Here is a 72,089-nt window from a genome sequence, read left to right as displayed (position 1 = left end):
ACGGGGCACCAACATCCATCAATCAACTGCTGACAAACTGCGCCGATCGCTGTGTCCGAGGCATCGACCATGATGGAAGTCGGAGCGTCCGATCTGGGATGCGTCAGAAGTACCACGTTGGCTAACTGGTTCTTGATTCTGACGAAGGCTTCCTCGGCTGCGGGGTTCCAGGCTAGGGGTGAAGTCTTCGCCTTGACTCCCGCGAGAAAAGCATTCAGTGGGCGAAGTACAGCAGCGCATCCTGGGAGAAAGCGACGGTAGAAATTGATAAGTCCCAGGAATTCTCTGAGTTGTCGCACATTGGTTGGTCGTGGAAAATCTTGGATCGCTTGGACTTTCGACGACAGAGGTTGAATGCCGTCCTTGTCGAGATGGTGTCCGAGAAAGTCCAGTTCGGACACGCCGAATGTGCATTTTTGCACATTGATGGTGACACCGAATTCGTCTAGACGTTCGAAGATGGTTCGGAGATGACATTGGTGCTCTTCAGATGTCTTGCTAAACACCAAAATGTCATCCAAATATGCGAAACAGAATGGAAGGTTTCGCAGCACTTGGTCCATAAAACGCTGGAATGTTTGAGCACGTCGTGTTCGAAACACGAGTTTGCAAAACAAGCGCAAACTCGTGTTCGAAACACGAGTTTGCAAAACAAGCGCTCGCGATAGAAATACACGTTTCAGAGCACGTCTCAAGAGATAGCGGCTAGCTTCAGCGTAGGTCAGCCCGTTTCGCAGTCTCGCCACAGCCACCGGCAGTGCATGCTGCCTCGACAAGCACGGGAGATCGCGAAGAAACCGTAATCAACATTGCCCACCCAGGCGAGAAAATTCGGGTTCGTTAGCTGATATGGATTGTCCCCTTACAAAATCGCTCTAAAACTTGGGAGGGGGCTCTTTCTTATAAGGGGCATTCAGCGGCGAAGTTGCTGAATCATGCTATACCTCATCCGACATGGTGTCATGCTCAACATAGTACTCGGCCCTTTGCCTTTAAGCCACCGAGGCGGTTTCCGAGATGAAATGACCATGACAAGTATAGTTAGTAGATACAAATATGTGTATTTAGTAACTATGCTTACATTATTCCTTACAAGCTGCATAAAACTATCACAAAATCGACCTATACACTTGCAAACACAGTGAACTTTACAGAACGAATGTAATCATGAATACTACTGTTTACATTCAATTACTTTTCTAAGCTTATTTCTACTAAAATAATTTGTGGCGATTTTTTTTGTATGCATTATATTGTTTAGTTGATGCTACAACATCAAGCAGCCCAGGGCAGCTTTTCTTCCCAGTCCCTTCATCTGTATAGTCACCAGATAAAAAATGTAACTTTTGATTTATTTGTAGGTCGGCTGTCTCCAGCGAGGCTATAGTCCAACTCCCAAAAGGCCCATGGACGAAGCAATTGAAAAAGTTCCCTACAGATTCCTGCGAGAGGAGCATCATGGATTACGAGCAAAGAGCAGGTTCCAAAAAGCGCTGGACATCCGGCTACAGAATGTTTAAAGCCGAAAAAGTGCATGATGTCCTCCTCTTGTACGGCTCTCAAATAGTTGCCAAGGGAGATGTGCAAGGATCATTCAGTCTTCGTGTCACATACAAGGTGTACACAGACATATCGTATGTAGGTTCTATAGCGGCCGGTCGGTGCACATTCAAAGCGGGAGGCGGCGACGTTTGCAAGCACGTTGCGGCTCGACTGTGGTACTTACTCGATGTCAAACGCCTCGACGACCGATTTCTACCACCATCAGTAGCCTGCATTGAGAAGCAAAAGACATGGGGTGCTCCTAAGTGTAGAAGAAAAGAAGTGACAAAAAAGTTCTACGAACTTGATTTTGTCAGGCATCTTCCTAGAAAACAAAAAAAAAACGCAAGTCACTGGTTGATACAGGAAGAGTATTGGTCACATGCTCGGGAAAGACGAGCTGCAAGAGTTAAACGTTCTGCCTTTCCTTACTAGCACTGACGATGAGGCCAACTGTCAGCCAGTGCCGAGGCCAGATCGTGACGCTGCCGCACTCCAACAAGAATACAGGCGTATCAGTCTCCCTCTAAAGATCCTGTGGGCCACTGGTGGTCAAAACAACTATGAATGTATGCTGACGCTTGAGGAGGCTGATGAGGTGAGCGCAAGACGAGAGATCGGGCAGACGTGCCACTGTGGTATCATGAAAGGGAGAAGCGCATCACAGCGTCCCGCTTTGGTGACGTCGTAACGAGAAAAGCAACTGTGACCGCCAAGTTTGCTTCCTCAATTTTTTCATCTGGGAAGACAGCATCAACAAGGTGCATATGGCTAGGGAAAGGGAACAAGGTCTTCGCCATAGAGCGCTGCCAAGCAAAGAAGAATGTCAGTGTATGCCATGTGGGCCTCTGCATCAATTCAGTGATTCCTGTGCTAAGCGCATCTCCTGACGGCCTAATCTAGGGCCCAGAAATAGAAGAGTTTGAACTTGTGAAGGTCGAAACCCTCTCCAAAGCAATGGGAGCAGGTCTGACAGTGCAAGAAGTCATAAAGAACTCTCACCCAATCAGGCAGATTTCTGCCGAATATGTTTACTTTCAAGATGGTATTCTTCCTCAAGGAAGGAAAATTGAAAAAAAAAACAAAAAAAACACAAACATTTCGTCCAGATTCAGGGAAGTTTGGCCATAACAGGTCTACAAAAGTCAAATTTGAGGGTTTTACGTGCCAAACCTACGACGGGCATCTGGCACGCCCCAGCGGAGGACTGAGGATTAATTTGGACCACCTGGGGATCTTTTGACGTGCAACCGAAAGCTCGGTTACACGGCGCCTTCTCCGCAATAAGCCTCCGTCATATTGCGGGCACCTCGGTCGGGATTCGAACCCGCCACCTGGGGATCCGTAGGCCGGCGCTCTCGCCTCGGAGCCACCGAGGCGGCTTAACAGGTCTACAGTGGTGCGACTTTGATGTAGACAGCGGTGAGGAGGCCCCCTATGTAAAGCGAGTGCCCTTTGAAGACTTTCTGTGGCAAGAGATGCTGCAAATTTTGCTGCACTCCCACAGTACCCACCACAATAACTCCGAAATGTTCCACCTTGACATTTGCATGTCTGTGTTTTGAAAATAATGTAGATTGTTGAAAGTAGATGTATGAAAGAATAAACGAAAACAAAACGCGGCAAGACTTGTTCACATATTTCAGGTTGCGACTATTTAATCACATTCCAAGTTGTTCAGATTAAGGAAATTATGCAGGATTGGAATCGGAACAGAACAAAAAGTCTATCGTAAAAATGCCCCCCTTTGAACAAGATATTTTAGCATGTTCACTTAACCCCAAATGCGATTCTGCTCGTACAGTAGACACAGCTCTACAGTCTTTACTCGCATGTGTGTTGTAAATATGACATTATTCCCAACATTTCTTTCTGTTTACAAAATATGACAAAATTTGAGGAATTAATTATTCCTGTAATGTCCATCAATAATAAAATATTGGCACAAGTATGTGGCTTGGACATGGGTCTGCACAGACTTTTGCGTACCAGCATAAGCCACGGCCGGACTGGAAGCACGCGCTCTCTTAGAGAAAGAGAGCGCGCGCTTCCAGTCCGGCCGTGGATAAGCTTAGCTTAAATTCAATCGTAATAGGCAGGCTGCGAAGGCAAGGGGCACGAGCTCTCATCCCGAAGGCGGCGAAGGCAACCTGGGGGGCTATGTTGCACGTTTTGGACTCCCAGGAGACTAGGGAGAAGGAAGTGACGTAGGTGTGAATGAACGTATCTTAGCAGCACCACGCAACGCGTCTACAGCGACTTCACCAATCAACATCTAAAGGGCGTTGTTGAAGTCACTTCCTTCTCCCTAGTCTCCTGGGAGTCCAAAACGTGCAACATAACCCCCCAGAGCACGAGTGGAAGATTTTTTTTTTTTTTTCGTTTCGTTGTCATACTTTGTATCATCTTAACATGGGCTAAACGCAAACGCTACGAAGGCGAGCTCCTCGAGTTGGACGGCGGCTCGGCTGCATGAGCTCGCGCTTGTAACTTTCGCGCTTAGTTCATGTTAAGGTTAAGGTGAGATGAAGAATATAAGGAGTATTCACTGGCGGCCATATCCGTGTGCGCTGCTGCTGAGCGCGTGCTGACGGCGAGCTTCCGCAGTCCTTTTGGAGCGTGCATTTAACACCATCAAGGTTGCCGGTCTTAGCAGGCTATTAATGTGAGATCGTTCTGAGCATGCGCTCTAAACATCGCCCTCAAATATGGCGTCCAGTGAATACCTCCAATATGTGCAGGCTGGAGGCACACCCCGTGAATTTTACTTCAAGTTTAGAAAAAGTCTAGCACCTCACCGCATTTCAGAGTGTCGAGTACAACGTCAGTCAATCCTTCTACCAGCGCGCGTTAGCGCGAGCTCCTTGCTCAGCGACGCGCACCGGAAATGAACTCCTGCAGGCTGCGCAGCGAGACTAAATATCAAGGCCATGAGCTCTGCCTTTTAGCCTTTAATGCAGCACATCTTAGGGTGAATCAGAGTATAAATATAGTGCTAAAAGTACATTTTCGCCTTCACTGGACGAAGCTAATTATGTAGCCCGACTTGCCACGGTAAGAAGATATGTGAGAATTGTCACAAAAACACTCAATAAACGTAGACATATCGCTTGTGTCAAGTTCTACCCAAAGGAACAACGCGGAACAGCGTCGACCCGGTTAACACAGGCAGCACAGATAGTGTTACAGGGTACGCTGCCAACGGAAGGGCGACGTTCCGGCGGATGGTTTCGACAGCGGCGACGGTCGCGATGCAAAATAAGTTGGTTCTGTGACACAGCAAGACGTGAAGTTAACTTACGACGAATAACGTATTCAAATCACCTGTCGCGATGCGTTTATGCTGTTACAGATACGGTACGCCACCAACGATACGCCACCAACGATACGCCACCAACGATGCACGACGTACAGGCGGATGGCTGAGACGGGTGCTGGCGGTATAGCTGCAGCGACACGCGCGCAGTCGTGGAGGCGCAACGAGAAAGCGCGGGATCTGTACAGAGGGTTCCTAAAATTTCCTGCCGTCGTGGCTCTGTACGTTTTGCGACAGGTCAAGCGTAGCGTCGGTAAATCGCGGCCGCCAAATTCCTCGCCGACTTCTGCGCCTTGTGTCCAGGGGCCCTAATGTGGAGTTCTGAAGAAAAAGTCGGCGAGAAATTCGGCGGCTGTGATTGGCCGGCGACAGGGTCAAGTGCGGCGTCGGCCAATCACAGCCGCCGGATTTCTCGCCGACTTTTTCGCCAAGTGTCCAGATTAGGGCCCAGATTAGATCCCCAGAATAAGCATCGCACCGCGGCGTGTGTTGAAGAACCCGGGCTAGCAGCCGCGCTGCGCTGGCAAAAGTTTCTCATCTACAGAGTAAATTAGTGTCGCCATAATTCGAAGGCAGAATTAGGCCGTATAAACACTGTGGAAATCTCAAAGGGGTACGAGGCGTCCGGATAGGAGGCCGACTGCGAAACCACCACACCGCAGCGGATCAGAGTCACCGCTACCCCGGGTTCGACTGCTGGCTGCACCCGCTAGCCGGGACTCACGAAGGGAGTACACGGAGACGCAAAATAGAGGGACACCCGGGGTTTATTGGTTCCGGTTAAATACAAAGATAAAAAGACTAGTAACGGCAAGGGGGAGGTAGAGTGCCTTCAGCAAAGCGCACATGAAGGCTCCCTAGGGGGAGGGTTTCCTTACCTTGCCGCACTTTCCCGAGAGCCTGGACGGAGGTGGGGCAGCAGAGTGCGTGGCCGCACGTCCAAACAGTTTCAAGTCCCGCAGAACAGTCCCCACTCCGAGCGGCCAGAGGACACGCTCTCTCTCTCTCTCTTTCCGAGGTGGGCGAGCCTAGAGTGCCTTCATGTGCGCTTCGGCGAGCCCGCCAGAAGGAAGTTCCCTACGTCCCCCCCCCCCCCCCCCCCCCCCCCAAACGCGGGGGACGCGGTCGGAGGGGTGGTGTCCTTGCGGCACGCTCCGGTCGGAAGCCAGGTGGCTCCCGACGTCGCGCCCGCGGCCCGAAGGCCGGATCCGGGAAAGGGAGCCAGAGGCTCCCACAACACAGACTTCTAATGTAGCTTTTTTTTTTTCAATTTTTGCCGTGCGGGTTTTTTAGATACTGTAGAACACCGGGGGGCGAAACCATGTCGTACAGGACACTCTCATCTGTCTCGACAGTTAAGAATCCAATGGTCTTCAGACTTGTTAACTATTACTTCTTCAGTGCTCTCAAAATTACGTACATACGCATAACGAACAAAAAAAAAGTACAGCGTTTTAATTAAAATTAAAGAGAGGTTCTTTTTTTCCGGCGTTTTGCATGGCGAGGAATCGAAAGATCATGGAACATATCCCTCTCCAGCAGTCACATTAATCCATCGTCCGATTGTTCACCCTGTTCCTTTTTTTTAAATGGTTGTGCTGGTTTATTCTTCCTGAAAGCAGTTTATTACAAATAGGCGTCCACTTTAGTCGTACAAAATACATCCTAAGAAATGCCTGCGCATCTACTTCCCCGCTAAACACTCAAAGAACCAATCTCTGCGATCTACAAAATCAGCTCACCGAAAAATGAGGCGGCATATCTGCTTAGACCTAAAAATGAAGTCTGGGTTGTGGCATTGCGCAATGCAAAGCGTCACGCTTGCATTGCCTAATGCCAAAGAGCAGACTTAATTTTGAGGTCTAAACAGATTTTCCGCCTCATCGTTCGTTGAGCTATGGTTGAGCTGATTTAGTAGACCGCAGAGATTGACTCTTCGAGTGCTTTGCGGGTATGTAGACGCGCAGGCATTTCTTAGAGTGTAGTTTTTTCACGATAATCCATATGTGCCTAGATTACAAGTCACTGGCGCGGCTTAAGGAAACACTGCAAGGAAAAAAACGTTTTTTTAAGGACATATATGAGACTGTTTTTTTTTATTATTATTATTATTTCCACAAAAAAAAAATAGCGCAATGTTTAAGCCGCTAGACACAATTTAGGTGCAAAACGTGGGGGTCCCTGCCCGCTAAGCGTCGCCTCGTGGTTACACGTTGCTTACATCTCTCATTGACTGGAAAGATGATTGACGTGTGAAAGGTCGGTTGTAAATTTGTATCACCGTGCCATTACAGTAATTTAATAGACTATGTTTTATGTTTGAACAAAAGTAAACGAGATAGAGTCATTTATCTTTTCAAATGTATTCCGAGATTGCTTCTACCCGCTTTGGTTTGACATGTTAACAAACATGGCTGCCGGCGTCTGCGAAGTGTTCAACGAGCGAAGCTCACTGAGCTCGTCAATTTTTAGGAGTGCGAGTGGTTTTGATTTCACAGAGGTGTTTAGAGGAAGATCTCCTTAACCGACATAGTTTGTAACAAACAACTACCGCAAGTACGCGCGCTCTGACGCGCTGTGCGGATGTTTGTTCTCGTTGCGGAACGGACCTAAGCCTAGCGCCCCAGATCAACAAGGAGACGGCAGGCTCTTCAAATCGACCGGAAAATGCGGTTTCTTAACCTATCGCGCTACGACTTTGTGCAGCGCTGCCCACAGATGGTGCATTTTTTTTTTTTTTTTTTGTAAAATTTGCGAAGAGCGAACTTACCTGAGGAAAAAGTAAAGAAAGAAAAAGGCTTAGCTTCTATGGAAACCCAGCGACGCCACCGGTCTTCAAAGAACGCGGCGCCGTTTCGCACGGGAGACAAGAGATGGCGCAACAAACGCCGCCAACGTAAAGCCCCTGTATACGCCAACGAAAGAGCATACGGCGCCGAGAGCAGGCCTTTTTAGCAGACGATCGTTTCGACTCGAAAGCGGCGCGCGTTCCGCAGGCGGCGTCAGTCGCAGAAACAAAAAAGACAGGCGCGGTATCAGCAAGGAACTGCAGTTCCTTGTCTGCTAAAGGGCCGTTTCTCGGCGTCGTCTGCTCGTTCGTTGGCGGCAGTTGGCGTCGTGACCGCTTGCGCCATCTCTTGTCTCCCGTGCGAAACAGCGCGAGGGGTTTCCCCAAGAATTGAAATCAGGGGGGGTGTCTAAATTTTTTTTTGGGTTAAAGGGGGGGGGGGGGGGGCACATGACGTCATTTCCGATACCCTCCAGAGAAGAGGGGGAGAAGGAGCTCCCCTCTTATCAGGACCCTCCTTTGTGCCTTCCGGATTTGCACAGGCGTCGCCATTCTCCTCCCAGAAGATTATAGAAGATTAACCCGTCACTCAAAATTCTTACAAAAGCAGCTTCCCTCTCCTCCTTTTACTTGGTGTGCAAATGTGTGCGATGTGACGTCAATGCAAGGAGCCTATAGGAGTCGTTGTGAATTATGGGGGTGCCTTCGGAAAAACGAGGGGGGGTCCTAACCCCCCCCCCCCCCCCCTAGGGGGGTCTAGGGAAATCCCTGAATGGCGCCGTTGTTTGCAGACCGGTGGCGTCGCTGCGTTTCCATAGGAGCTAAGCCTTTTTCTTTCTTTACTTTTTCCTCAGGTAAGTTCGCTCTTTGCAAATTTTACGAAAAAAATGCAGCATCTGTGGGTAACGCTGCACAAAGTCGTAGCGCGATAGGTTAAGAAACCGAATTTTCCGGTCGATTTAAAAAGCCTGCCGTCTCCTTGTTTCACCCTGTAGAGTGTCCCAAGTCACCAGGCTCGATCTAAAATGGACCGTAAAAATCGACGCTTGCACGTAGCAATCTAAACTTTTCGTCAAACGTGTATTTCACAGGTCGTTTTTTTTTTTTTTTGTTTTTTTCTAGTAAAATTACAAAGCGACGCTTTCTTTCTATAAAATGTAGGGCCGAGAAACTCACCAGGGTCTACGGCGGGCGGCGACGCAGATGATCAAGTCCAGTAGCGTGGTGTTTTTGGCGTTCCAATTGATAGATGGCGCTACCTCCTTGTCGAGACTGCTCGCGGCCACCGTGGTTTATTAAAAATGATTTTTTTTTTTATAATGTACCTTCGATTAAAAAATAAATGCGGACGATAAAAGCAGAACTTAAAGGGGGAAAATGCGTTTGCATAACGACGGCGCTTTTGCTGGGAACTGATTTCGTCTGCGTGTCGTCTGGTTTCTTTCGCTGGTCGGCTGCAGCTTCGGACGCTGCTCCCAACGCCATTTATCAATAAGCGCGCCAATGGCCAAACGCGCCCTGCTACTCGACTTTGTCGTCTGCATCGCCACTTGCCGTTCATCCTGGCGAGTCTCTTGGCCTATTTTTTTACAGAAATGGAGCTACGCTTTGTAATTTTACAAGAGGAAACCAACCTGCGAAACACATTTTTCATAAAAAGTTTAGATTACTTCGTGCAGGCGTCGATTTTTACGGTTCATTTTAGATCGAGCCTGGTGACTTGGAACACCCTATATTTTGATTGATCTGGCTTGATTTATTTCTTTGCTTGTGTTGATGCTGAATAAAGATGTTGGTTACCGTAAAAGCAGTCCGGCGGCTCCGTGGATTCTGCAACCGTCGTGATTGAGACCATAGTTACAATACTTAAAAGATACCTACACAGGTAAGAATTTGAGAGCTGTCTGGTTGGAGGCAATCGGGCCTTCGGCTCGCATCAAGTTCGTCTAGATATGTTCTTGTCATTGCGCCTCAGAAGGCAAGTTTTCAAATTTTGCAGTTCACCTGGCCTACCAAAGGAAATATTTTTACGTCGCGTTTTGGTTGTGGGTCATGACACTCAACCATTTTTCTCGCGGATGCCATGTGAAAAAGAACAATAAAGCTAGAAAAACTGCATATTTATTTTGTTGATATTTTAGTTCTCTCAGTCGCTTATTACGCACATCGATAGACGCTGACAGAAACTTGTATTTGGCTCGTGCATGAAGGAACGCTAGAACGCCGCTTTGATGGTCTCTTCTGAGCGTTGCAGAAGTTTTTAACAGGGGATGAATAGCAGACGGACGAATGCGAAAACGGACGCCGACGTGCAGACGGCAGTGAAAGAGCAGACGAGGCCGGAGGCTGCCGCTCATTTGCTCGCACGACTAGCATCCGCTAGCTGTTTGACTTCCATACTACAGGGTGATTCAAGGAGAGGCCAGGCTCTTTAAATCGACCGGAAAATTCGGTACCTTAACCTATTGCGCTACGACTGTGTGCAGTGTTGCCCACAGATGGTGCATTTTTTTTTTTTTTTTGTAAAATTTGAAAAGCGCGAACTTACCTGAGGAAAAAGAAAAGAAAGAAAAAGGCTTAGCTCCTATGAAAACGCAGCGCCGCCACCAATCTTCAAACAACACGGCGCCGTTTCGCACGGGAGAAAAGAGATGGCGCAAGGAACGCCGCCAACGAACAAGCATTCGGCGCCGAGAGCGGCGTCTTTAGCAGACGATTCTTTGGACTCAAAAGCGGCGCGCTTTCCGCAGGCCGCGACAGTCGCAGAAACAAAAACAGGAGCGGTAACAACAAGGAACTCCAGTTCCTTGTCGGGCAGGAGATCGAACTATAGGGGGCGCTCTGACCCGTTTGTTTTCCCCACGCTCGGTGTTTACTCAACACAAGGCCTGTGCACATGCCGACAGGCCTTATGGGCATGTCCATGTCATCTTCTACAATAGAGCTTGGGGCACAGTTTAGTGTAAAAAATACTAACAATCGACGAAGCGACGTTAAGTGCCGGATCTATCCTCAGACAATGCGAGCTTGACCCACTTCGGCTTTTGTGCTGAGCCGGGACCGTGAAGGCTGCATTGTTCATGCAGCCGTAGTGCAAACAAAAGAGCCCCTCCTCCCCCTCACCGGAAAACACGAACTCCAGCCGAACGCTGACGCCGCGTTCGGTTATGTTGACCGAGCGCTGAGTCATTGTATTTGTTGTCCCCATCCGTGTAGTTGTAAAGTTAACCGCTTGGGGCGTCGCGGTCTGTCCTCCTCCCCAATAGACGTCGGCTCTCGGCGTCGTATGCTCGTTCGTTGGCGGCAGTTGGCGTCGCGACCGCTTGCGCCATCTCTTGTCTCCCGTGCGAAACGGCGCCGTGTTGTTTGAAGACCGGTGGCTTCGCTGCGTTTCCATAGGAGTTAAGCTTTTTTCTTTCTTTACTTTTTCCTCAGGTAAATTCGCTCTCTGCCAATTTTGCACAAAAAAAATGCACCATCTGTGGGCAACGCTGCACAAAGTCGTAGCGCGATAGGTTACGAAATTTTGCGGTCGATTTAAAGAGCCTGGCTTCTCCTTGAATCACCCCGTAGAAACACCGGATGACTCGAAAGGGAGACACTACGCTTGTTAGCCAGTTCGGTCGAGCAGCCAAGCCAGTCCAGTAGTAATAGGCGGGGGCACAGATCTGTGGGCAAGGCTTAGAGCGGGCTGTTACCGCCACCTAAATTGCGCTTAACGGCGTAAATATTGCGCAAAATTTGTTTTTTCTTCTTGTAAAAATTATTTTTTTAGGAAATACGTGTCCTACCTATGCCCTTTAAAAAAAACTTTTTTTCCCTTTAAGCTGTCAGGGACTACATAGTTGAATATTGAGTGACGTTTCTTTTACTGTGCGCACTGTATGTTCTATTACTTTTGCGCAGGCATCGTTGTTCGGCTACTTCAGAAGAAAATGTCCTTGGTTCGAATCATGTTAATAGGCAGCGTGCTTACCTGGGCTGGACTGATCGCATCTGCTTTCACAACGACCATCGTCGGACTGTCACTGACCTATGGCGCGACACATGGAAAGTATCTGTACCATTTAAGGCTTCAAGAAATACTTTGTTTTTAAGGCTCTATCGTTATTTGCATAGAGAAGACCGTCAGAATTGTGACGTGTTTGAGGTAAGAGCAAAGCGCCAGTGTCGTATGCTATACCACCAGAAACACCGCTCGCAGGCTACAAGTAAGATCAGAGCAATGTACAACGAAAAAATGAAAGCCGTTTACAATTCCCCGTAACGCCGGTTAGAGCGCAGCTCTTGAGGAAGATGGAAGCGTACTGAAGGATAGGTGACTCCTTGAGGTCACGTGACCTCAAAGGGGTCACGTGACCTCAGGGGGTCACGTGACCTCAGGGGGGTCACGTGACCTTAGGGGGGTCACGTGACCTCAAGGGGGTCACGTGACGTCAGGGGGTCACGCGACTTCTGGGGGTCACGTGACCTAAGGGGTCACGTGACCTGGGTGGGTCACGTGACCTCGGGGGGAGGGTCACGTGACCTCGCGGTTACGCCGACGGCGACGCCGACGCCGCTCAAGCCGGAAACGGGCCCCTAAGAGCTGCGCTCTAAAAACTGATTTAAAGGCAATTAAGGTTCTGTGCCTAATGACACAAAAACGACGAGGTCCGTACTGGTCTTATAAATAACGCGGGGTAAGGGTCAACAAACAATGTGTTAATGCGGCACACTTCGAAGTATTCAGTTAAACACAAATTCTCACGACAAAGGATACAAAAATCGAAAACAATGCGAACATAATTTCTCCACTACTTTTGCTTTCATGAGCTTTCACTATAACTCCTGGTGCAGTGGAAGGTGTTATTTTTAGACAGTAGCCTAAGCCGCAGAGGTGGGTGCTTGTTAATACCGAGAAAAATGCAAAACAACACTGATATTATCTTCTCGCTCTGTGATGCAGTATACAGCGCTGTTTTTTTTTTGTTTTTTTTTTATAAATACATAACTTTTCAAATACTTGTAAGACACAACTATACACACTATCCAAGTTAAGAGACAAATTATCCGGCTTAGTAATTTCTGTTAGAAATACGACAAACGACAAGAAAGAGACAAAGGTACATTCGCCGAAGACCTAGTTGTCATGTCAACCTTGATCACCCCCCCCCCCCCCACCCCTTTCCCCCCATAGGCATTCGATCACGTTATAAAAGCAACCCGACTGAATACTTCTAAACGTATCAGGAACAAGCATTCCTAAACTACGTTCATTTTGTTCACAATGCAGGTGCCGGAACGGGCATAATCATCGTCGCCCTGGCCACCATTGTCATGGCATACTTTGACAGGTACAGAGGAATCGCAAACGGAATTCGGAACGCCGGGGAAACCTGCAGCGGCATCGCGTTTCCATACCTACTCTTTCATCTTCAAAAAACGTACGACTTCCAAGGGATGATGTTACTTTTCGGAGCCATAACAATGCACACAACGGCTTTCACAATCGCCTTGAAGGAGCCGCACTGGGTAGCGCAGCTTCCAAATGCCAAAAGTTTAACTTCATGTAGAAATACGCCGTCCAAAGGTTCACTGTCAAGGATACCTACCAGCAAAGATTCACGTAAGATCGATTCCAATACAGCTGAAACTATAGCAGGCCCGTGTAAAACGCTGTTAAATCCGATGTTCTATGTTATTGCCATATCCAGCGCAATAATGCATTACTCCCGCAACGTGTTTACAGCAACAATCGTAGACTACGGCCAGGATAAGGGTGCTTCTTTGGCCATGGCCACTTCAATTATAGTGTATTCATCTGCTGCGGACCTTGTAGGGCATTTGGCTCTTCCTCTTTTGTCTGACAAAAAGTACCTTCGACGTAGTAGCCTCGTCATGTGGTGTCACATGCTGCTGGGACTATCCCTGGCGCTCCTTCCCCATGCGTCCTCTTTTGCGCTGCTTCTTGTAGGCTCTCTCTTTGTAACTTTGTTCACGGCTTGCGTTCTCACAATGAAGACAGTGCTGATGGCCGACTACCTAGGCCTTGAATATATTTCGGCCTGCTACGGAGCAACGGGGATTGTGACTCTGCCACTAGACCTGACCACTCCCAGAGTAGTAGGTGAGTTGCTTTGACTGTAATTCTCCATTTCAATCTCAAAACTAGTAACAACGTATAGTGGCGCCAAGCCTGTTACTAATCGCTGTGCCTACGGAACGGATACCTATGGTTTTCAAGAGCTCCACCCAAAACCCGAGTTTCCCCTTGTTGACGTTAATTATTTCGCACGCTCGATGAATTAGATGGAGCTTTCAAAACTGTGCAGACAACAGAGACAAAATTTCGCCAAGTAGAAAAAGATAGAAGAGTAAACAAGGGCGCTTTGCCGCGTAAGATTGTGACATATAAATATGGTTCGACAACAGATGAGTCATCGTTACCTTTTTTTACCTTAGAAGTGACTAATGACGCAACATTCTTCTAATCCGGGTTGTTTTTTTACGCTGTCACCGGGAGAAGATATAGTGCCCATCTTTTTTTAATGTTGCAGGCTTCTTCCGAGACTACCACGGGATGTACGACAACTTTTACAGGCTCCTCGGAGGACTTAACTTCTTCGTCGGACTGTTGTTGCTTATCGTTGTGTTTCACGAACATTGCGGAAGGTCTGCAAAATTGTGAATCAATCTATTCTCCGTTTTAAATATTCATCTCGAAGGGCTAGAGAGCACTATTTGGTGTTAGCACTGGCAGGAACCTGTTGCAAGAAACGCCATCCTTTAGTATCTCCGATATTGATCACAGTTTGTCTGGAAGATCTCAAGAAACGTTGTTCAACAATTGCCACCAAATTAAAACTTCATTCGAATCGAATGCTGCAAACCGAAGGATTGATGCAAGTTACAATACATATATTTACATGCAGTACAGTACAGTAGAGATTTTTACGTAGAGCACATACAATACAGTACATGGCAGCATTACCTGCCATATACAGTGTAGATGTATGCTCTAGCCCTCACATCCAGTTTATTCATCCACATGAACACATATTATCTTCCAACTACGCAGTAAAAACGGATATCGTATATCTAAGCAGACAGGCGTTGTTCCTAGAGAAAAATAAAAGAAATACATTTACTCGAATACAAAAAATGTTGTTACTTGTCAACCAATCTTAAACGGCGAGCCTCGTTTAACACCGCACAACGTATAGTTACGCACAACGTTATAGTTACTACAAGAACAAAAGCCGCAGCTGCAGATCTTTGATTTGTTAAGCCTTGTTTTAGGCTTAACAAATCAAAGGTCTGCAGCTGCGGATCTTCTCCTTCGTCAGCTTTCCTCCTCAAGTCAAACGCGAAATGAGAAATTATGTGGTCTTGACATAGAACTGTACCGTAACCGGAAGTTCTCCCAGCCGTCTGTGTCGGCAGGGTTAGCCATCAATGTTCCTTGCGTCTGGTGCAACAATCAATGAATGGCGAGCCACAGCGACAGCCCTCCCAGCCTTCTCGCCGACGTAGTCGGCATTCCCCAACTTGGCAATTTTAGTCTTTTTTTTTTCGTCGGTAGTGTCAGCTTGTGGACTTTCACACTGTTGGTTTCGGAATGCGATAACTCCAAGCTTCTACCGTGGTGTTTATCCCTTGCAATTGATAATAACTGCCGTCACGTCACTCATTGGTCAGGAACGCGAATCCAAATATTCGTCGACGGATCGATTGTTGACAAGCGCTTTCGCCCGAGTCACGCAGTGCCCGTGTCCAGTGCAGAGCTGAGGCCTGCTGACGTGCTTTGGATACCGCGGATGTATCATAGTGACAAGGCGGAGAGCTTTTGTAGGAAAGGAGGTACAAAATAGTCAGTTATATTTTCAAACGTTAGTACCGAAAACAGGCTTTTGACTTTGTACCCTCTTTCTTTTGACCCACTAAAGGATATGCGATTAGTAAACTCCCAATCGAAAATCATTTATCCCAGCCCAAAATTCATTTCCTGGCCACTTAAGCCGAGACTATAATTCGAAGCTGTGATCCCACTGCCCCGCGCTTCTAGAAACACGTCTCTCCTATGTCGCTGAATAGGCATCGCATTGACGCTCTGTCAAACATTTGTGGCTACTTTAGGAAGTACTCGTCCATTGTGAGGAAGTCGTACTTAAAAATGTGGCAAAGGGAATTTATTCGGAACAACGAAGTATCAGGTAAGTAGATTTTTTTTTCTGAAGTATAGACGAATCCTCCGGTAGCAAAAAGCTCACGGGATTTCGTTGGCAGGTCCAGCAGTTTGAAGCTAAAGCAGAAGCGCTGACAGGATCATTTTATAGGTAAAAAAGAATTGAATATATTATCAGCAACAACTAAATAAACTAATAAATAGGTTGAGCACGATCGGAACTGAGTAATACTAGCAGTGCACAGATTCAAAAGTTTTATCTTATTGTTTAAATATGTCCACAATCTAACCCGCGACTATGGTGCCAGGTAGTGTCATTCTATTACTGTCAGAACAGTAGCCAAACCGCGGCTCGCTATCTCATGCAGCTCTTCGGAAGCCGAAGCGCGGCTGAAAGCTCCCTGGTAAACCTACTTCCCGCCATCCCACCCCCCCCCCCCCCCCCGCCCCCACTCCCCCACTTTATCAGAAAAAAAGACAAATAGAAAAAAGCAGCTTCCGTTCTTCAGCTTTGCGCCATCCTATGCACCTTTGGCAAGGGCCTTGTTTTAAGAATGGGTATTCACAATAAAAAAAAAAAAAAATCTGAGCAATCGCTTCATCAAGGGAAATCGCCATGCCCAAAAACTGTGGAGAAATTTAAGAAAAGTGCTCGCCCGCTTTTTACTCGGATTCTTTATTTAAAAGGGTTTATTTTATGGCTGTTTAGTATATACGTCCGTCTGGTCACCCCTGTTCTACAGCATCCCATGCGAGTGTCACGTTTCCTCAAACATACGCTCCGAAAAACGTAATTATTTCTTCAAAACAAAAAAAAAAACAAAAAAACACCCAATATGGGTAAAAAAGACGGTTCCTGAATTAAAAAAAAAAATATATATCCAAAACGATGAAATCTTATTAGCCAGGGGTGGCAAGCTATATTGTGCCACGCCTTTTTTTTTTTTTTTTTTTTTTTTTTTTTGAAGTTACTTTTTTTAAGTTACACCCGCCACGCTTGGACACGCGAAATCCGCCCCACTGCGGCTTTCGCGGTTCCAAGCGTAGCTTGCGGATTCCAGGTAAGCGACAACAAACGAACAAAACGAAGTCATTTTATGAGCGAGATTCACTGTAACAACCAATTGAGATGGAAAAAAAAAGTGTGCCGCGCCGTTTTTATTTTTTTTTTTTTTTGAATTCCGGCTTTTTATTTAGAACGATGTAGTTGTTTTTTATGACTGCATATGTCTGGCCTGACAAACGCCGGCATAGGAGGTGGTGAATGATTAGAGAATACATGCGATCTATGTTACAGATGTCGAAAAGTATTAACAAAACAAAACACGAGATGGGTATACTATGCCTCTCTGTATTGGATCACGGAAGAAAGTATTGGTCAAATTTTGAAAAGAAGGACTTGTCTCACGGTTAGTCAAGGGAGATTCGCTCGTTCTTACTATTCAAAATTATGGAGTGAAAAGAATAGTCAAAATAGATAAACGGCCAAGCTCGGACCCTGTCTAGTTCTTCCCTGGAATAGTCTTGCAACGAGCACTACACAGGCACAGCATACTCTAGCTCTGGGCTTAAGCAGAGGTTGCCTATGCACACATATACATTAACGGACTAGTGTAGCTTCAGTTGCAGTACTTCGACAATTTTACGAACTCAATGGGCTATTCAATCGTTTGTTTTATTTCACGAAGTGACAGATTACACAACCTTACCTCGCAATGTAAACACGAGTTAAAGAAATATGTTTTGACTTTTTTTTAATTATGTAATCACGCTCATGACCGTGAAGGTTCAAATAACGAAGCATAAAATTATTGTATGGTGTGCGAAATTTCAGTATTCGGATCGCACCGTACTAAGAGCCTTACCGCTGACAAGTAGGGTTCCGTCAACCATTTCGTCGTTTACCCTGAGACTGGGGGGGTTTTTGAAGAGCATCTTTGGAGCGCCGTCATAAGGACACATTTCGACCGTACGTGGTATGTCAAAAGAAGGCATGTTTTGGACAGTTTCAAGTTGTGGAATTCTCGGGGGGCAGAGGTAAATAAGTGTGTACAGGGGACAGGAAATTGTAAACAACAGCATTGTATAATTGACCCGGAAAATGTAGTGGTGTCAAAGAAATTGGAGGAGTTCTTGGGTAGAGGTCCGAAGTACTGTGTAAACGTTAAGCCGTCTAGAATCGACGTGTTTTCTGACATACAGTCAATCACCAGGGTTGTGGATAGTGAGGAGAAACTTGCGTTTGTCGAAGATGCGGTAGGGCGCATGGAAAAATTGATAGAAAACGCGTATCCCATCGATAGGAGGAATTTCAAGGATGTGAGAGCGGTGAAACAAGAGTTAGAAAGGAGTTCGTTAAAACTGTTGCAGACAGATAAAACAGGAAGGTTTGCAGTTTTGCCTGTACAGGCCTTTCAGAAGAAGTCGGAGGAAGCGTTGGGATCATTGTTTAATGAATGGAAGGGTAATATCGGGAAGCTGAGGAAGAGCATTTGCAAGGTTTTTCAGGAGGAAAGCATGGAAGAGGTAGCGAAAAGCGTTTTGAAACCGTTGCGTTCAACGCTCAACCTTAAATTCTTTTTGAAGGATCATAAGATTGAAATGCCCCTACGTACCGTTATTAACGAGAATGGGACGTGGCAGAAGGTGGTCTCATGCTTCTTAAAGCGGGGTTTGAAGTTAGTTAATTTGGAGAAGTCAATTGCCTTAAAGAACTCTAGTGAGTTGATTGAAGTAATGGAAAAGTTTCACGGAAGGAGGTGCGCGGTATTCTCCATGGACATCAAGGACCTATATTACTCTTTAGAGAAAAGCAGACTAATGAATAGAGTGAGGATCGCCTTGGAAGGGAACCTTATTAAGTTTCAATCAGGAACAGGAATAGCGGTGGATAGTTTTCTTTCGGTGCTAGACCTTTATTTAAAGTCAACGGTATTGGAATACGAAGGTCGCAATTTTGTGCAAAAAGAGGGAGTATGTATAGGTTCGTCTGTAGCGCCTTTGTTAGCGGAAATTTACTTAAACACGGTGGACCAGCAAGTGTATGACAAGGTAGAAGAGTTGTCTCCAAAGTGTTTTGTGAAAAGATTTGTGGATGATATTTTAGTTTGCTCTGTTCAGGAAGGATTGGACCAAGTTTTAGAACAAGTAGTAAGGTCAGCGGCGCCAGAGTTGAGATTCACGTTAGAGAGGCCAAGGGGCGAGGTCCTGCAATTTCTCGACCTGCGTTTACATTTGGAACGAGGTCTTTGTTGGGAGTATGGGAAGGAAGGGCGGCGGAGAAAAGCTCACCGGAGAAAAGCTCACCGGAGAAAAGCTCACCGGCCTTTGAGCGGATGCGGAGAAAAGCTCACCGATTTTTTTTTGTTTAACTTAGCGGATTTTGCGTTAAACGTTGCAATTTAACATAATTCGCAATCGTCACTTGATTAAAAATATGACCACTTTTGTGTAATAGTCTTGAAGTTCATTGGACATATTTACTAATTCATCAGAAATTAGTAATCACCCTGTTTGTATATTAATGAAGCTTCAAGTATAAAATCAGAACATCGTACACCGGTAAAAAAAGGCAACAATTTACTGTCAACTGGCAGTGTGCCGTCGGTATAGTTCTGTCAAATAAGGAGGTTTTTCTTTTGCGAGCTAACGTGAATAGCGGTGTGGGAACCGTTTCAGTTCCAAATATTGTGTACTGCCTAATAGATAAGTATGTGTTTGTTAATGTAATCGGTGTCGGCTACGCTGTTTTCTTTCTGTTCATTTCACTAGCCAAACTTTAGCTGCGAGAACAGATTTGTCCTGTCGTGTTTGTTATCTTCACTTCGTCGTCGTCGTTTGAGTGGTTTTCATCATGTATAACGTTTACCAACTCGCCCTATTCGCTACCTTACAGAAGAGCACTTATATAGGTCACGAGTAACAACGGTGCCAGTGTGCACCTTTGAAGGTCATGGGTGGTTCGCTGTAAAAGGGCACTATCACACAAAGGCAACGTGTGAAAACACCACCACGAACGGCTAGAAAACGTTCATGTCCGTGGAAGAAAGAAGCCTCGATATCCTACTGACTGTTTTATCCTGTTTTCAAAGGTTAACAAAAGCTTCAAAGAGAATTTCAGGCACAACGTTGTTTCGCATGCACTTTGGATTTTGACATTTGCAGTTTTGATCCGTTTCAGGCAGACATTATTCTGTTTTCGAACTTTTTCCTCTTCTTTAAGTTCATAAACTTTTTAGTTGGGCTTTTGTTGCCTACAGAGTAAGCCACAGAAAACACACGCCCGCAATTATTAATTTGGGAGCAATATACCAAATAACCTTAACAAATAATACAAAAAACGACATTTTCTTTTTTACAAAGCTGGCGAATTTTAATTATAATAAATTGATAAATGTTACGCATGATCCAACAGCCTCCATGTAAAAAGAAACAAAAATCGGTGAGCTTTTCTCCGCATCCGCCGGTTTTGCGGTGAGCTTTTCTCCGGTGAGCTTATCTCCGGTGAGCTTTTCTCCGGTGAGCTTTTCTCCGGTGAGCTTTTCTCCGGGATTCGGGAAGGAAAACCCAAAACCGGTTCTGTCAAAGAGTAGCTGTCACTCGAAAAATGTAAAAGCCAGATCTTTGATTAGTAATGCTTTGGTGAGATCATGCATGCATTTCGGACCGGAGGCACTAAAAAACCAGTGGGAAAGACTGGTAAAGGCAGGATATGGGGAAGAATACATCAAAAGGCAGATTGCCCTACAGTGCAGGGAGAAAAAGGGGAAGACGCAAGAAATCAGGAATAGGTACGCTGTGGTTCTGTATTTTCACGAGGTGTCCCACAATCTTAGAGCATGTGCAAAAAAATATGACGTGGATGCCGTATTCAGCACGGATTTTAGGTTAGATAGATTGACACCTTTTGAAACAGTTCAGAGGGGCTGTCAGAAGGCGCATAGAGAAAAGTCGGTGCCGTGTAGCGTAGGCTCCTTTGGCGTGTGGTTTTAAGTATGTAGGCCAAACCTCTCGGTGTTTGAACGATCGTTTAACAGAACACAAAAGGAATGTTAAAAATAATGCAGCGAATTCGGAGTTGGCTAAGCATCTGGAGGAGTGTAGAAACTGCACAACGGATTGGTCTGGAACGGATGTAGTTGTTAAGGAAAGCAACGATGTTAAAAGGGTGGTAAGAGAAACAATTAGGATTAGATCGTTGGGAAATTGCATTAGTCAACCTTCGATGCAAATAGGGAACCGCTGCAAGCAATTTTTACATTTTTAATTGTTTTTTTTTTCTTTTTTTAGTCATCCGGAAAGGCTTCTTTGGTGTGTATTGTCTGTGGTGTATTGTCTGTTTTCTACAATTTTGGAGGTGACCAGTTTTGAGTGGGATGTTGTTGTGGGCCGTTGTCCTGTTTATTGTGAGGACACAAAAGAGTTGCTTGAAGCTTTGTGAGGCATATCTTCTGCTAGAACCTTTTCACTAGGAAACGTTGGGAGTGTCCGCTTCTTTTGTGATAGAGTGGAACCTGTAAAGTCACGGTGCAAAGGACAAGTCGTATGTGATTGGTTGTTGACGACAAGAACGAACTATATAAGAGGAAGTTGTTGAAATAAACGTGTAGCTGAGTTTGAGACCTGTCTGTTTCTGTTACTTCTGCTCTTCAAACCCCCCCCCCCCCCCCCCCCCAGTCTCAGGGTAAACGACGAAATGGTTGACTTCCACTAGCTAGCCTGTACTTTGACTCTTTTCTAGGATTCCGTGTTTTTCACAGAAACTCCGAAAATTGACCCCCCGAGCCAGCTTTATAGAAATCCCCCCCCCCCCCAAAAAAAAAAAGGGATATCACGAATTGGCGTAGGCAATTAAATGAAAAGAAAAATGAAACCTAAGCTTCACACAAAAAAAAACAAAAAAAAACGTATATGCATATAATTATATGCGCAGCTCCTTATGTTTTTTGTTTTTTTTTTTGTATTTACCTACAATATACTTTCCCAGTGAACTGTCCGAGAAACTCCTTTCTTCGGGAATCATTTTTTTTTCTTTCTCTTACGAGCACCGGAACGTTTTTCAAGTATTCAAATTGCGGGCATGCTACCTGGAGGTTGGTGAATCCCATACCAGTGTCCTACTTTCTTCAATAAGCGCCCCTATAAAGCACCTTTTGTATGGAATCCCGAAAAAGTACTCCTAAAATACTATGTATAAGAATATATAAACCCTAAAAAAACATCCCCGTAATTCGAAGAAAAGAAAGGCACACCAAATAAACACAAAACCTTAGTGAAGATTTTAGCAAATCAAAGTTTTGCGCCACGCTAGCACTGAATTAAATTCATTTTAATTCATATTTCAGGGTTTTTTTTTTTTTCTCGCTCTCCGCGCGATTAGGGCGCGTGTTCGCGGCGCTTCTAACTTCCTCAAGCTAGAAAAACATACTTTCAACAAAGGACAAAAAAAAAAAAAAGCTATATCATCCACGCGCGCATATCCAGCACGAAGGCCAGGCAAACGCGAAATATCGTACACTTCCAGCGCGAAAGTCGTCCTTTTGGGCCTCCTGCACAAACACAGAAGTCATCGAGCGCATCCCGACGGAAGACAGTGGCCATGAACGTGTCGACCCGAGCACCGATGCATCTAGAACGCTTGTTTGCTCACGGGCTGCGAGCCCCCATGATGAACTGTACTCCAGTTCCACTACTCAAGAGACTTCTGGTGTCCGTACCAAGAGGAGCCAGTTGCGAGCAAGAGGTCGACCCCTATATAAGGAGGGAAGGTCCCGCCTCATTACCACAAGCACCACCTGTACGGAACGGCATACCAGCGTCCAAGAGATGGCCAACCAACTACGTACGACCTGGCTTCTGCTGGGGCTGGCAACATTAGTGCTGGCTCAGGAGTGCATCAAAAAACAACCTGGTAAGGCCGCATGCCGTAATAAGAGTTTAATGTGCTTTTTTAACTACAATCGCTGACAATTTAAGAAGCGGATGGCGTAGCTTACTGCACGGTTCTTGCTTCGTGATTGGTTATTTTACGCTCTTATCGGCAAACGCCGCCATCGCATTGGCTGTGGGGCAATTTCAAAATGCTAGAGATTTCCTAAGCGCTACATTTCTTAAGCTGTCAGTGGCTGTAGACAAGGCGAAATCGGAGCACTAGAGATATATAGTATTCAATTTCACTTTAAAAAAATCACCTTGAAATTCCCAGGGAAGAATTTCCAGTAACAAGAACAAATGTCTTCTTGCCACGACGTCCAACTGCTGAGCTATATGTGACGCTACGCAGCTAAAGTTACTGCGGTTTGGTTATACAAGATCCGGAATATAAAAAAAAAATGCCTGCTTTCCCGGAGAGCACGCGGTGAGCCAAGTAGTGCGATCTGGGGGACGCATCTAGCGAATAACCGAAAAAATATTTTACTTGAAAACGCGAAATACGCCGGGACAATCAGCAAGTGAAACATCATACGCCCATTGTCCCTCATGTTCATTGTCTCGCCAAGCTGATTGCATTCCCGGACAAAATACTTCTCGGGATATGCGCTAAACCTGTGCTGTAGATCGCAGTGATTAACTCATCGAGCGCTATGGGGAGAAACTACATGTGCAGGGGCATTTCTAGGGTTAAGCGCCCAGTTTGTGCGCTGCAATCACCGAAGATAGATCATGCTCGACATTGCTGAAGAAGATAAATATATAACCAAAGAATGTGGGTGATGGTGAATCTGCACTGCGTGAAACAGCACAAGCATAATTACCCTGCCTTCGAATATACGTGTCTAAAAAGCTCAGGACTGCGTCAAAAAATCTCATGAGTAGCTAAACCCAGTTGAAGGTATATAAACTCTCTGCTGATGATGACAAATCAGAAAACATATATGTTAGGAACATTTCATTTACAGCACTGCTGGGCGCATTTTAAGCAATGTGATCATTTGCGCATGTACGCCTACTTATTGCGGATTGTTCGGAGAAACAATCACTGGCGATCACAAAACTATTGAAAATACCAATGTGTTGTTTTAAGATGCTCGACACTGTTCAGTCGTAATAATCAACGATTGCTCGTTGCAGACGAGGAAACCATGAAGAAGGCGGGTCAAATTGCGTCCGAACTGATGAAGCAGTGCATTCATCTCCTTGACAAGTACCCCGTTCCCTTGAGTACGATTGCAGATGTGAGTAACATTAGCGTCGTGATTCTGACACAAATGTGTATAACATTCGTAACGATCCTGTTGGTATAGGTATACTTCCAACAGAAAGAATTGAACAGAAAGAAAACGAGGTGCATGTCTGTGTATCGTCCTGTGCATAACACTGTCCCATTACAACCATTGTTACGTTTACGGCTTAATAGTACGCTCGGATATTCGTATAGATGATCCCCAGAACGGAGTGTCTAATATTTCATGATAAACATGTTTCAGGGGATGAAGGTTCTCTGCCAGGACTACGCCAGCTGCCATGACAAGCACGAGTCACTAGCTTCGGTAATTGTTGTGCATGCTTGACTCCTTCATACTCATAGAAAACACCAAAAGAACATCAAAGAATTGTTACATGACCTCCTCGTTACTTCCCGCCTCATCAGGCAGCAAGGTTGTTGTATTTAACAATCGCGGAACATGGTTCTGAGACTCTGAAGCCTTTTAGAGGTACATACATACCTTTAAAAAGACATGCTAACTGCCAAAGGTGTGTGAACATTGCCCCAAATCTATTACAGGAGTCGCATCTCTAGTTTCAACATCACATTGTGAAAGCTATGAATGATGCAGCACATATTCAGTTCGAGACATTATTCGAATTATTTGCAGACCCCTAAACGTTTACACGAATCTAAGTTGATAAATGTTCGGTGACATCTTAAAACTGAAGGACAATACTCCTCACGCGTTGGGCTACCCTCTTTCCATTTTAGCAGAGCGAAGACTAGCGAGGTGCAGAGGAGCAACTCGCCTCCACTTCAGCATTTGCTCTGCTAAAGAGCAAAGAGTGAAGGGCTTTTGCGACAAGAGCTTGTCCTGGCTTATTCACCTGCATCAGTGAGAGGGCCCCACTTGCCTATTTTTTAACGGAATACACAAAGTGGCCTTCATCGCGATCTATAGAAGATTTTTGCTAATAAAGAGGCACCACGCCTGCACATCAACGCTGCGCATAGTGCCATGGGCTCGGAGTCCCGTCCCAGAAATTATTCTCGACTCCCAAAGCAATCAATTACTGGCCGTTTGCAGCGCGAAAAAAAAAATGATTGGCTTTCTGTGGGCTTGCTTTGCAGGAAAGTAGATCCTCCGGCTTTGTTGACGTCGACCTATAGATCCGCGTAAATACGGAACTGGCCAGTCTACACCCGCTTTGTAAAACTGTAAAAAAGAACAGAACCTATCGGAACAAATAAATAATTCAAAACACTTAACATTGTTGAGTTTACAAGTGACTAAAACGGTGTAAAAAGTACTGAAAGTAGCGAAGCTACGTCGCCGTTCTAAGGGGAACAGTAACGTGCCCTTCATGCTACCGAACGTCCACTGCAGTGAGCTTCCTTCTCAATTCTAGAAGCCCGATGACTACAGAAAGGAGCTCGTCTCGTGCGTCAGGCCTCACCTCATACAATTTTACGTGAGTGAACCTATGGCATATTCTGTATCATGTTTTAGTGACTCCGTTTCCTATTGTTTATATCCCCCTCTGACCCTCAAAAGCAGTTTGCGCTCCTCGCAAAGCTTGGTCCCCTGCCCCTCTCTCTTTATCGCTCCCTTTGTTTAAATTAAATTCTCAAGCTTCCTCCATAAAACTTTCAGCATACTTTTATTAAATTAGCATTTACTAGATAAGCCAACAATTGATTCTCTTTCCCAAACCATCACAGAAAAGCCGACCGGAATTCAAGCACGATCCTGAAGTCGTGGCCACTGAAGTTGGCGTAAGCATTCCTTCTTTGGTTTCTTTCTTATAGAAGCTATATCACGGCAAAATCCCGCTGAAACCAACATCGCTGATTGCAGGGTTGCATCATAAACCACATACCCCTGTCGAAGGAAATGGGCATGGCCACCGGCTACTGGCTTCTCAAGATTATGGGAGCCCACGAAACATAAGCCTCCAAGGAAGCCGCAGAACCTGCTGTTGACTGAGCGCCGCAGCGCCAGTTTTGAATAATAAAAATACCAGCATGAATAAGGAAGATATACCGCTATTTATTCGGCTTACGAGAATGCCGGCTAGAGGTATTTATATTTGGATATTAACAATAGGGTGTCTAAAATACCCAGGCTCTATCTAAAATAGGCCGCAAAAACATCGGCGCCTGCAGGTAACAATCTAAACTTTTCGTCGAAGGTGTATTTTAGAGGTCGGTTTCGTCGTGCAAAAATTACAAAATGTAGCTTTCTTTCTGTAAAAACAAATGGGCCAAAATGTCGGAAGACACCTAAACTTCGCCTTTAAGACTGGGACGCGATAGCGTTATCGGATCCCCGGCCCGCTCGTGGCGCTTCGCCTCTGCACGCCTAGCCTTCGTCTCCGCCCTCTCGGCTTCAGTCTTACGTGGCCGACTCCGTCGCCGAGCAGGAGCAGACTTAGATGTGGATCCGCACACGTAGAAGACAGCGACTCAAAAGAGCGCCCCGCACTGACAGGCGGCAGCGCATCCATCGCACGGTTTCTATGCCGCCGGCCTAGCGGCGGCCCCGAGGCAGGATACGCGTTGTCTGTGATGTATCTACCGGCACACGGCCGGCGGGCAAGTCTGCGAGCGCTGCGCACGAGCGCGTGGGTTTGTCTCGAGAGCCAACTGCGCTCTCGTGAGACATAAAAAAACAATCTCGACCGTTTCGGATGCTTCGAATGACTGTCTCGTCATTACCCCAGCTAAGGTCGTATACATAGCTAAGGTTATTCCACACTGGCGACGAGGTAGTGAATGAACGAACACGCATCTTCGGACGTCTTCACGATGCCAGCCACCCAGGGTAAGCTGGAAGAATTCGACGGCGCCGGGTGGTCATCGTGGGCAGAACGACTGAACTTCTACTTTGAAGCGAATGGGGTAACTGTCGTTACGAAGAAGAGGGCACTTCTCCTCACCTATGCGGCGCCAAGACCTATGAAACGGTGCGAGCATTGGTGGCACCTAAGAAGCCTGGCGAAGTGGCTTACGACGACATAATGAACATGCTGCACACCCATTTCGACCCGCAGCCGTCCGAGCTCTTCAGCAGAAGCAAGTTTCAGCGGAGGGACCAGGAGACAGGCGAGTCCATCAGCGATTATGTTGCGGCACGAAGGAAGCTCGCCGTCGATTGCAACTTTGGAGTTCCGACAACCGCAACAGCCAACACCAGCGCCAGCACCAGCACCGGCACCAGTGCGAGCGGCGATGAGCCGGTCACCGCATCGTCCACAATAATGCTACCACTGGAGGTGATGCTCCGGGATAGGTTCGTATGTGGGATTGCGGACGAACACCTTCAGCAAAGACTATTTGCAGAGCCGGACCTAACATTCCAGAAGGCCGTGATTTCGCATTGAGAGCAGAAAGTGCTGCAAGACAGCAAAAAGACGTCAAAGCTCAAAAGACCACAATTAACGCCGTAACCAAGGGTCAAAAATCAACAGTACGTGAAAACCGGAACCTAGGCAAGCAAAAGAAACAGGACTTCGTATCAAGTGAACAACGATGCCATCGCTGTCAGGAACAACACGTCGCAGCTACTTGCAGATTCCGCACGGCACGCTGCAATTTTTGCCGAAGGACCGGACACATTGAAAGGGCGTGTTACCAGAAGACTGAAACAAATCAACGGCGGCGATCAACACACGCGGTTAGTCATAATGAGTCGGCACCTTCGAGTGATGACGAGGATACCCAAGACCTATACGAGCTGAACAGCGTAAATTATACCACGTCGGTGAAGAAGTATATGGTCTCACTCAAAGTCGAAGGACGACCCATGGAGTTCGAAGTGGACACCGGAGCTGCGTGTTCCATAATCAGTGAAGACACATACAGGAAAACCTGGCCAAAGAATGCCTTTTCACTGAACAAAGAACATATCACGCTCCGACCATGGGCAGGAAAACAACTGCAAGTTCTCGGGTCGGCAGAAGTGCGCGTCCGACACAAGTCAAAAGACTATCTGCTCCCGCTAATCGTGGCCTCAGGTTCGGGCTGCAATCTGCTTGGAAGAAACTGGTTCCCGGCACTCAATATCAGAGTCAGTGGGACATACCAGCTTGACCAGGGCAAGACCCTTCATGACGTGTTGCTGACACACGAGGAAGTTTTTGATCCAGAGATAAACGGGCACAAGGGCCACGCGGTACATCTGGAGCTGAAGGAAGATGCGACACCGCGCTTTTTAAAGGCTCGACCGGTTCCTTTCGCAATGCGAACCGCAGTGGAGGCAGAACTGCGGATGCTCCAAAACCGAGGCATAATCGAGCCGACGCAGCACTCCGACTGGGCAACACCGGTGGTGATCGTACGAAAGAAGGACGGCACTATACGGATGTGCGGAGACTATAGGAGCACGGTGAACGCGGCTGCAAAACCAACGGTGTATCCAATGCCAACGGTAACGGACCTTCTGGCAAGTGTGCAGGGAGGCACCATATTTTCGACGCTGGATCTCACTCAGGCATATCAACAGCGCCACGTGACAGCAGAGACAGCAGACGTGCTCACCATTAACACCATCAAGGGACTATATAGGGTTAAACGAATGCCTTTTGGAATTCCGGCTGCACCAGCGATTTTCCAGCGCTACATGGAGACAATCCTGGCAGGACTACCCGGCGTGAGAGTCTACCTGGATGATGTTATTATCAGCGGAACCACAAAAACAGAGCACCTTGAGCGTCTCGAGGCACTTTTGAGCAGGTTGGTGAACGCCGGGCTTCGCTTAAAAAGGTCAAAGTGCCATTTCGGTGTCGAAGAAGTGAAGTTTCTGGGACATAAGATAAATGGAACGGGAGTACACACAACAGAAGAAAAACTGAGAGCAATCAAAGAGATGCCGGAACCGACCAGCCGGGCCATGCTTAAGTCTTTTCTAGGACTCCTGGCATTTTATGACCGCTTCATTCAGAACCGAGCATCAATAGTCAAGGTGCTGTACATGCTACTTGAGAAAGGCGCTCCGTGGCAGTGGGGTGCACGACATCAGCAGGCGTTTCTGCAACTAAAAGAAGCCATCGCGGAACCTACAGTTCTAGCTCATTATGACGACAATAAGCCGCTGGTATTGTCGTGTGACGCATCACCATACGGCATCGGTGCGGTACTGGCGCACCTGGACAAAGACGGAAACGAGTCTCCCGTAGCTTTCATTTCTAGAACATTGGGAAAGGCCGAGGAAAACTACCCCCAGTTGGACAAGGAGGGTTTAGCTATAGTTTACGCTACAAGCAGGTTCCACCGCTACATTTCCGGTCGACATGTTACCATCACAACGGATCATCCACCACTACTGGGAATTCTAGGTCCACAAAGTCCGGTTCCGCCCATTCTTTCGACACGCATGAAAAGGTGATGCGTTAAGCTCACGGCCTATAACTACGATCTTGTCTACCGACCAGGAAAACGGAATCAGAATGCAGACGCTTTGAGCAGACTACCTTTACCGGCAAGCGACGACGAGTCACAGCCTCCCGGAGATGTGCTCATGCTGGAAGCGTTGACCAGGCCACCGATTACTGTCGAGAAACTAGCAGACAAGACAAAAGAAGCCGCTACTCTTTCCCGTGTGTACGACGCAGTTCAGAGTGGAAATTTCAGGAACCTTAAGGAAGACATCTTTCAACCATTCAGGAACAAGGACACTGAACTAGCGACACAGCGAGGATGTTTGATATGGGGATCACGTGTTGTGATACCAGCGTCTCTGCGGCCTGAGTCCTTGACTCTTGTACATTCAGGACATCGTGGAATCGTGGCCATGAAAGCCTGTGCCAGAAGTTGCATGTGGTGGCCAGGAATTGACAAAGATATTGAATTATGTGTGGCGGAATGTGCCCAATGTCAAACAAACCAGAAAACCAAAATAAAAGTACCGATGACAAATCGGGAACGACCATCAACAGCCTGGGATACGCTTCACATGGACTTTGCGGGTCCAGTGGAAGGGAAAGTATTTCTGGTCGTTGTAGACGCATGCACCAAGTGGCTGGAGGTGCGAGTAGTTAGCAGCATGGCATCAAGCGCTGTAATCAAGGAGCTGCGGGGATTATTCGCCACATTTGGAGTGCCAAAGAAGGTTTGTTCAGACAACGGGGCTGCGTTCATCTCGGAAGAAATTGCGACGTTTTACCGCATGAACAACATCACCGCAGTCACGAGCGCACCTTACCACCCGGCAACCAACGGGCAGGCTGAGCGGATGGTACAGGAGCTCAAACAAGCTGTATCTAAAAAAGGAAGGGAAGACCTGTCGTGCGTGTTGTCACGTTTCCTATTCAAGCAACACACGACAGTGCACGCAACAACGGGCAAGACTCCTGCGTGGATGACGTACAACCGAGAATTTCCTTCTGCACTGGATCGACTCAAGTCATCCCTCTTCAAGCAGTTGCCTGAAGAAAACAGCGATATCCACAAATTTACTCGTGGACAACCCGTGTGGATTCGACAGTTCCCAAACGAGCGAAAGTGGATGCGGGGTCCATCGCACGCCGCGCCGGACCACGATCCTGGATGGTTGACACAGAGCAAGGTCAAGTCAGACGACATCTATAACATATTCGTCATCGAGCTCCGAATTCGAGCTGCTGGGAGACACAGCCGCCACCACCAGTTTGGGACATGTGCTTACACGATTGCCAGGGCACACATTCGGGCGCGAATGGTCCAGAACAAACAACTAAGCAGCACAGCACAGACGACGACGTTCGCCCATTACCAACAGTGGAATCTGCCCTGTCAACCGCGAAGCGGGTGAGCTCCCGGGCGCGTCGACCACCGGACAGATACGGTGCCCACGTCTAAGGAGGAAGGGGTGTGATGTATCTACCGGCACACGGCCGGCGGGCAAGTCTGCGAGCGCTGCGCACGAGCGCGTGGGTCTGTCTCGAGAGCTGGCTGCGCTTTCGTGAGAGATAAAAAAACAATCTCGACCGTTTCGGATGCTTCGAATGACTGTCTCGTCATCACCCCAGCTAAGGTCGTATACCTAGCTAAGGTTATTCCACATTCTCCACAGACGAAGGACGACGGCAGGATCGCAGCGCCACTAGGCGGGCTCGGCGACGGATGGGAACTGTGCGCTCCTTTAGACAGAAGAGCCTAGGTCATGTGGCTGTGGAGTCATGACCCTATTGACTAATCAGAATTTTCGCGTCACGCCAGCTTTTCTGGCAGGGCACCGAGGCCGGCGTGACACGAGCTCCTGAACACTACCGGGCTATTCGCGTTACGCTGGTTTTTTTCTGGCACGCCACCGAGCCCGGTTGATTGGTTGATTTTATGTTTATGGCGTAAAAACTGCTAAGGCCATAGAGCGCCAAAAACAAGACCATGGCTGGAATAGGTTTAGGGAGAAAAAAGAGGATTTTGTAGCCAGTGATTAGATAGAACTGCAGTGTTGTAGGCGTTACCGAAAAAAAGTAACGAAATGCGTTACTCGTCACTTGGATACAAAAGGAACGCGCTACCAACACAACGTAACGCACGTTACTTTGGCGTTACTTTTCATTCGCAAGCTAAAACGTAAGCACGCTCCTGTCTGGGGCTGTTACTTTAAGAAACTTCACAGGTGAAGGCTCCTCCACGACCCAGAAAGGTTGAACAGCATTGATGACGAAATCTTCAACAAGTCAGTCAAGCTGCACCTGAGGCACTAACTGATCGAAGTTGAGGTCAAGCTTGGTTTGTTTTGTTGGCGGTGTCGAACTGTCTCCAGGGATTACGTACACTTAAGTGATTCCCCGCTATTAACCGATTTCCCTAAACGCAGGCAGGCTCTACTTGTGCAGTTCATGCTTAAAAAGGGCAGATTACTAATTAAAAATATGGCGATAGGCTGGCTGTCATGAAATAATACTACGTCAAAGCTGTATGGATAATAAGTGAAGATTACTGAAGACCCACCTAATGCACAAAACAGAATTAAATTAAAAATTGAAGGAGCAAGAAAAACAAATCGTGCTTACCTTGACATGCTTTATCAGGTTGGAGATAGAGCACCTGGCACAACTTAGAAGTTTCAGTTTAGGATGACAAAGAAGGCACTTAAAAATTATATTGTCATATTTCTCTTTTGTCAGCTCGAAATTTTCGTTCAGTACTGGCCACGGTGATGAAGCCACATATGTTGTAGTATAGCCTCCTCTAAACTCACGAAGCCTGCCAGTTCGATGACGGAGCCATAGAGCGCCCGGTCACAAATTTGGAGCGCTAGGATCTGGTAGCACAGAGCATTTCTCGAGGAGTCTGGTATTCCGCGCACAGCTTTTTCAGCGGCGAGGACCAGAAAAATGGTTTTCAAACCCGTCGATCGAGAAAAGAAGCGGTAGCCCGAGGAACGCGAGAAGCACAAGCGGACATTCCATCGCTCGGGACAAGTGTGTTTCGGCATCTCGCCGCAGCGGGGCGCCCATTACAGGACTCTTGTCTGCCGCTCTACCTTTTCACTTTCGGCCATGGGCGTACCGACCCGGGGGGGGGGGGGGGGGGGGGGGGGCAAAGACTAGCTGGCGGCGCCCGAGGGGTACCAAGGGCACCACCCCCCCCCCCCTCTCGGCCCGGGGGGGGGGGGGGGGGGGTTGAGGTCTGGTTTGCCCCCCCCACTCAAAAAGAAGTTGGTACGCCACTGCTTTCGGCAGCCACGTCACGTGACAATCTGAAAGGCTTTTTCAGTATATACCCAAGCAGCACCAGAAAGTGAATTTCGAACGGCCGACGGTTGGCCAGTGTCTGGACAGCTTGGCCACTTTAAGTGCTTGGCCACCGGAGACATAAACAAGGCGGGCAAGGGTCCGGCAACAAACTAGCTGTTTTTAGCTTGTCCGCCGGAGACATAAACACTGCCGGCAAGCGCCTGGCCAGAAGTGCTCATTTTCAGCTTGGCCGCCGGAGACATAAACACGGCCGGCAAGTGTTCGGCCAGCAGTGGTGATTTTCAGCTTGGCCGCCGGGGACATAAACACGGTCGGCAAGTGTTTGGCCAGCAGTGGTGATTTTGAGCTCGGCCGCCGGGCACATAAACACGCCCGGCAAGTGTTTGGCCACAAGTCCTGATTTTCAGCTTGGCCGCCGGAGACATAAACACGGCCGGCAAGTGTTTGGCCAGTAGTGCTGATTTTCAGCTTGGCCACCGGAAACATAAACACGGCCGGCGAGTGTTTGGCCAGCAGTGCTGATTTTCAGCTTGGCCGCCGGAGACATAAACACGGCCGGCAAGTGTTTGGCCAGCAGTGCTGATTTCCACCTTGGCCGCCGGAAACATAAACACGGCCGGCGAGTGTTTGGCCAGAAGTGCTGATTCTCAGCTTGGCCGCCGTGGACATAAACATGGCCGACAAGTGTTCTGCCAAAAGTGCTGATTTTCAGTTTCGCCGCCACCCATAATCTAAACTTTCATCGCGTTGACGAAACTTTGGCATAACGACGGGCAGCGAGAGAAGCATCACGAGCGAGTGGTTGGCAGAATATTAGTGCGTGCATCGCGCGAACACTGTTAGCGCAAGCAAACTATCACCATTTTATTCAGTTTTTTTTTTTTTTCGTTAGACTTGAAAGGCTATTTTCTTAACTAGCACTGTCGTGTGATATGTTCATTTGGAACATTATACTAGAAGTGGGAAAATATTGTGCCCGTCGTTGTTCTATGAAAATAAAATACGAAAGCAGCGCCGACGTCATCTTCGCGTTAATTATACCGCTCTGTCGCCGCGCGGCACTCTTAGCGCGAATGCCACATCCGCGATTTTTCGGTTACTGCTCCACATATTTACTTCCCAACTGCACTCGAAGAAAAAAAAGTTGTAATCGGGTGCATCGGGCGCAGATGCTCCCCTTTCCTGGAAGACGCACCCACCGTTACCCAGCCAGTGTACCTGTATACCGACCATAAGCCCCCTTCTCTACCTTAAAAACTTATAGACGCTTTACAGCAGCTGTGCATGGGCGCCGCCATAACTGACCTTCAGTTTTTGTTCGCTCTTATTCCGTTCGCTTCAATTCATCATTACCACAGCAGGACAAGTTATTGCCATTTTAGATGCTACTGTGCTCTTGTGCCCAGCATAGGGCCTTGTGAAGACCCGTCAACGGCCGCTTCAGTGGCTCGGCATCTCGGTACGACAAGAGAAGGGCGCCTATGGCGGCTCAGTCTGGCGCGTGTGTAAAGCGTCGATAGGTGTATCAATGCACTCAGCTTAGTAAACCGCCACGCTAGCCATGCACCCCGATCAGCTTGTGCTTGAATCGGATAAGATTGGATATTTCAGACTTTGTGTTTTGGAAGAGCCTAAACAAGACGTCTCTCATATATTGATTAAACTTAAGCTAGTCTCAGTAATGTTTTAATTAGGTGCTAGGATACTGATTTCCTGAGCCAAGGAAAGCTAACAGCTACGGTTAAAACCGCAACGGAAACGTTCAAAATCGAGCCACACGTAAAAGAAAAAGAAAATGAACATCTCGACCTAGATGTGCAGAACGCTGGTTTTGTTGTTAACAACGTGATTGTTGGCGGGTGGTGGGCAACGCCGTGACGCTATTGACGCTATCGTGGTGATTGACGCCAGTGATGCTCGGCCGTACTACACAGTAAAAGTTTTTACACCTTTAAGGGTATAAAAGGGGTGTTGTAGCAACTTACACCCTCGGCTACACCTTTTTAACAACCTAAAACTAGGAATACAACCTCATAATTTTACCGTAAAAGGTGCTGTTTCGTGTTACACCCTACATTTAGTGAATAATGTGAGAAGGGTGTAGAATAGGGTGCTAAATAAATAATGTGAAATGGTTTTGGAAAGCTTATATATGGCTCTGTACATAATGTACAGGTAAGATTTCTGCTTGAAAAGCAACAGTTGTTAGCAGTCTAGTTTCTTATAATGTCAGTTGTAATTCATGCAAATAGCTAATAATTAAGTGCCTCTTTTGCATACAATTTTTATGTTTGAAAACAAAATTTTATACATGAGTTCATATTTAATTTTCTTACAAATCACTCCATGCTCAGAAATCGGAAAGTAGGGTGAAATGCTCTATACTAGCATTTTTTACAAATATTGATTGATGGAAGTGTACAGTAAGAAAATCAGTTAGTCTCGAGTTTATATCTGGCAACATGAAATCAAAATATTGTGAAAATGTTTGACAAATATTCATGACATGCTGCTAGAACATGTCTCATGACCATGTCAACCCGAGTAAAATATTCATTTGAGAATATGGTGACATGCACAAAAACTCACACACATAAAGAGGCAAATCCCATAATAAACCAATCCGAGACATCCCATAAAAAATGGCCTACGGTCGTCTATGGGAAATTCAATGGGAGGCTATCACTTCCTGTAGCTTCGCATGGTCGGCCTTAAAAATTTATAGATACAGCTACAGCCAGCTATAGAGAAGTTTAGGGCCCTGTGTCTAAAGTCTTAGGGCTATGTTTCAATAACAACAACAACAACAACAACAATAATAATAATAATAATCAATAAGTTAGTGTTTTAACAGTGTCCAGGGACATCCAATTGTTCTTCTTGCGGGCGCAGTGCAATAGAACGAACAAACAGACGCTTGCGCGCTCGCAGTCGCACACATACACGCGCGCACGCACGTACACACGCATGCACACGCGCAAACCCACGCCCGCGCGCAGACGCACACGCACGCACAACCAGAAACGCACACGCGCATGCACGCGGACGCATCCACACGCGTGCGCATAAACACACGCACGCGCATGCACACACGCACACGCAAACAATTACGACGAAGGAAACGTTGCTTGAGTTAGTTTCGGTTTCCGTTTACACAAAAAAGAAAAAAACCTAAAGTTTAAATAAAACCTAAGATTTACTCACTTTTTGTAATGTTTTACATTATTATTTTAGTGAAATTCTTATTGTTACTAATATAATTTATTTTGCTTAGTATAGTTCTAAAAAAAAATAGCAGTAAATAAAAAGGAAAAGAGACTCTTGAAGACTGCGCAAGACCATCGCTATCGCAATCAGCTTCCGTTGGGCTCGTTTGAATGGTCGTTGAAATTCCAGAAGCTTCGGAAATCTCCTTTTTTTTACGTTTTAGCCGTTTTAGTGGGTATTTTAAATATCTTCCTTACGAATACCGTGTTCAAGAATAACAATCGATGACTGAGAGCTGGGAGACGCTGCGTCTTGGCAACGCCCGTAAGTTCAGAACCGCCCATGCACGACTCGTGCAAACGCCGGTTAGCAACTTTCTTTTGTTTCCGCGAAGTGGGCTCAGGGCTGCTGTTTCAAACTTTGTCGTGTACCGTGTGCTTGCTAAGCTATGCTTGATTCTAACTATGCTTCTGCCCTGTGTTATTTCGTTATTTGAAAAGGGCGTATCTTCTTCAAAACCTGTGGCTCGCTCCGCAGTGTGAGAAAGATTCCCGCGCGGCGGAACCTAGAGCATGTTCTTTGCGCCGTTGTGCGGCGCTCGTCCGACGACGCTTGTGCGGAGCGTTCAAGTGCCGTCTGACGGCAGTTCAAGCATTCAGTCGCCATCCCAAAGTGTTAATCACAGGTCATGCTAGTTCTGACATCTTGTCCTAACAGCCGCTCGTCACCGATTTGTTTCATAAAGCGGGAGCGAGAAAAACGTTAGAAGAGCGAGCATGCAGCATGATTTTTTGCATAAGCTAATGGCTGTGCGTAGAGACGCGCGGTCGCTTCGTCATTATTCCGAGGGTAAAAGCGCTAAAAACAACGGACAAACAACGCCCTGTGTTGTTTGTTTCTTTTACTTGTCCGTTGTTTTTAGAGGTTTCACCCTCGGAAATTAGGTCTCTTCGCGTTTACCGAACCGGCACACTTTTTAAGTTTACGATTGTGTGATGCAAACAATAAAAGGAGTTTAGATGTCACGTTTTTTAGTAGTGGCGAAAGCCCTTACAAAAATCAGAGCAGCTAGAAAAAACAAAAACATGAAAAAAGGCGGAAAAAATTAAAGGGGCTCTCCGGAGCTTTCTGTGATCGTCTGTTTATGTTGTTATATTGCATAGTAGGTGCAAGTTAATATGTATACAAAGTTTTAGATTACAAAACCGTTTATTAAGCAGGTGGCAGAAGAAATATATCGGGACTATTTTCTCTTGGAAGACGATCCCCCATTCCCTGCCCATCGCTAAAACTTGACCAATGGAAATGCTGCATCTCGCGGTGAATGCGAACGTTATTATCGCAACACTTTTTAAGCTTGTTGTAAATTAGAGTTTGAGAAAAACGTAAACTGATTGTGGTGCGGGAAACATAGTCCGCAATTATCGCTCCAATACCAGCGAACTATGTTTTCTCCCCGCAAGCTTGTTGCTAGTGGGCGATGCGTCGGCGCGTCGGCTCGTCTGCTTCCCGGGGCGTCTGCAGGCGTGCGTTTGCGGGACACATGTTCCTCCTTCCCGTGGATCCCGACTCCGAAGCCAGCTTTGCGATCCTTCCACGTCAACGAGTCAAAATTTTCCTTGTCATCTGTGGAATGCGACTGCGTATTGCAGTAGCAGCGCGACGGTGCGGTGCGACGAACGACGACTGCCGAGCACAAAGTCCGGATTCCTTGACGACGGTCCGCGCGTGTTCAAGAGATTCCTCCACGGGTCGGCGGTCGGCCGCGTTGGTGAGGCGCAGTGACGCCGGAATCCTTCGCTTGCTATTGGCTGACGCGTAAAGAGATGCCCCTCCCTTTTTCCGGGCTCATCTCAGAAAGGGGGGCGTGCCGTGGACTTTGATAGCAATTTTAAGAGGGAAATCCGCCGCGCATGACCGTAATTTTATGATTTTTAGGATCCTTAGGGCCTGTAGATTGAGTTACCGCCATAAATAGATCATCGCATAACGATCCGGAGGGCCTCTTTAACTAATGTCAAACCTGAATATTTGATGGAGTTCAAAGACTACCACCGTACCACCTCGCCCGGTTATTCTTTCTGTCAAAGAATAATAGCCAATAGTAATAAACAAATAAATGCCAACTATTAATTGGTTACAAAGACGTAATTGGTGCAGTGCAGCCCTACGCTACTCTACTCTTTTAATGATATCAGGTAATGTGTAAATGTATAGGGCAGTTCATAGCAACCATTTATGTCCGACCCATTATATTGAGTTTTTTCTTTATATAAAAGTTATATGAAAAAAAGTGCTCTTCCTAAATTAAGCCGCACCACTGAATGTACAATAGCGTGTAACGTTTATGTATGTTCTCAGCGAAAGAAAAGGATGCATTAAAAAAAGGCCAATTATTTTGTTTCCTCTCTGTTAGAGCTTCTTTCACGTACACGCAAAATGTTGGTGTCTACGTCTAAAAGAGTGAAATTGACATTTCCTGCAGGGCTGGAAGGCCTGACTCTGTTTGGCTAGCAGCTTGAAACCTATGGGAACCTGGGGAACTGAACCACAAGAGTGAGAGTGACACCCGCCTTGCACTTCCTGAGCGATGGCACCATGAGGAAGGGGCAGCTGCCCTAAAGTGAATGCAATAGCAGATGGGTCGTTCCAGTGAACCCCTATATAGATGATACCAAGGAGAAAATTATTAATAAATGTGTTATTAAAAATATGGAATGTGAATGGCACGGACGAGAAGGAGGAGATCAACACAGCGCTGTGTTGTGTTCAGATCCTCTGTTCCCATATTCTTCATGATTTCTTTTCAATAAATGGCTACTAACTAGTCCAATCATCACCAGTAGTCAATAAAGGTATGCTGCTATTTATTAGTATCCATTAACACCGTGCTCGCAGTTGAATCCTACAGTCATTTATTAATGGTCAAAAACAAAAAGGAGGGTGCAAGCTAGCTAAACAGGCTAAACACATAATTTATTAAAGACGGGTTTTCTGAAGGATGACACAAATGCAGAGAAGTATCAAACACAGCTGAGTATTAATGGGCAAAAAATGAATAGGCGACCCAAAAAAGAAAACGCAGGAGAAGACATGAAGTCAGTCTTTACAATTCCTCTTCTGCTTGCCACCACTTTACAAAGGGAATTCCTTCCTGGGCCTTACAGCGTTTTACTGTTCACAACCCCTGACATACCCAAGGACAGTAAACATAAAAAAGCAACCTACTAACATTTGGGTAAATGTGGTTGAACAAACAACAGGGAATGCCTTGAGCTTTCAACCTAAGAAATAAAAAATATGCACAACATCAAGATTAAAAAAAAAAACAGACGGACGCATCACACCTGTTTCTAACAAAAATATAGGCCAAGAAACTTCTTCCACTCAATGGCAAAACACAGGGAAGGCACTAATAGATTTCTAGGTTTCATCATTGTTAGTGATTCTTTCAGTATACCCTTGTGGTCACTCTCTTTAGTCAAAATTGTTTCATCATCATCATTCATTAAATCATCATCACAGTTGTGTTCTTTAAAGGGGTACGGAAACAAAAATCGAAATATTCAAGTTTCGTTTGGAAGTGAATCAAGTATGAGGGATAATAACCGTAAATGATAATCGCACGTTTGTATTTTGAACGGCTGGCTATATTTTGCGTTCCAAACGGTGCACTCCAGCAAGCGCTCGAAGAGAAGCGAACGGAGAGCGCGATGCGTCAGGGGATATCCGGCGCAAACAAAAGCAGAAAGAAAAGATTCCCCGCGTTCGTGGGGTAGCAAGGCAGGCGTGGTTATCAGCTTTGCCCTTGGTGGCGCTGGCAGCGTTGTGGTGGTGTCAATAGCGTCAGCGCGTTAAGGGGTATTCACACGAGGGAGAAATCCCGGGGATTTCTCCCCGGCACGCGCGCATGACGAGATGAAAACGCGAGGATTTTGCACATCGCAAAGCCTGGCGTTTTCGTCGTGGGTTGCGCGTGCCGGGGAGAAATCCCCGGGATTTCTCTCTCGTGTGAATACCCCTTTACAACCGAGCAGTTCGAAGTACCCGTGGCGTGACGAGCGTGTGGCTGGCCCACGTGGGCTGCCCAAGGAGCACGTAGCTTCCACAACACTGTCAGCTTAGGGCTGAACGGGGTGGGGAAAGCAACTTTTGTTCGAGTTTTTAGCGACGGGCTAATCTTCTAGGGGGAGAATGGCTGTTTCCGGTTGCACGAACGAGGGTCCGAGAATGAGGGGAGTCCTTCCTTTCCGTCTTCTTGGACCGTTTGGTACAATGCGCGATTTGTGAGTTGAGCCAGATGCGCGTAGGAGACAAGTGATAAGTGAAGCGTGGGTTGCCTGCAATCCCTTGAGACAAACAAAACATGTCACTTGATCTCCAAACAGGAAAGCTTTACATGCTTCGTTTGTGGCAGACCATGATGTTCACAATGGTTCAGCCGTGCAGTGCGATGCTTGGGGCCACTGCTTGCTCACTTAGAGTTCGAGAAAGGGGGGTGCCGTAGCACTTCCCAATTGCCCACGGGGTTATGATGTGGCTTGCAAGGAGCTCTTTTGTATTACTTCATGAAGTGAGTTGTGTTTAGTGTGACTCATTATTTCTTTATCACATGCCTCGTATGTGGTGATGTGGCAATCCCTCTAGGTGAAAAAGTGTAAAAGTGTTCAGTAAACATGATAAGCTGTAAATCATGTAATAATAATATAAGAATATGCAATACCATATATGATTTTTGTACAATTTACAAGTTCTGTTATGTGTATTGGACACTTTCCAATGAAATGTTCACTGAGTCTATACTTCATTTCACCCTTCGTCCGAGCGCGGCGGACGCTACCAGCCAATCCAGCGCCGGGAGAGCGTCATGTGACCTTGTACTCCACATAACCAAAACGTCGCATGATATTCTCCCGGCGCCAGATTGGCTGGGGTGGCCCAGCATCCACTGGGCCACCCCAGCAGGTGCCCATTTCATGCCAAGCACCTTTTATCAAGGGTGTTAGCAAGCACCCTATTTGAAGGGTGCTTGCCTGAACGCCATAAGGGTGTTAGCCCAGGGACAAACTGATTTATACCCTTAGGTGTGTAAAAAATTTTACTGTGTACTCAAAACTTCTCTTTCCCATTAGTGCCAGTAAGCTTGTGTAAACTGAAAAATATTGTAACTGAAGAGTAGAGAGTTTTAGTAGATCGCTTCCATGGCTCCGATAACGATACCCGATACTCCGCCACCGCCTCCCTTGCGCATGCATAGTATCGTTATCGGGGCTATCGGAGGTATCGGAACGATCTACTAAAACTCTCTATTGTTGCACTGTCCCTTCACCTAAAGTTACTTCTTTTTATTTTATTTTTTTTTTTTTTACTGCTGCACTACCGGGGGATCTTAATGGTGGGACAACATGCCATCCCTGAACCCACGACGACTGGAATGGTGATCGCAACCAGCGTCGTAAGACTTAGTACTCAAAAAGGTCCAATAAATATTGAGCAGACTTGCAGCAGCTTCGCGTGTCATTACTATGCAAAAGTTTCTGGGGTTGAGTTTTCAAACTTGACCTCCCGAAACTCTTGACAGTCTTCTGAGGAACACCCAAATTTTCTGGCAGTCTGTGATAAATTATGTATTAAGTGTATAACTACAGCCACTTTCGGCCAGTGACATGCCGGAAGTCAATGGCTAGTGGCTGGCCAAACGTGAATGGCCAGTGGCTGGCCGAAAGTGACTGGCCAAAGCTGAATGGCCATTCTCTGGCCTAAAGTGAATGGCCAGCCACTGGACAAAGGTGAATGGCTAGTCACTGGCCTAAAGTGAGTGGCCAGTCACTGGCCTAAAGTGAATGGCCAGTCACTGGCCTAACGTGAATGGCCAGCGACTGGCATAAAGTGAATGGCAAGTCACCAGACGAGGACGAAAACACTGCTATTGCCGAGCACTTTGGCCAAGCTTGGGCCATCGAAAATCTGGTTGGCCATAGTACACTTGCCAGCGATGGCCCATTCACAACGTGCTGCTTGGGTAGGAGGCTATGGTCGTAGCCATTCTACACGTGACTTCTTTCGAATGGCTTTCGTGGAGGTTTTTATTGTATTCAGGTCTGACAACTGATGCGCGACCTTCAAGATCCGCGCCCAGCACGCATTAGGAGATATTGCAGCGTTCAGTCAGCAGCGTGCTCCACTGGCTGGAGTTCGATCCCCGCCCAGCCATTGCCCTTTTTATCTTTATTTTGTTTGAATGACTGGAATGTTCCTCTTACTCGAGGATATTGTTGCCTCGAGCTCAGAAACTTCTAAATACCCACGCGCTTACACAGGAGCTTCGCATGGCCGCTTGATTCCGTCGTCCTGTTGTCGTCATTGTACGGTCTTTGTTACTTTATGTTTCTCGGCACAAGTTCGCCGTGTTAAACGTTCATTTTAAGTTTTATCAATCAAGTTTAGGTTTTTATTCATGACATTTTTGGAGGAGGTGCGAGGTAACGCAATCTATGCTTACGATGTGCACCACCCGTGACTCCAAAGACGACGACCGTGAAGGCGACGTCCACGAAAACATCCGAGGATGACTCCAACTGTGACATCAACAACGACCTCAACTATGGCCTCCAAAACGACCCTGACTATCAACTCGACAAACCCCCTGGCTACGACCTCGACGATAACAAGATGATGACTTCGACGACGACGCCGGAGATGAAACGGACAAGGACTCCAAAGACAAACCCCGGCTACGACGTCAACAACTAACCCAACTACGGCCTCGACAAGAAACAGCACTTGTTTTCGACCTTGACGACGAAACTGACGACGACACTGGCTGAGTTTACATGGATGCGATCGTAGCGAATCGAATCGAGATTAACCGCCTATGATTGGGTAGACGAGGAAGGGAAAGGAGGATCGCGGGCGCGTGACTGGTCACATCTCGATTCGATGCGCCATGGTCGCATCCATGGAAACGTAGCCACTGACGATGACAGAGGCGACGACTCGAGCGACGACATCGACGACGATCCCGACGACGATTGCGACGGCAACCCTGACGGCTACTTCAACGGCGAACCAAGGACGACCCGGACGCAGTGGCGGATCCAAGGGAGGGGGGGGGGGCGGTGGGGGCGATTGCCCCCCCAAACGCCTCGCCAGGCAACCCCCCCCCCCCCCCCGGGGTCTTTCGTCACCTCGAAGAAAAAACGTAAGCAATCGACGCGAGAAATAAAAGATAAAAACAGCGATGGGTGGACGCGCCAGCTGGGCGCTTCCAAAGTGGGGTTTATCTCCGTCAAGATCACGGTACGTCTTCCCGACGGGACGGCGCCAGGAGTTTCGAAGTGGAGAGAGAGTGGGGAGGCGCACCAAATATCAGGGTCCTCGACTGCAGGCACACTTCCAAACAAGGCCAGCACGTCGAGCACGGGAGGAAAATACCTTCAACATATCTAGTCCCCTTTCTCTCTCTCTCTCTCTCTCTCTGTCTCCCTCTTTCTGGGGGTTGTCTGCGAAAAATTTGTGCCCTGAAAGCTCCCAAACGCAGACGTCACGCAGCCTTCCTCAAGGGTAGCGGATTATCCTTCCTCTCTAGCGGCCGCCTTTTCATCACTTTTCGTTTGATGGTTTCGTCGTGGTTCTGGGCTTGTCTTTTGCCATGTCTTTTTTGGCTTGCTTTGAGATGCTGTCGCCCACGGGCTCACTAAAGGTATCTTACCTTATTTTAGGGAGGTGCGGAGGGGACGTACCGGGAGGAGACGTTCCGGGGGGGGGGGGGGAGGGGAGGGGTATGCAGCTTGTACAACCAGGTGACCAATTGCTTTTCTTCTCAACTGAGAGAGGAAGCAAATGCTCTGGGTACAATGTGGTCTGGGTCTGAGGTTCTCCTGAAGACGATCCGGACTTCCCCACGACCTTGGCTTAAACATAAGCCCGCTTACGTCCTCGCCTCCATCCCTCACTGAGGATCAGCGCCGCAGCGCGGAATACAGAAAGAAGCCGACGAGTGCCAGAAGGGGGAGATGTTTCCTCTAATGGGCTTCATACTGCCTACGGTACGACTTCTCGTGGCGGGAAGCTAATAAAAGAAAGATAAACGGTACGAGCACTCTAAAGGCTAAAAGCTGCTTACACGGGGTCCTCAAGCCGACGCCGTAGGCATTTATTTGTATACAATGCCGTTTCAACTTAGGGTGGCGGGACATATTTTAGGAAAGGCGCCCGCTACCTATTGTCTCCCCTTGGCGCCGTCTTTTCCAGTTAAACGCGGCTTCTGTAGATTTGACGGCCGAGCTTTCGCGCGGCTTTGCAGGAGTGAATATGTGTGTGTCGAACGGACTTGGGGAAAACGAGCCCTTTCAAAGATGCTTCCCGCACCATGATCCTTACCGGCCCGCACCATGATCCTTACCGAGACGCTGTTTACGTGTCATGTAACGAGCTTCTATGGTGGTGGCATAGAAACAAAATAACGCCCACGTTGCCTTTATTGACAAAATACACGGGAAATGGAATCCCAGCGTGCTTTCGTTAGCTTCAATCTCCAGTTCTGACGAAAAGGTAACGCGCAGCCTCCCCCCCCCCCCCCCCCCCGCCCCCTGAAGAACTTCTCAGCTTGCCCCTCCCCCCCCCCCCCCCCCCCCCCCGGGAAAATGGAAACTCTACGCCCCGCTGCGTAGTACTATGTTTCTCTATGACTTTCGAAAGTCACGTGCCGATTATCAGGTCAGAACCCGTGCATAATGACGGAACAACAGCCATCCTGGAACGTGCAAGTCATTCCATCAGATACCAGACGTCGGAGCGCGGTAAACGCTAGGAGCCGACGAGCCAATCAAACAGCTTCGAAAGTGCAACGTCATTGCCTCCTCCTTTTTCTGCTGGTGTGTTTTGCCTTCCAATCCAACCAAACAGATAAAGCGTGTTGTAACGTTGCGGTTTTAGTCAGCCATTGTGCAGGGATGCCACATCTGCCGGAAGAGGGCAGCCTCTCGAAAGGGGTCTATTCATCGCCGCAGCGAGGAACTGCTAAAGTAGTGCTTCCGCCTCAAGCTTATTCACCAACTTGGGAACCAAAACTGCAAGCCGTTGCCCGACGGAACATGAGCATGGTCACGCCGCCAACTGCGACCCGAAGGTGAGAGCATCTGTGCAGAGAAGAAAAAAGGAGCAGAGCTACAGCCATTTATCTCAAGACTAACCCACAGTCTTAACTTATGAACGACCTAACCAGAATGGATGAAAATGTCAAAAGCTTATTCATTAAAATATCGAATACTGTAGTTGCTGCCTTCTACAGACCACCCTCTGGCAATGAGCTTGAATTCATGCAAGTTCTTAAAACGCACTTTGCATCCTTGGGTCGTTATCTGTGTCAATCATTATACTCGGAGACATAAACATAAATACGCTTTCGCGTGACCGCGAAGCGAGATAATTGCCCGACATCATCCATTAGTATGTATGTAACAATGTGATAACACTGCCAACCAGGGTGACTACAAACACAGCTACATCTTTTGACGTCTGTATCACAAACCTAGATAGTAGTCATATTACAGCTGGCGCTGTACTTACGACCATCGCGACCATACTCTCAACTTCTGCTTTAGGTCTTATTTAACTGGGGAACATAATAACGGAAAACAAACATATTGGCACCGCCCCATAAACGACGACTCACTACAAACTTTTGGCTACCTTATAGAACAAGAAAGTTGGGATGACGTCTACGAAGAACGTGAGACGGCCCGTGCCTACAAATTCTTTTAGACTAAATTGAGACAGTATTATGATGCTGCGTTTCCCTTGAGAGAGAAAAACCGAAGGAAGAAAATAAGCAACCCGTTAGTATCTGACGACCTGTATAAAAAATAAAAAAAATGGAAATATCAGGCTTTTATCGTATGTCGGGATCCCTGTCTTTTCACTGAATTTAAAAGGTTGTCATGCTAGCTGTGATTCAGAGATGTTAAGTAATCCCACGGAGACAATTTGGATGCGTTATATAAGCTTTCACTGGGCAACAAAAGAAGACTGAATAGGATTATGTACAATGCTAATTACGTTAGAATTATTCGAGCACAAAAGTCTTACTTAACGCCCACGTACTGTCGTTGATTGGTAGAGTGAGCAGACAGGCGGGCAGTCAGCGAGGTGGTCGGGTGGTTAGGTCGGAGGGCAGTCGGTCAGTCGTTTTAGTCGAGCAGTCAGTTACTTGGGTAGCCGGGTAGTCAGAGAGTCGGACGGAATCCGGGGCTTGAGGGTTCCGATTGCTGTCGCCGGTTGCTTTCCGTGCAGCTGAGTCGGCCTCGTAAAGGCCGGCGCCGCGAGCGCTTGGAAGCAGCGCAGTTGTATATCTCGGGGTTTGGGCACCCCGACGGAGGTTGTTGCTGTGTCCTCGAGCCTCGGCACCGATGTTTCGCCTCTCGGAGCGTGGTAGCCCCGACGGAGGTCGATGGTGCTCGTCCCAGATGGTATGCACGATTAGACTTCGACTGTCCCGAGTCCTGCGTGTAGCCCTCTCTCACGAACTCCCTTTTCTTTTTTCCTGCCCTTCCGTCGTCTTTTTCCTCTTCGCTGTCTGTCCGGCAACGACCCTGACAAGGTTTATACTTCGTTTCAGCTTCGGTCCAGACGCAGCCGATGCTACAAGCGCGAGCATGTGGCCCAGAACAGTGCTTGCACTGCACGAGCGCGCGTGCTTGGCAGGGATGCTGAAAGCCCGGAGCTCGCGCTTGTAGCTTTGGCTGCACCTGGACCGAAGCTGAAACGAAGTATAGAAACAAACTGAACCCCCATCTGAAGAGCGCGAAGTGCGATTATTTACAAAATAAGTTTCTGCATGCTCAAAGTGATAGTAAAAAAGTATGGGACATCGTAAATGATTTAACCAATAGAAAGCCAAAGAAATCTTAATAGATAACATAAATGCATCTGGAAAAGAACTAGCAGAAGAAATGAATTGTAATTTTTTTTAACATAGGCACGTCCACGGGAAAAGTGTCAGCGCAGATAACAGTGTATCCACAATGAATCAGCTGCAGTCTATCATGCGAATTCCCACTAAAGCAAATAAATTTCAAAGAGGATTTCATCAGCAATGCTCTGTGTTAACTTGAGCTACTCGGTAATCCTAAGGTGAAATAACAACAGCCGCTTTCGAAGAGCACTTCTTCTGCCTTCCTTGGTGCTTCAGAAGATGGCTCTTGTGATGACGCACCTGGCAAGTGTGAGCTCTCATGTTTAGTTTATTTGTGACGTTCATCGGCTGTCTTTTGGAGCCTGGCTTCATTTGAAACCGTTGCCCTGGCAGCCTCGTGTTTGCCATAGACGTGTGTTCTGTACGAACCATGTTGTAGAACCAAATTGGACGACCTGGACAGAACAACTGTTTATTAAAGGTACACACTGAAAGTTGCCTTGCTATATATAACATTTTTAGTAGAAGACGCGTTTGCCACGTTCTTCCTTTAGGAGGACCCAACACAAAGAGACCCGAGCCACACCCCAGCCAGCCAGAGATCCCCCGTTTCTCTCCCTCCTGGTCATAAAACACTACACCGACCACGTAGACTAAGCACTTTCCGAAAAACGCCCCGTCCCAAGGTCAGAGTTTCCAAACTCCGTCACTCTCTCGCCCCGGCTTAAGTGATTTGTGGTATACGAGCCAGTCGACAGGGGAAGACGGGAAACTATCCGCAACACCCTCCCCGCAGATGAGCTCAGCTCATCTCAAGTGCACATCTCCTTTAGATCTTTAGCAGCTCGTTTGATATTAAGTGCATTATCTTAACACGTTATTCGCGCGACCCACGCCTTGAGACCAGGCCTTCGAAAAAGCCATTAGAAAGGCATCTGTAGGCATATCCACGACAAGCTCCAACTGTGTCGCTCGCGCAACAGCGCACGTGAATTCAAGATTATATGCCTCGACTCTGTTGGTTCCGGATTTCACGAACGTCAGTCCAGCAAAGTTCACGCCACAGACCTCAAACGGTTCTGCATTTGCTACGCGGTCTTCAGGCGGAGGTGCCATCGGGACGGTCATGGGCTCGAGCTTGAGTTGAAGACACATCTTACAGCGTCCGATCACTCATTTTACACTCTGTCGCCCTCTCACACCCCAGTAGTGCTCTCGCAGTTCACACCGAGTAGCTCTCACACCGCCATGCAGAATGCGAACATACGTGTTCTGAAAGAGGAGCTCCGTGAAACGATTGTCTCCCGGAAGTACCACCGGAAACTTGGTCTCGTCGGATGCCGAGACATTCTGCAGCCGGGTCTCAATCCGGATGACACCATCTTCATCCAAGAGCGGGTGCAGGTCCCGGATACAAAAGCTCGACCGCAGGCGGTCACCTGCGACGATGCTTGCTTTTTCTTCGCTGTAGCTTTGTTCCTGAATGGGCTGAGTCCGGTATCTCTCTGCCTCCTCCAATTCATTGGAGGACAAAAAGCCGCTGACTCTCAGACCCAGGCCTTGTGAGTTTTTATTGAATCGTTTGATCCACGGCCCTCATTGCCTTGAGCCATCTGCTTTAGTCTGCAAGGACGAGGAGAGGCTCTTGTATGGCTGTTTTGATGTGAAGCACTGTGCTTTTGCCTCTCAGCTCTGCGTCAGCATCTGGAACCTCGTCGCTTGTATCTCTTCTTTGAGGCTAGGAATCTGAATCATGTGACAACCACTGCGTGCCCTGCCACCACATCTTGGAACGGGTCAGGTTGGAGGCGGGTACTCCTCGGGCGAGCATGTCTGCGAGGTCGCCAGGTGTTGTTCTGGATCTCCACAACCCTATTGAACACAAATGGCTTCCATTTGCTTGTCAATGCCTGAACTGAATCCATTGGGGGTGATGGTGGAATCTGTCCAAAGGTGGCATTCGAAATCGGGCAAATCCAACGTCTCAATCAAAAAAGCCATCAACCTTGATGCGACAAAAGCGCCTAGGAGCTCGAGACGTGGCAGGGTCTTTTTCTTCAAAGGTGCAACACGTGCCTTGGACATCGCAAGTCGTACGCTGGTGTTTTCGCTAGTGTCCTTGACTCGCATGTAGGCCACCGCTTCGCACGCCTGAGTGTTTGCGTCCATGAAAACGTAAAGTTGTCTGGACTTAACTGCTCCCTCTGCCCTCAAGAAGCAATTGTCGACTGAGAGAGAGCCAAGATCGGCAAGCTCGACGCACCATGTAAGCCAATCCTCACGCAAATAATTTGGCATTGAGGTGTCCAAGTCAATTCATCTCTCCCAAATATGCTGAAACAAAATTTTGGCCCGGATGCTGTATGGAGAGAGCAGTCTCAAAGGGTCGAAGAGCCTCGACGTGGTCTGAGGAACGAACCTCTTCGTATTCATTCTTTCTTTGCCGAAGTCTAACAGTGACTTAAGTTCACCTCCAGATTGTCATGTTCAGTACCCCAGAGGATTCCCAGTACCTTTGTCAGACCTGACCATTCAGCACACGTGGACATTTCGTCCAATGTCTTTTCAATATGACACTTGAGTTCTCTTGAGCTCGTCGACCCCTTTTGAAGCATCATTCCTACCTTGATAAGTATTTCCATTGCGTCATCGTAGAGTTTCTGTGCCTCTTCGTATGATGAGACACCCACAATCAGGTCGTCAACATAAAATCACTTTTCAAGGTGCATTGTTGTTGGCTCGGCCTCTCCCTCGACTGAACGCAGGTGAAGCTGCAATGTCGCCGTCAAGAAAAAAGGGCTAGCAGTTGACCCGAAAGAAACTCTTATCATTCTAAACTCTTGAATTAAAGGCAATGCTTCTCCAAGAACGGGAGGGCTGTCAAACCACAGAAAACGAAGAGCATCTGTCCTCAGGTCTCACGCTGGTTTGAAGAAAAGCCTTCTGAATGTCAGCTGTACAGTGCTATCCTGTGGAAACGGAAGTTCACCAGGATCTTCAACGGGTCGTTGTTCATATTGGGTGCGTTCTCCAGATGGTCGTTTAGCGAGAGTTCTCCTGAGTGTGCGAAGACGCATCGAAAAGCACTGGCAACTTTGTGGTGGTTGAAGCTTCTCAGAAAGCTCTGTGCGGCATGTAGTACACATTTTCCTTTTCGTTGGTTTCTTCCACCACTTTCTCTGCGTGTCCGTCGTTTAGGTATTGTCCCATAGCAGCGTCGTACTTCAGAAGATCGAAGTTCTTCTCCTCAAGCCAAGCGATGGCAGAGCCCTTTCAGTCTCTCCTCTGCCACCTCTCGGTTATTGCAGATATCTCTGAGGTTCTGAGACTTCCACGGAAGAGCAACTTCATATCTTCCATCTGCCATGACGATCGTCTCCTCAAAACCCTGTAATACAGACTCGTAGTGAGCAGAGTTGGTCGTTGAGTCCTTGATGCCGAGGCTTTCAAGTTCCCAGAACTATCGCAGTGTCGAGCTTACTTCATCGTCGCCCGTTGCACCGGCTCTGAGCATGCACACACTGCTGGTAGTTTGGTTCCGTTTTAGGTTTTTCGAGGTAACGGGGCCCTGGAATGTCCATCCCATTGTTGTCTTCACGCTGATAGACACCTGCTGCTTTCATCCCAGCATACGTCATGATATAACAGCTTTCCAAGCAGACCTGCTCAAACTAGAAGGCTGATTCCGCACTCTGTCTGAACGCCCGAGAAAACCAGCCCATCCGCTAGATACTTCTTTTTTTTTCGCGATTTTCTGCACGAGGTCATCGTCCATCGGTATCCGATCGATGTCTCTGCATATGACCGATACTTCAATCGCCTCGATCCTGTGCTTCTCATTGTCGTACTGACCTTGAAGTTCGATTTCAACCAATCTTAGCTCGTGCCTTTCGCGGCCTCGGACACTTCCGAACGCGTTAACACTCAGATTCACTTAACCCAACAGCTTCAGGTTAAGCTTTCTTGACACATCTTCTCTGATGAAGGTTCTAGGACCGGCGTTATCTATGATACCTATAATGTAACTTTTTTTTTTTTTTTGTCATGAGCCAGCCGCAGAACGTCTGTAAAAGCACATCGTCGTTGTGATCACAACTTCCGTTTGTTTTTAAAGCTGTGTGAATACTCGTGCTATTCACTTCGTTTCTTCCGACCTCAGGTGTCTTTTCTCCATACCGTGTGTCGCAGATTGTTGTGGTATGCCTGCCTTTGCAGGCTTCGCAAGTTACCTGGCGGTGACAGGTTCTTGCGCGGAGACCTCGTGTTGTGCATTTGAAACACCTGCCATCTTTAGACAAGCGTGTCATCTTTTCGCTGAGGCCCACTTGATGTTTGCATTCTTCGGTCTTGTGCCTACTAGAATTACAAACAAGCAGTCACCCATGCAAGTTGGGAGGACCTTTCCTTTAGGAGCTGAGCGTAGTTCTTTATTTCTCTGAGCAAACGCACCGTGTCCGCTACGCTCTCTGCTTTCAACTTTGACCAACAGAAACTCCAAAGTCCTTTTTAGCGTCCCCTCTCATGTCTCAGCTCCTACTGGGCCGGTATAGCTTCTGTGTCGATGGTAAGCTACAACTAGGTCTCTGGGCATCGCATTCAAGACAACCTCGCATATCATCGACGAGTAGGACGCTGAATTTACACCCAGTGATGTCAACCCCCGAATGTGGGTCTAAAAATGATCATGTAACTTCGCAATCTAACGACATCGTCTGGGGACCTCACCTGGTGTACCGTCCAAAGTCTATTCAGGTGCTCCTGCTCTATCTCGGTTTTATCTCCAGACCTCTTCTGTGGAAGCTCTATCACATCGACGTGATTTTCCCCAGGTGCTACAAGTCCAGACAGAGCAGAGGCAGCCGTTCCGGTAAGTTGAGATCGCAAATATTTAAATTTGTCAACATTCGACAAGCTGCGAATATTGTGAACCGTCGCTTTGAATTGATCCCCAAATTCCTGCCATTTGCTGAGTTCTCCGTTTAAGGTGATCATTTGCAGCTTAGGCAGTCTGGTACCCCTTCCGGTGCCTCCCATCCGATGCAGCGAGTCGTCTGAGCACGACGCCGTGGGGCCGTTTTTCACTTGGTCGATCTTAAGTTCCAACTGCGCCAGTGAGGCGATCGCAGTGTCCTCGTATAGGAAGTATTCACTGGCGGCCATAGCTGTGTGCACGACTGCTGAGCGCGTGCTGATGGCGAGCTTCCACAGTTCTTTTGTAACGTGCATTTAGCACTTTCAAGATTGCCGGTCTTAGCAGCCTAGTAATGTGGGCTCGTTCAGAGCATGCGCTCTAGACATCACCCACAAATATGGCGCCCAGTGAATACTCCTTATTCCATCGCGGCGTCGCACTGAACACTGAGCACCTCGGCAGGCACCAAAGGCTCTAATTCTTCATTTAGCTTTGCGAGCTCGGTGTTGCTCAGTTTCAGTCTTTGGTAGAGCACGCTTAGAGCATCAACGTCTGGTTGAGGGAATGCCAAAGATGCTCTTAGCTCGTTGACCAAGCGAGTGTTCTGGGTCCTCCTCGCTGCTCGTCGTACTTTCAGGTATAATGGCCTTGTTAACCCAACTTTCTTTATCTTCCCGGGTTTCGGCACCAAATTCTGGCGTAGAACCAGATTGGACGATCTCAACTAAACAACTGTTTATTAAAAGTACACACTGAAAGTTACATTGTTATAAAGACAATTTCGAGCAGAATATGCGTTAGCCGCGTCCTTCCTTTAGGAGGACCCAACACAAAAAAAAACCGAGCCACACCCCGGCCACCCAAAGATCCCCCGTTTCTCTCTCTCCTGGTCATAAAACACTACGCCGACCACGTAGACTAAACACTCTCCGAAAAACTCCCCGTCCTGGTGTCGAGTTTCCAAAAACCGTCAACCCCTCGCCCTGGCTCAAGTCATTTGTGGTATACGAGCTAGTCAACCGAGGAATTCGTGAAACTATCCGCAACAATCCATAAAGTATAAAAGATACGGCACAGCCACCGATCCCACAAACCACCCGAAAGTTCGTCTCGCAGCCGTGCTTAGCAATGTGGTTGGCGACGTTTTTGATCGACATCGCCGTGTATACGCATCTTGGGCAGTCCATGAGATACCGAGGCATTGCGTCCGCCTCTTGTTTTCCCCCTCGGTGAACGTGCCGATGATGCAAAAGTCAAGGCATCATGCCGTTTCACGCACCAGTCACTGACCTTGCATCTTTTCCATTGAGCTGATGGAGTCCGAAGCAAAATCCCTTTTTCCCAGACAAATAAACATGTTGCACAAAAAACTTGGTAAAGAATGTGTCTTTTTTTTTTCTGTCACACTACTCTTGGCGGAGACTCGATGCACTGACCGGTTTCGGTTGTACCACGAATACCACGGGACGAATTGAGCGCGACGCACATTATTTCCGTCTCACTAGCACTGCGCAGTAGATGGAAGGGCAGCGCTGGGGGAGGGAGAAAGCCGGAAGCACTAGAGAGGAGGGAAGGAAAGGAGGGTAAAGGCAGGAAGTGGTGTTTCTTCTTCACTCTATAGGCTTCCTAGTGCTTGCCCTTTCCCCGACGCTGCCTTTGCGTCCACTGCACGGTTTTAGTGAGACAGGGTATAGTTTCGTTTTACCAACTCCACTCTAAATAGAACACATATGGTTTTCCAATATTCATTGCAAAAGAAACCGCTATATATGATCGGCATCATTCAGATTATGTACCACAGTTCGAGGCGCGCCAGCGAAGCCGCAAACAAAACAAGAACTGACTGCTAGCGCAGTTAGGCGCCGGTCGAAATAGGGCTTCGTGAGTTCGTAATTTAACGCATTTTAACCAAGATAACGTGTTAAAATGTCAATACATGTTTTTGATCGGCGCAAATAAGTTTCCCAATGGCTATTAGCGCCTCTGTCATTTAAGTTTTTCGAAACAGGGAAGCCTGTGACACTAAGATTATATAACGAAACAGTAATTAACTAAACAATAGGAACGAAGTTGAAGAAAGAAAAACGAAACAAAAAATATGTGCTAGTATTAGCGTATTACGCTTGTTCTTCGCAAACACGATTTTTGCAAACTCGTGCCATTCTTGTCGGTGCGCTTGGAGACGTGAGTCATAAGTTCCGAGCTTAGTTAAACCGCGCGACATTTGACATCCCAATGTGGCTTAGTATTCAGTCACAATTTTTAGAAAACAGCATGTTACGGTGTGTAGGGTGTTACGAAATGTTCTGTCGCCCTTTGAGATTGCCTACAGATGCAAGCGGAACTGATGTGAGATATGCTTTCCTCATCAAGTTCCCTGAAATCGTTTCGGGCCTGCAGAATGTTCTGATTCAGGTGCGTACAAACATAATGTATGATAATATTTTTGCGTCCACGTAAAATTGTTATCATAGTTTTGCACGTTCTATGTGAACCAGGTGCCCCAAGATAAACGTACATAGTGCCTAAAATGAGCCGGAAAAATCAACGACTTCACGTATGAAGTTGCAAGTTTCCTCAAATGTCCTTTATTGGCTACATCTTCCCCTAAAAATTCCAAGACTCAGCTCCCTGTGGGAAAAAAAATTCGGACTTTCTACAATGCATCGTACTCAACCCGGTAACGTTATGGGGCTTGCCCTCCTTCCCCAACCTTTTTGCGACCGTATGTCCGTGGCCGCGTACCTACTAAAAAAACCACCTCTTGCGCAACGACCTGCTGCACATCCACCTCTTGTGCAACCACTATTGGGTTGCACAACGATCTACTGAACAACCACATGTCATAAAACCACCTTGCATAGCCACTTCTTGGACCACCACCTAACCACGTGGTGTACCACCACCTGTTGGACAAGCAGCTGTTGTGCAACCACATGCGAAAGGACCATCTGTTGCACAACCACTTGTTGTCATAGCGGTGCATATACACCAGTTACCTTCCACCCATGCGTAGAATCTGATGAAATACGATGTCCATGCTATCGCATTTGCACTACTTTGGGTTTAAACAGAAAGTGCTGTCCGTTTTTTTTTATACTCGAAGCGGAGGTTTCAATTTTAATGGAAAACCTAACCAGTAAAGGACACATTTTAGTAAAGAGCACATTTTAGTACAGGACAGATTTTACGTCGAGTCGCTGATTTTTGCGGCCCATTCTGGTGTGGAGTATAATCTAGTTAAATGTTTGTAAGAATCAAACTGTCGGCTGTGTAACGTAGCAGTAATGAGTGGCTGCAAAACAGTGGGAGAGCATGGGAAGCATAAGTCTTACCATAATACACTTGCAAGGAAATTAGAAAAATGCTTTTGCGTTACAAATCATTTGCCACGGAGTGAGAGGTGCACTGCAGAGCTTACAAGACACATCACTGTGGATGCCCATAGATGTCCACGTGCGGTGCTTTAATCGAAGTAGTGCTCTTTATTTTTCTAAAGTGTTGTTCAAAGAATATAGAAAGATACATGTGAACCAAACTTTTCTTACGAGCATCAGAAACTGCATGTTTGTTGATCATATATACATAAATCATATATGCTTGTCCTTTGCAATGTTTTCAGGTCTATAATGCCAAACTTGATTTCAGCCTTGACTAGGATGAGAGAACTGTTCTCTCTGTAGGATTAAAAATTAAAGCCATCCAGCTAGAAACACAATTCCAATGAAGGCCATCCACTGTGTCTATCATGCACTGAAATTAACACAGGGGACAAGGCTGTTTCATTTACCGTGAGAGTTGCACAAGCTATGTGCCAATACATGCTAGATTAAACAGAAACTATATTTGGTGCCTAACTTTTCTTAAACCCTAAATATTCAGCCCTAAGTTGTCACCCATGTTCTCGGCACATGTGCAACTGGAGAAGCTTGATCCGGCAAAATATGTGCTTCCGCAAGTAGCAGCGGATATTGCCATCCGACTAAGCTCACTTGACAAGAAATCGGCGGTGCCAACGAACCTCAGAAATCGGATCATGAATGGCTCCGACATGACATTTTTAAATGCACACTGTATCTTACATATATTCCAGAGACCAAAGTATGATACGAGTTAAAGTTGATTGGGAGAACCAACAGATGTCAAATTTTAAAAGGGCAATGACACAAAATGTTATGCCAGTGGATTCAAATTTTAGTGACTGTCCATCCTTTAGTATGGCAAGCCAAAACTAGCACGGGATAGTTAAGGACCAGAAACGTGGTGTGCATTCAGAAATGTAAAAGACAACAGCGCACCACTTCGTTACCTCTCTCCTTCGCAAAACCAGGCCGGACTGGAAGCGCGCGCTCTCTTTCTCTTCTTACGGCCTTTGCAATCGCCCGGGAGTCAATGGCATTTTTTTTTTCTCCGTATGCAGTTCACTTGCTTGCCGCCAGAGGCGCAACCACCTCACCCCCTTCACCCCACTCGGAGAGTCCCTTCGAGCTGTTTTGCGCTGGTGTTCGAGCTTCGTAGGTTGTTGTTTCGGCAACGGTTTCTCAGAACACATCTGATTAACCATGCAAAGACGGTCACGGACAGAAACGAAAAATCAGATGGATACGTGCCCTCGAGGAAACGCTCCAAGCTGTAATATGCACTCTGCGAAAATTGTATAGACTACTAGACCCTCATCTAGAGCAGCTGACCGACTTCATGTGTGGCCTATGAAACGATGGAGACCACGGCATGAAATAGATTGGGCCTGCTTACATTCCACGAGAGTGTACAAATTATTTATTATTTAAAGTTCCTCCACGCAAAAGAGGTCCGTCTCGTCCTGTTTTTTATTTGCAACGGAAGTCCTGGAGGTAAAGACAAGTATAGTTTTTCCGCAATTGCATTTGCTGTCTCTACTTACTACTTTTTACTCCCGAATCTCTCGGAGATGTGCGTCAAATATTCACCGTTTTTGGCTCATCAGAAGCGCATTAGATAGTGACTGAGGGTCTAAACGTAAGGATCAGGTGTCAAAGGCTATAAAACTCTCGGCCGCAAGTTGCGACAGCGCTGAGATAAGGGCCGCCCACACTAGCGAGAAAACGCGCGCGGCGCGCCGATCGCGTTGAAAACCCGTTCCGCAAAATCGGTTGAGCGGGAAGATTTTCCTGCCGCGAGGTAATGGCTCCCTGCACTATTTCTTGTGGTATGCCGCGTGCCGCTGGTACAGACGCGCCAATCAGAGGCGTCACATCTAGTCACGTGGGATGCCATGGCAACGCTTTCGCGAGAAAGTTGAGCCGCCGAGTAGTAGCGAGTCCAGGCGAGCCAGCGAACATTCTTTCTGCCATGAGCCTAGAAAACAACACGAGGACGATTGAGCGCTTTATTGAAACAGTACGGATGTACCCGTTTCTATACGATAAAAAAACACCCGGAGTTCAAGCAAAAAAGCGGCGAAGCTGAACCGATGTGCGATTATCGGCGAGGATTTCGGTCTCACCGGTGAGTTTTTTCGCGACCCTTGTCGCACGTTCATTGTCACTCGAGTTGTGTGAACGCCTCGCGCGCCGACTCCGTGATGTTCAAATCTTTTCTGGCTTTTTGTCAGAGCTCCTTGCATCATTTGTTTAGTACTTTGTACTTGGTGATGTTAAATAAACTTTGACTCCGTGATGTTAGCGCAGGGGTTCCCGTAATGGGTTCCGAAGCAACTTTCGAAGAAATAAGCACAGGTGTCCGTTGGGCTCAGCACCTGATATGAAGGTGGCTTAGTTTAGGGGGCCTTCACGTGCGCTTTGCTTGGGGTGATGACATCTGGCCATTTTGTTCCGAACGCTTGTTTGTATTTTTTTGTTTTTAAGCGCGTGAAAGGGCGTGTCTCTGCACGCACTCGTGGCGCTGACTGTGCTACGGCGACTTTTTGCTACCGGTGATTTCTTTGTATTTTCCCTGTGAACTCGTGCTGTCGGCATCGGGTACTACAAACGATGGCATCACCCTAAACAGAAGGACATCTAGGCGCCTAGCTTAGTTATGACAGCCGTGCATCGACTCTCTTTTGCGGGCACAGCAAGCTTCCCGGGCTTGCTTTGCGCAGTCTTGTCTCAACAATGCAGTAAACCGTCTCTAAATTTCTAATGGAAGCATATATCATGCAGAAGAAGCAGCCGCGGCCAAATTTAAGAATGTCAGGGACCGCTGGTTGAAGATTGTTTCCGGTGTGGAAAAATCGAGGAGCGGCTCCCAGCGGAAATGTCGGCAAAGTAAAAACAAAGTGGATTTTATTTGAAGTGATCAACGACGTTCTTAAAAGGAAACTCCGCTTCATTTTGATATTTAGAAAACTATGTAGCCCTCTTCAGTATCATATAGGAAGACCCCATGTCAAATATTACGATCTAATTCCGTCTATATATGTAATAAACTGGCCAGCAAACCTTCAAGCGAGCCAAGTCGCCGAAATCTGCCAACTCTAGCGTGCGCCGCGAGGCGCAATCATCAGCGCAGTCAATGCCATGGAGTTGGAGCAGCCGACAATGAGCCACTACGTCAGAGGCATGACTACATCATTCTCACGTTTTGTTTGTTTTTACTTCTGAGAAAAAAATTTAACGATGACGTCATGAGTTTATCCTCCCGGTGTTGGCTGACAGGGCGTTCACGTGATCACCGTAACGCGGATGCGCTAGTTTGCGCTGCCCTGCGCGCTGATCGGTCTGTTTCTCCGCTCCCCTTCTCCTCTTTCATCTTCTCCCCTTCCCCCTCACCCCCGGGCCATCACCGTCCGCGCCTTGCGAAACGATCTGCCCGCGTCGCGTGTCCTGTTTCTCGCTCCCTCCCGAACGTCACGAGACCACGTGGTTCGACGTGAAGTGGCCATGACTCTGACGCCCCGAGACCAATGTTGCCTGACGCAACCGAAGTTTGGGTTTCGGTATCAGCTGATGTTTAAATTAGGATTACACAAATAATATTCCACACTTCGCGAGTACGAAGACGTAGAGTTGTTTAATAGTGCTTTGTGAATTTGAATCACATATAAGCCTAAATTTTTCGGAATTGAGCGGAGTTGCCCTTTAAATACACGCCGCACTACGCTGAAAGGTAATGTGTAACTATGGTGCTCATGTGAGCGTGTGAAATGATTGCGTCTAAATTGAGAGGGTACATTTTTCGTTTTATTAAGGAACGCCACAAACTTGCGGGTTGAGGACGATAGGTATGATGCTGCATTTTTCTTTTCCTGTCTGCTACGTTTTACCCTAGAAAAATATTTTATAAACTTACGAATTTCACTGCCCCAGCGTTTTTGTTAAGCAAGGCTTATAACTACTGCTATGCAGGGACACAGAGCAGCCCTCCACATCCAGTTCGACTGCAGCAAGTCTTGACCTTGCAGAAAGGTAGACACCACTCGTGTTTACATTACCTGTGGTCACAGCACAATAAAAATGTGCTACTAACTTTAACAAAATTTCTACGCACAGCTGTCCCCTGAGACCTGCTAAGGTTGTTTTTGAAGCAATGTAAGCATACTTTATATTGCTTTGTCGTAACCTCTTTCCTGTGGCATGGCCTGTGCCATGAGTGAAACGCCGTACATTTGCAATAAATAATCCAGCTACTCCAATGGCCCTGCTCTCTTGCTATCGGAGGAAAACAGCCCAAGGCGTGCGGTCTCAATCCTTTATTGGTGCTGCAAGATGCACTGCATACTCCTCTTACAATACTGAAGCACAAATTCACAGACTGCCTTTATTTTGCAGCATCCATGAACACCCAGGCAAGGGGAGGCGATGTAGGTCCTTCACGGTAAGAAAATCATGTCTTCAATATTCTTGTACGTCCTGGCTGATTTGCTTCCTTTGGTTTGCCCAGATCAGCCAAGAGGCCAGCTGACCAAGTGCCATCATCCCGGTACTTGCGTTGTTTCCTATGAAAAAAGACAATTGCGTGAAAATCAACGTCTGGACTGTTTTCCAGAAAAAAGAAGCAACGGGGCCAGGATAGCTTCGAGGACTCTGTGCGGAGCGTCCTCCGCAGCTGCTCGGCCACATTGAACGCCATCTCGCACAAGACCGACACGCCTGTCATTAAAAACGACTGTACGGCGGGGGCACAATGGATTGAATCCATACTGGCATTGCTTTCACAAAAGCTAAGATGTGAAGTAATGCATAAGATTAACCAACTGCTGTATGAGGCCGAGATGAAGATGTTGGAATGAATGCTCAACCGAAACGTCATTGTTCGTGTTATTTATCTAAGATTTTAGCCTTGTAGATCTATACTACAAATTAAGTAAGCACGTTACTTACAAATTTCATCGTGTACTGTTTCTATACTTGATGTTAGCATCCTCCAGAGAAGACATCAATATTTCGTTGAAAAATTAGTTACTGTGATGATCGGTCATTACCTGCTGTCCCGCTCGAGTTACGATTCTTTCTTGCCACGGGACCTTTCCATCGTTGAGGAAGTATGTGGCCAGTCGGTTCCGTACTGCCAAAGCAGTCCTGAAATACAAGATTACACAATGTCTGTCAATGGAATGAAAAGTCAGCAGGCATAGCATTTTCGGTAATGCACGCAAGTGGGAAATTGCAAACCTAAATATCACTTTTTTATCCCCGCGGCCCATCTGCTGGAATAATTACCCGGGAGAGTGGGACCCCAGGCCCGCCATGTCCCTCAACGGCAGCCCCCTGTCGTCATTTCTCCATGACCCATCTGTGAGATTTCCCTGCCAGTCCTCGCTGTCCACATAGCCCGGAGGATTGTACGCTGACCTTGACATGCCAGAATTCTTGAGCAGAAAGTTGTACAAAGCCACGCACGCCTTCACAATATTTTTTGTTGTTTCTTCCGAGGCCCGAAATGCTCTTCATAGAATTCGCCACCTGCTGGCCATGATCCCAAATGCATTTTCTATGAGCCGTCTGGCACGGCTCAGCCGGTAATTAAAGGTGGCCATTTTCAGATACTCTTCCCGGTCAGGTTCACTGTTTCTGCACCTTTGGAGCTCTGAAGAAATATGCAAAATTGAGACGTCAGTATTAACCACCACAAACCGCGTGCGTAACATTGTCTCTGATTAAGCTGACTATCGAGCAATACTGTGCCAATTATGGCAGGCTGCGCGCTCGTGTTTTTCGGTTAAAACTGACAGAGTCTGCACAGACGAATGCATCTGCTAACAGAATAAAATAATGGCATTTCCTGCAAAGTACACTTCCATAAATAACTAATTTCATGACGTGCGAAATGAGTATTCAATAATTTCTAAATAAAAAGAAAGCACAATGCTGTTTTCTTTTACAAAGAAATAATGTGAGCTATAGTATACGAAAATCAATAGCAAGACTTGCCGCGCCCAGGATATGGCCTCATGAGAAAGGGCTTCAGCGGAAACGCCTCATCCCCTACCATTAAGTAGGGGATCGGGCCAGCAGAGCCCACATTTGCTGGAGGAGGGATGCCATATCCGCTGTCAGGTAGAACCCCGAAAAGTGGCATCCTTGAAAAAAAACCTCCATCACTCTCCGCCATAATGACCGATGTCAACATACGTGAAGCTGAAATAAAACAGCAGATAGAAGTCGATACATTCAATATGATGCAATATAAAGTACAAACTTGCAGTATCCTTGTTTTCTTAGTAGCGGTAGCTTTCTTTGCACTCATAACCAACATGCCATGCTATTACAAACACTTATTTAAATAATTAATCAAATGAATCCTACCTGTAGCGTGCATCAGATACTGCCATAAGAACTGTACTAAATGTCATCTTATAGTTCAGGTTTCTTGCACCTGAGTTGCTGGGGCATTCAATCTTGACATGTTTTCCATCAATGCAACCAATACGATTAGGGAAATTCCAGAGTAAATCTATCTCTGCTGCAATCTGAAATAATGGTGGTCATAAAAACAGTGGGAAGTGAGCATGGCATAGTGTGACCTAACAGGTACAGTCCCTAACTTTTTTCCATTCGGTTGGGCCCTGTGGAAATCTAACGTAGATGGGCTGCAGAATGTTCGACACTGCAGCACATGTTTCCTTCACAATCCCAGCCGCTGTTGATCGGCCCACCAAAATATCAAAAAACGAACTACGGAATGTGTCCCCATTTGCAAAGAATCTGGAATCACAAAAGAAGAGGTGTCTTGGTAATACGCGCGTGTTTTTTCATACAACGCTCGCTTAGCGCACCTCGCAGTTGCTTTTAATTCTCCGCAAGACTGCTGTCTCACTCGGAAAATTCATTATAACATCAAGATAGCGATATGCTAACTCCGTAATGTCAATCTCCCTCCCCCTTCTCCCCCCCCCCCCCCCCCCCCCCCCCCCCCCGGCCCCGGCCCGCCGCCGCCGCCGCCCCCCCCCCCCCCCCCCCCCCTTTACCTGACGGTGATAACAAGCCGGTCGTGTGCTGATATCGGGTCGCGGAACGGCGCCATTTTACGTTCGATCGCTGGACGGATGAGTTGCAGCAAGGAATCAAATGTGCTGGGTGCCATTCGCAGGAAGCTGGAGACCAAAAAGCGATAAAAAAAACATCCGTTTACCATTGTATATGGTGAACACTTTTAAGGTAGAGAATGGCTGTAGTTACTCACTTTCGAAAGTAAATTTCGTCTGTGGCGCGCAGGAGAGGCAGCAAAGCACTGGCCTGTCCTTGCAGATTTCGGTAGCGCCAGCTCGGTCGAACCCACCATCTACGTTTCTTAGCTTTTTGGAAGCGCCGACGACGGAGAAGTAGGGAGCACACAAGAATGATTGCGTTGGCCGTAATTACGAGCTCATCTGCACCTGTCATGACTCGATCTTCGGCGAGCAAAAGCGTCCCTCGCCCGCTCGATTGTTTCGAGAATCCTCGAGATCTTGGAGGAAATCATGCGTTCGCTCGAATGCTTCAAGAGTGCGCGAGGCCTCCTGTGCTGTCACGTGACATTCGCGGCGGCTATCTAGTGTGGTCTTCAGGATGCGGGACGCGTCTTCCCGCGATCGGCGTGCCACGCGCGTTTTCTCGCTAGTGTGGGGGTATTCACACGAGGGAGAAATCCAGGGGATTTCTCCCCGGCACGCGCGCATCACGAGACGAAAACGCGAGGCTTTTGCACATCGCAAAGCCTGACGTTTTCGTCGCGGGATGCGTGTGCCGTGGAGACATCCCCGGGATTTCTCCCTCGTCTGAATACCCCTTTAAGGCCGCGGTAAATAGTGTGCATGTTGCGGCTGCTCCGGCGGGGGTGTGTTTTTTTATTATTTGTTTTTGCTTCCGACGCCGTCAGCCCGAGTGTTCGGAGCGCGCGTGTTACCCGATCCGGGCAGTCGGCGCTCAGGCGCCAGCCAGGCGGCGAACAATGCACGGGCCGATTAGACAAGGAATTTGGTTCTGGCGGTTGGAGAACTGACGGGGTGTTGTATTTACTGTCGCACGTTTATTGGACAGGTGTATACCACGTGATCTTTTTTCGGTTTTAAAATTAATGGTAGGTCCTGGCCAAAGGGAGAGAAGGACCTTTCCTACAAAGGCCCGTGTCGGGCAAGAGAAGGACGATTTTGGCGTATGAGCTGGACGCGCACGCGGACTTGGAGGCGTGCAGCAATGATGCCGGGTCCCTGACTCTTTGTAACGAACGTACAGTCAGTAATTATTCGGACTAATAAACACCTGCAAAACGTCAACCATATAAAGGCTCCTGGATTCGGCGGCATCAACAGAAGACGCCGAGGGCCATCGTCATCAAAAAAGTACGAAGGATAAAAAAAAAAAAAACTTTTACTGGTAGGCTTTGTGGTGGCGACTGAGTTAACGTGTCGACGCGTGCGTGTGTGAGTGTGTGCGTGTGTGATGTGCGTGTCATCCGTGTTCTAATTCCTCGTCTATGTTAAGATATATAATGCATGTGCACATGTGAAATAAACGTTGTTCGTATGTGAATGCAATGAGCGTGGAAAAGATCTACCCGAGCGAAACAATATTTTTTACCAATTTTGAATTTGACGTTGACTAGCGCCACCTGAGTGTGTAAGGGCGCAATTTAGTAATAAATTAGGTAAGGTCGCAAGAATTAGTCCCAGTGGCCAAAATGCAAGGGTGCAAAAGTTAGTCCTGGGGATTCAACTCTGAGGGACTAACGGTGGGAAGCAATGGTATCTCCCGTTACCGTTGCTCCCCTAGGGAACCAATGGTTGTGTCAGCGCATTTTCTCCCTTGAGGGAGCAAGTCACGCTCCCTTTTTTCTTAGACCGCAGTGGTGCTTCACACGTGTGAATGACCACAGTTGCACAGATTTATTTTAAGAATTAAATTGTTTTTCATGAAACATCTTAAACACACAGTTTACTTTAAAAATTAAAAAAAAAGCTCTAGTCCGCCTTTTGACAATAACGCTGAGCATGCATGTAAAACACTTACATTCCTAAGATCAATATTAAAAAAGAAAAACAAAAACCAGTCACTATATATATAGAGAGAGAAAGAGAGAGAGATTTTTTTTTTTAAATTGTGCAACGAAGTATTTTAGCTTTGTTTCATGCTCGAATGGCCAAATTCACTTTTGACTATTTGCTTTTTGTCATCAGTGGATCACATAAAAATTACGACATCAGCCGCGGGTGATTTTTGACTAATTTGTAAAACTGCTGTGCACCGCACGAAGGGACCACGGCGCCCGTCAATCAATTATTCAATCAATCTTTATTTGCACAAGATAGCGGTAGGCGGGAAGTGTGCAGGGCTGGCAGAAAGGTGATCAAACCCGTACTCTGAAGCGCCTGCAAGCCAACTCTTCAAGAGCAACTTATTAAGTAGACACAAGACAACACTTTCACCGCAACGCGCCCAGCGACCTTTCAAGGCTACAAGCACCGCGTTCGACCTCGCACACGAAAACAGCCGATCAAAGCTAGGTGAGTACATACTCTTCATTTCTTCTACATCGCCACAGAGAGGTATCTCGGCTTATAGAAAGCCATTTCTCTTGGTGAGTCCTTCCGGACGCGCGCCTGTGAGCTGCTGTGCGAGCAACCGGAATCCTAGCTGGTACTGTTAAGAGCGGTAGTCTTTTCGAAAACGGAAAATAATTACTGCATTCAGCTTCACTTTTACTAAGAAGTAGATGCCTTAGCACGCTGAAAATATTTTGCTTGAATGCAATGGCTTTGCGTACAAAGTAACATACTAGTAACATTATTTCTTGATGACACGCTCACAGGTAAATTGCGGTTCCATTTTTATTGAGCATATACAAGCCGAATGGTCGGAGTCGGTTGTCAGTGGTAGGAGTGTGTAGGGTGTGTCAGTAGTTTGTCGTTGTACGTGCCTATGTATGTAGGTATGTATGTATGTATATATATATATATGTGCGTGTGGGGGTGGGAGGTTCTGTACCGCGCAATACTTTTGCCTAGCAAGGCCAGTTACTTTTTTTTCCTCAAATTGAATGGATGGATGGACGAATACGGCTGAGCCCTTTGGATCGGGCGGTAGCTTACGCCACCTAGCCGTTGGAAGCGCCATCTGGTGTTGGCGCTAGAAAAGACAAAGGGTGTCCACTATTTCATAATAACTACACTAGGTGGCGCAGGTCACCGTCCAATTCACAATGTTCAGTGCTCCATATTTATTCATTCATTCGTCATCTCGATTGCTTGTTATCGCGTCCTATTGACTGATATGCGCCCTCCGTGCGCTAAAAGCTATCGAATGCATACGAACGAGTGGATATCTCAACGACCAAGGTGAGCAGAAGCGTGATAGAAAAGTGTATGCATCGGTTTGTTCACCGCACGTCTCCGAGTCTCGTCGTCACTTGCCTGCCACTTACGGCATCCAGTTGGTATGCTCAATAAAGAGTGCATCGCACTGGGTACGGTGCCGGTGCTTGGAGACAAATGTTTGGGGTCGTCAAATAGGAATACGCGCCTTGTGCATTGCTTTGGCAAGGCCGCGTCAGCCGAGCACCTCGTTAGAACTGCCCGTCGCTTGTCTCAAACCCGCCGACCGCCATGTTAGTTCGGGGGAGGAAATTTTCTCCTTTGCCTAAAGACGCGAACTTCCTCCCTAAGCGGAGCAATATATGGGACATTTCTGATTGGCCTTTTAAGGAGACAGTACCACTCTGTCACGAGCCCGGCGACCACGGAAGGTCATCACCGAGACATGACAATAAGGGGGTGGTCGTTCGATGCCCGGCGTAGCCGGTAAGCAAACGCAGAGAATGAGACGGAGGCGTGTTATAAGTTAACAACAACAAAACAGTGTTTATAGGCTCGAAACGAACATAGAAAGGGAATTTAAAGGAACAGAACGTACATTTTACAAGACAGTGATGCTACGAGCGACAAACGTGTCGAGTTAAGCACAGAGAAATACGTTACACATCCAGTTAAGTACGCGTGTACAAAGATCAAGATGAAAGTAAGAGTCCAATTAGCGACGGTCGAAAGGAAAGTTCAAAATTGAAGCAACATACAGTTGACCGGGGAGCGCGGCGGCAGTCCATCCACAGAGTCGACACACGTAGAGCGGCCCCCGAAGCGGCGGTCCTTCCGGGGCAGCGGGTGGTCGGTCTCGGAGATACGGTGCGGCGGCTCGGGTTCCCGGGAGTACGCGGCGGCGGCTTTCCCCCCCGAAGAGCGGACTGCTGCTGGGGTCCAGTCGCCTTCTTTTTAACGGCGTCGGGCGCTCACGGCCGAGGCACTCGCGGACGCTTGTTCACGCACGGGGTCGGGGTCGAAGCAACACAAACCAAAAGCACACAAAAAGGGAGGACCACGTAGACACAGCAACTTTGACACTGTATGGCCGTCATGTTGAAGTTAGAAAAAGTAAGACGTAGCTAAAACAGGAGGCCCCTACGCCAACAACTTCTGTCCTGCTAAGGGTGACCTTGCAGGCGAGAAAAGTTTACTAATACACAAATGGAGCTCAAGACTTTGGGCGCAGTGAGGGTGACTTTGAGGTTGGAAAAAGTAAGAGAGACACAAAACATGAATCACGTACACCCCCGCTCGCGAACCGCGAGAGGTTGAGCTAACTATAGGAAGAAACTAACAGAACAAAAACAACGCGCACGTACGCGTGCCTTTGCAGCAACCGAACCAGCGACGAAGAAACATACAGGCTACAAGGAGAAATATGTGCACGGAAACGAAAACGCGTTATGTTTAAATAACGTAATAAAAATAAATTACAGGATGCCACTACTTCTGTGACACGGCCCCCCACTTTCGGAATATTATCACATAATATTCTAGACCCACAGAAGTCGGCGCGCAGGCCTGTGTACTAATAAGAATGCACCACATAACCCTTGCCCAGACGAGCACACAAGTCAAATCAAAGTACACATGTAATAACATATTTAGATGTCAAAACAGTGCAGGCCAATAAAACGCGACCAGTCTACAACCTGCTGAGATAATCAGCTCCCATGTTTTCCTTGCCCTTGATATGCTCGACACTAAACTGATACTCTTGGAGCAGCAAGCTCCAACGGAGGACTCGGCTGTTTAGCTGCCTCGCTTTTTGGATGTAGCTCAGCGGTTGGTGGTCCGTCTGCACTAAGAAATGCACGCCGTATAGGTAGGTGGCGAACTTTTGCACCCCCCAAACTGGTGCTAAGCACTCTCTCTCGATGGTGATGTATGCTGCTTCCCTGGGGAGCAGCTTTCTGCTAGCATATGCGACGGGGTGGAGCGTGCCGTCATGCCGCTGCATTAGTACCGCTCCAAGGCTGGTATCTGAGGCATCCGTGCGCAGCACAAACTGATTGGAGAAGTCTGGGAGTCGCAGTATTGGAGGGCTTGAGACGCGGCGTTTGAGCTCCTCGAAGGCTTCTTGATGGGCCGACGCCCACCTAACGACGTTGTTGCCGCACTTTTTCGTGAGCTGGGTGAGTGGCTCGCTGATTTTGGCGTAGTCGGGAATGAAGGCGCGGTAATACCCTGTCAAGCCGAGAAATGCTCGTACCTGTCGCTTTGTTCGCGGGGCTGGCGCCGCTTGGATCCTGTCGAGTGTTTTCCCGAGTGGTGCCAGTTCACCGCCGCCAATGCGATGCCCCAAGAACTCGATGTTTTCCCTTCCAAATTCACATTTGCCTGGTCGCACTGTTAGTTCGGCTGTCTCGATTCTTGCAAAGAGCTGGTTCAGAGAAGTGAGATGCTCCTCCCACGTAGCATTGGCAACTAGGACATCATCGTAGTAGTGCTGCACTCCCGGAATTCCCTCCACAACTCGGTGCATCAGTTTCGAAAATACGGCGGGGGCTGTCTTTATGCCGAATGGCATGAAGCGGAATTGGAAGAGTCCCGACGTGGTTGAAAATGCGGTTTTGGGCTTGGACTCCTCGCTCAATGGAATTTGTCAATAGCCTTTGACGAAGTCTACTTTCGAGAAGTATTTCTTCTCTCCAGCCGCAGCGAAGACCGCGTCAGCTCGGGGCATGGGCTCCGAATCGGCAACCAACACGTCGTTCAGGCGCCGGAAATCAATGCACAGGCGGTTCGTGCCGTCCGGTTTCTTGACCAAAAGGACTGGAGCGTTGTAGGGCGACTGAGATTTCTCAATTATTCCGAGTCGCTCCATCTCCTGCACCTCTCTTTCTACGCCCTCTCTCGTCGCAAATGGAAGCGGATACTGCTTTACGTGGACCGGAGTGTCGGTAGTAAGCTCTAACCGGCACTCGGCCCCTAGTCCGTCTTGCCCGGGACGTCGGAGAAAATGCACGAGTGTTCTGAAATCACATCTCCCCACGTAGCACGAAAACGTTCTGAGAACATTCCTGGAATGTTCAAAATAACATAGACAACATTCTTGGAATGTTGAAGATTTACGCAAGAACATTCTATCAACGTTGTCAGAATGTGGCGCAGGCCCTTATCGCTACATTCGGGGAATGTCTTCAAAGGGATATTCTTAGACCGTTCTGAGAACGACATAGAACATTACCAGGTCATTCAATCAACATTGAAACATCCTAACAAGGTTCTAAGAACGTTCTAAGTACATCCAAAGAACTTCTGCAACATTCTCTGAATGTTGCTAATTTACGTAAGAACATTCTATCGACGTTGTCAGAATGTGGCGCAGGCACTTATCGCTACATTCGGAGAATGTTTTCTAGTTGATATTTTTAGAACATTCTGAGCACGACAGAACATTTAATCACCATTCTAACAAGGTTTTAAGAACGTTCCCAAAACATCCATAGAACGTCTGCAACATTCTCTGAGGAACGTTTACAAAGATTCCACAATTATAGCTTACTTACGTTACAGCCCCACTGAGCCGTACTACATATATAGATATAATAAATCTCAAAGCGCGAATAATATTTTTTAATCGAAATATATTTTTTCTAGGCCTAGCACAACCTAGCCGCTTTACCAGCGCATTAGCCACAGCCTGTACTATAACGGCAGTTTACTCCTACTTATCAAAACGTGCGGCATACTTAACCGTTTACTCACTCGGAGCATAAGGACAGATACCTACGGCATCCCACACTCAAGCAGGACATACCTTCTTCAAGGTATTGAATCCGAGATGCTAAAAATCGGGTCTATTCAAAACTGCCCCTCTACATACGCAGTGAGTGCAAAACTCATTATCAAATTTTGAAGACCATTGCTTTTCTCCTACACCTTATCTCACATTCCTCGGTACACTCGTACAAGATAAAACTGATCCCTTATGCTAAGTTTGCAAAACCTCCACTTAATTCGCATATTTTTGGCACAAGGTGGCATATAGTGGAATGTGTTTCGAAACACAGGTTGCTTGAAAGCTCCGTAAAGTTGGCTTCACCTGCGAAAATCCTAGGAATGTTCGGAAGCGAACGTTCTAAGAATGTTGCACATATGAATGTTCAAAGGGGAACGTTCCGAGAACATTGTGCATACGAATGTTCGCCAACAAACGTTTTTAGAATGTTGAGCAGCTTACCTTGTAAGGAATGTTCGCATACGAACGTTCCTAGAACGTTCCGAATCGTGTTTAACGTTCCTTCAACATTCAGAACACCCAGGGAATGTTCGCACGACATTGGATGCTACGTGGGCGATCGGAGCTGTTTCTGCTGATCCACCCCCAAACAATCAGAAAGCCTCACATCTCGCTCGTCCTCGGATTGCCGAAACGCTGGAACAGGAATGGCTCCATCGCTGTCCGAGTCTGTGACGCCGCAGATCGCCTAGCACACCCTTTCCACCGGTTGGCTTCCCCGCTCTTCGTATTTTTTCAGCATGTTAGCGTGAAAAATATTTCTCCCCCCTGCTGTCTCGATGATGTAGTCGGCCTCTCCCTTCTTCTCCTTGACCTCGAAAGGCCCTTTCCACTGAAGCAGTAGCTTGTTGTTATCGGTAGGCAGCAGAATCAGCACTTTGTTTCCTGGTTGGAAGAACCTTTCTTTAGTTTTCCGGTTGTACATCTTGGCGTAGCGTGCTCCGGCCTTTGCGAGCTCCTCGTGCGCTAGCTTGCATGTCTCTTCCAGCCGATTCCGGAGGTCGAAAACGTGGTGATAGGTTGTCTTCTCCTCCTCATCGAGGTGGTGGTTCGTCCACAGTTCTTTCAAAATGGCCAGGGGTCCCCTCACATGCCGCCCATACAACAGCTCAAAGGGCGAGAAGCCCAAGCTTGCCTGGGGGACCTCCCTGTATGCGAAGAGTAACGGCGCCAGGTAGCGGTCCCAGTCTCTCGGTTTTTCGGCGCACATTCTCTTTAGCATCAGTTTCAGGGTGCCATTGAATTTCTCGACCATCCCATTTGCCATAGGGTGGTACGGCGTTGTATGCAGCTGGCGTATGGAGAGAAGTCGGGCAACCTCCTTCATCAAATCGGAAGTAAAATTGGTGCCCCGGTCGCTTAGGACTTCGTTCGGGACGCCAAATCGAGAGAACATTTCTACTAGCGCCTCGGCGACCCTCTCCGTCTCAATACTCGGCAGCGCCACGGCCTCCGGGTATCGGGTCGCGTAATCCATTAGGGTCAGGATATACCGACTTCCATGCTTGGAAGGGGGCTGAATTGGGCCCACGATGTCTATGGCCACTCTTTGGAATGGGGTTTCAATGAGCGGCGCCTTCCCCAGTGGCACACGGGTTACTCTGCCCTTTGGGATTGTTCTCTGGCATATATCACATGATGCGACAAATCTCTTCACGTCTGCGGTGATGCCCGGCCAGAAAAATTCCTCCAAAATTCGGTCCTTCGTCTTTTGCACGCCCAAATGACCGGCCATTATTCCGTCATGTGCAGTTTTTAATACCGCTTCTCGATGGCACCTAGGGACGACCAGCTGACGCACCACGTGTCCGGTTTTCTCGGTGTAGCTGCGGTACAGTAGCTATACCCTCCCGGTGGAATTCGATATTTCCTTCGGAATCCCTGCACGTCAGTTTCTTGCCAATCTGAGAGAAGCACGGCTTGAGCGACTCGTCCGCTTCCTGCTCATCCGCGTAATCCCTGTTTAGCGGCTGTGCTGGGACGTCGGGGGCTTTGAGGGTTTGGAACCTTTGGGGTTGGTTCCTCATCTGCGAGCGCGTTACAACTGCTGCTACAGCTTCCTCATCAGCGGGCTCGTTGCTGATGGGTTCTTCCACTGCCGCCTTTGGGTCGTCGGGTGCCCTCGCGCCTTCTATATTTCCAAGGATTAGGTCATAGAGCGGCTCCGCCATGCAGAGCGCCGTGATGACCCCTGAATAGTACGGGGTATCGATCTCCACCCGCGCTTCGGGCAGCATCCTGGCTGTTCCGTCGACCACATAAACGGGCCGGGTCTCTCCTGTGAGCTGATCGTCGCGGATGAGCTCTCGTCTTATAATCGCCGTATTGCACCCGGTGTCTCGCAATACCGAAATCGATTTGCCCTCATACGTTCCGGCGACCACCGGCAGTCCTTCGACTAGAAACTTCGGCTGTGTTATCATGACTGCATTCACGACGGGGATTCTTTCCCCATTCTTCAGCTCTAGGTAGCCGTCGCGAATGCCCTCCCGATTCGTCACCCCGTCGGGGGAGTAAACGCGCGATGCGTGAGGCCTATCGTTTGTTCCCGACCGGCACGCGTCGGCCTTGTGGCCCTTTCGCCCGCACTTGAAGCAGGTAAGGCTGTGGTTGCTAGTGGTGTGTGCCCGGCAGTGTGAAGCCTGATGTCCAACGCGGTTGCAAAGATAACAGCGAGGCGCTGTTCGTTGACAGCTTCTTTTCTCGTCAGTTTCGGGCCTCCCGATATCATCTCGGTTATCCTTCTTTACTTTGGCGAGGTTAAGGCTTCCCTGCGCTTCTAAAAACTGGTCGGCTAGATCCAGCATCTCTCCCAACGATTTCGCCTTCCTTTCCTTCAGACAGAGCGCCATGTTGGAATGACACCCATGTAGGAACCTTTCCTTAATCAGGAACTCTCGGAGGT

At 47.5% G+C, this 72,089-nt stretch overlaps 1 protein-coding gene, 1 long non-coding RNA gene and 1 pseudogene across 2 annotated transcripts; 2 read left to right on the top strand and 1 right to left on the bottom strand.

Annotated features, from left to right (window-relative positions):
* The first annotated feature begins 15,801 nt into the window (after positions 1-15,801).
* LOC115324703 lies at positions 15,802-20,935 on the top strand (annotated as a pseudogene).
* A 2,956-nt stretch (positions 20,936-23,891) lies between these two features.
* Positions 23,892-25,937, top strand: LOC115323299. The gene is made up of 5 exons (XM_040206965.3): positions 23,892-23,987; positions 24,240-24,302; positions 25,372-25,434; positions 25,685-25,738; positions 25,821-25,937. The coding sequence occupies exons 1-5, from the start codon at positions 23,895-23,897 to the stop codon at positions 25,911-25,913; spliced, it is 366 nt and encodes a 121-aa protein (XP_040062899.3). The 5' UTR covers positions 23,892-23,894; the 3' UTR covers positions 25,914-25,937.
* Positions 25,938-59,345: 33,408 nt separating this feature from the next.
* On the bottom strand, positions 59,346-60,659 carry LOC121836071. The gene is made up of 3 exons (XR_006077770.1): positions 60,326-60,659; positions 60,088-60,184; positions 59,346-59,601 (listed from the first exon to the last, which is right to left on the bottom strand). It is a non-coding gene; the product is annotated as an uncharacterized LOC121836071 (long non-coding RNA).
* Between the last annotated feature and the right edge of the window lie 11,430 nt (positions 60,660-72,089).

Source organism: Ixodes scapularis, unplaced genomic scaffold, assembly GCF_016920785.2.
Source record: "Ixodes scapularis isolate PalLabHiFi unplaced genomic scaffold, ASM1692078v2 PGA_scaffold1__304_contigs__length_218370807, whole genome shotgun sequence".
Taxonomy (NCBI): domain Eukaryota; kingdom Metazoa; phylum Arthropoda; class Arachnida; order Ixodida; family Ixodidae; genus Ixodes; species Ixodes scapularis.
This window is presented reverse-complemented; position numbering and strand designations above follow the sequence as displayed.

Excerpts from the sequence above, each read along its gene's own strand:
- LOC115323299 (XM_040206965.3), top strand. The coding sequence starts at position 23,895 with ATGAAGAAGGCGGGTCAAATTGCGTCCGAACTGATGAAGCAGTGCATT. Across the intron at positions 25,435-25,684 it reads CTCACCTCATACAATTTTAC|AAAAGCCGACCGGAATTCAA; the intron begins GTGAGTGAACCT and ends AAACCATCACAG. Across the intron at positions 25,739-25,820 it reads TCGTGGCCACTGAAGTTGGC|GGTTGCATCATAAACCACAT; the intron begins GTAAGCATTCCT and ends CGCTGATTGCAG.